General features: G+C 44.1%; 2 protein-coding genes across 2 annotated transcripts in view; both read right to left on the bottom strand.

Annotated features, from left to right (window-relative positions):
- Positions 1 to 34,020: 34,020 nt before the first annotated feature.
- LOC130474850 (tumor necrosis factor receptor superfamily member 13C-like) lies at positions 34,021 to 38,717 on the bottom strand. The gene is made up of 3 exons (XM_056846544.1): positions 38,594 to 38,717; positions 35,818 to 36,015; positions 34,021 to 34,316 (listed from the first exon to the last, which is right to left on the bottom strand). The coding sequence occupies exons 1-3, from the start codon at positions 38,715 to 38,717 to the stop codon at positions 34,021 to 34,023; spliced, it is 618 nt and encodes a 205-aa protein (XP_056702522.1).
- Positions 38,718 to 71,459: 32,742 nt separating this feature from the next.
- CENPM (centromere protein M) overlaps positions 71,460 to 72,089 on the bottom strand; it is a 5,347-nt gene continuing 4,717 nt past the window's right edge. The window contains exon 6 of the mRNA XM_056847393.1: positions 71,460 to 71,629. Within this exon, the coding sequence (XP_056703371.1) occupies positions 71,489 to 71,629 (141 nt within the window). The 3' untranslated portion in view covers positions 71,460 to 71,488. The remainder of the gene's footprint in view (positions 71,630 to 72,089) is intronic.

Raw genomic sequence — 72,089 nt, 5'->3', positions numbered from 1 at the left:
TGTTGGGTGACCTTGGATGACGTGGATGACCACATGTTCTGCCTATCCTACCTCTTGGGGGTGGTTGTGTGGATGAAATGGAGGAGAAGAAATGAATCTAAGCTGCTTTGGGACCCCACTGGGGAGAAAGCTGGGGATAAATGAAGTAAAATATATTTTTAAAAATCGTGAAGCTATTGGTAAATGGATTCTAATAACTGCCTCTGTAAATGAACAAGATGAACACTGGAAATAAATTGTTTTGCTATGTGGGCTTTGTGTACATTTGACTTTTTTGAAGGGGGCAGGGAGATGTTTATGGAGCTCATTAGTGGGTTATTGGCTGTTGTCTTTTTCGTGCAGAACCGCAGAATGCCGTTCCATTGCTGATGAATACCAATGCTGAGCTCACTTACCCACAGAGGACACTGTAACTGCCAGGGCAACTCAAGAATCAGGGTTGTCTGGGTAAACCACAGCTTGGCTGCATGGACAGCCAATTGCTCATTTGCACAAATTTAACAAAACCAATCTTAATATCATTTGACAATAGCTTTTTCTTAAAGCTCATTTTACATTGTAGACTTGAAAAATGTAATCAGCATCACTCGGTACACATTCAGCACCTCCCCCTATAAGTAATAAGTTTAAGTTGCACCCCTGTCCATCAGACTGCCATGCAAAGCATTATTCCATACCCCCTAATCCTATAAGCACCATGAAATTCTAGGGGTCATGTTGCCTGGGATGGTTCCCTTTAGATGCAAGAGCACTGAAGATGTATGGATTTTTGTTACGTTTGCGTTAGTTATAAGTATACAAGCAGAACAAAGCAAAGGGGGAGCAGATCTGTTCCCCCACCTCTGATCACTTGTTCATTCCCGTGCCACATCCAGGCTTTTAGTACATGCAGCAGGAGAGAGAGAGATTTAGAAGGGTCAGAATCCTGGCTTGACTAGAACATTGGACACATCTTTTATTTTTCTTGTCCTGTGAGCCTTTTTCATGCCTTGCTCTGGGAGCTGTGATGTACCATAGCACTGGCTTGATGTATGCAGATGTGAACCCTAAACATACTATTTGGGCTCTCATATATAATGTTAGTATTAACCAAGAGACGGGAAGCCACAGCAGAGCGAGTTGTAAAAGAAGCCTTTGTGGGCGAATGGAGGACTGGTCCATAAAATGCAGGAACCAATGTTTTTTCTTTAGTGTGCTCAAGCAATGGGGTTAGTTCCTCTGGGAAAGAGTCTTCCACAGTCTAATAAACCTCACACTTCGGAAATGTTTCCTGATATTCAGCCTGAGTTTCACCCCATTACTCCTAATTGCCCTTCTGAGCAACAACTCTCCCTTTTCTGACTATGCACCCTGCAGATGTGGCCATAAAGTCGGATGCCTTCTGCTGTGGCTAAGGAAGTGGGAAGTTGCCTATCAAAAATAGCTTTGGGACATTTAAGGGACAAAATTCCCCTACAAATTCAGATTGTGGGGAACAAATGAGGGGGCAGAAAATGAAAGGGGTGGACTATTCTTAATATAATTGCCTGATGCAGCACACAGCAGTTCATATAATCAGGTGCCCCCAAGATTCCACTCTGTTCCCTCTGAACTGATCCCCATGGGCTCCTCTCCCCTCCCAGAGAAGACTGAGAGAGAGGAAGAGATGGCAGCTGGATTCATAGGGCTGCTGAGAACCATTGTGCCCCTCCCAGACAAAGATACCTTCTGGGCCCATCTTACTCCACCTATAAATATCCTATAAAAGCAAATCACACAACTTGCCCAAATAAGCCCCCAGGGCAACCACAGCCCCTGGATCACCCAGCCCCAATGTCCTCTTCTAGCAGCCCTGACTTGTCCCACAATATATCCATGGAGACTGAGGCCATTAACTCATGGCTCGGTTCTTATTTGTTGTCCCTGTTCTGTCAGACGCTTTTAAATTCCGCATTCAAAAAAATTGAACGCATGGTGCGACAAAGAAGGGTGGAGAGCCTGCCGAAGGGACACCTGATGGAGCTGCTGTGTCTCTGATGGCGCTCCTCCAGCCCGCTGTCCCCTGGCTTGGATAGTGTTGCCAACCTCCAGGTACTAGCTGGAGATCTCCTGCTATTACAACTGATCTCCAGCCGATAGAGATCAGTTCACCTGGAGAAAATGGCTGCTTTGGCAATTGGACTCTATGGCATTGAAGTCCCTCCCCTCCCCAAACCCCACCCTCCTCAGGCTCCACCCCAAAAACCTCCCGGCGGTGGCAAAGAGGGACCTGCCAACCCTAGGCTTGGAAGGGTCCCGGAGGTGGGTGGAGAGCCTGCTGAAGGGGCGCCTGATGGAGCTGCCGCCACTCTGCCTCTGACAGGTGGAAGCGGGTAGAGGCAGCAGCTGGAAGTGTGTGGCAGGTGGAGGCGGCGGTGAGCGCTCATGTTGCCGGGCTGCAGGCTCCTGGAAGGGGGCTGAACACCCGGCTGATGCTTGGAGGACCAGAAAGGGGAGAGGTGGAGGAGAGCGTAAGGGGGGAGAGGGGGCAGGGGGTCTGGGGGCAGAAAGCTACTGCCACTGGGGCTGGGGCTGGGTGGCAGGGAGTCAACCCAAGCGCTGAAATGCACAGGCAATGACTCGTGACTGATGCTCTCCTTTTAAGTCAGGATAAAGCAGGGACCGGAAAACCTAGGGAAGTCTCGGAATGAGGTGGGTTGATCCCACTTGCATGTTGCGACCATGCGTGTTGACTGAAGAGATCTGCTACATTCACAGGAGAAACGGGGCTCCGACTTACCTGCAGAGCCCAAGGTTGCTGGGCTGGGCTGTGGCGGGCGCAAGCGAACCGGACCGCCCCCCCCCCCGCTCCAAGGGCGGCCGGCCGCTGAACAGGGGGAGCCCGGGGCTTCTGGCCGGTGCGGGCTCCTCCACTCCTCAGGCAGCTGGATGGGGGAAAGCGGCGTCGTACCATGCGCTGCTTTTGCAGCTGCATGCCTGCCCGCCCGTCATCGGAGGGAGCCAGTTTGAACGAGCCAATCAGGCTCGGGCTCCCAACGGGGGGGGGGAGCTGGCCTCTGAGCAGCTGGACCTGAGTTTTTCACTCGGGTCTGGCTTCCCGGCATTTAAAGAGGCCGCGCTCAGGGCAGTCTTCAGTCGGCTTCCAATTGTCCCTCCCACCCACTGCTGTATCATACTATTTGAGGTTTGTTTAATTTGTTCTTGCTCTTTCGTCACAACTTTGTGTGGTTTGGCATGGGGCCGGATCCAGTTTGGGGGGGAAACTGGCCTGCGTGCCTTTTCCCCCAACAGGGAGGATCCCAATAAGGGATTTTGGGGGAGGCCGGAAGGGGACAGGCCAAGATGGAAGGCTGCCATGAACAACCCGGCGGGGCTGTCAGGGGGCATGCCTTGCCATGTGCTGTCAAATGGCCTCCTTCCAAGTGGTGGGGGACCACACAGCTGGCTGCCGCCCTCGTGTGTCCCAGGAACTGCCATCTCAAAAGTGGCCCAGCATGGCTGGGGATTTTCATCGGCCTGCAATGGTGGCAGGCCGATGGTAGGATAACGCTCCCTTGCTGCTGCAAACAATAACGTTGTGCCATTCCTCCAAGCTGGTTGTATGTCATCTTTGGGTCACTCTGCTGGGGTATGGCTGGGTTCTCACTCTTAATGGGCCAGGTCCCGCTAGAACGCCCCACACAATTAGGCACTAGCCCGGCAATCGCAGAACAAAACGGCCATGAATGTGTCTCCATGTGCATGCATTCCACTTAAAGTGTGCATGAAAAGTGGGACAGAGCCCAATGTGAATATGGTGCACATGTAGGATCTCCACACATCTTGAAGTGTGGAGACATCACAGCAGACCTTGCTGTCATAATGTGCTTCTTGCCTGATGAGGATTTTATTTATTTATTTCGTCATTCTTATACACTGCCCTCCCCAGCAAAAGCTGGGTTCAGGGAGGCTTACATATCAATAGTTACACCATAAAACATCACAATCACATAAAAACAAATAATTAAAACAGCCCTAACAAATCATAAAATCACAATCTAATCTAAGTGGCGCATTTAATTGTGACAAAGTCCACAGCAAGGCTGTAGGCTGTTAGAACAGGATGCAGAGCCTGCCAATCAGATGGAACTAGGGTTGCCAGGTCCCTCTTAGCCCCCAGAGGGAGATTTTTGGGGTGGAGCCTGAGGAAGCCTGGGACCTCAATGCCATAGAGTCCAATTGCCAAAGCAGCCATTTTCTCCAGGTGAACTGTTCTCTATCAGCTGGAGATCGGTTGTAATAGTAGGAGATATCCAGCTAGTACCTGGAAGTTGGCAACCCTAGATGGAACACTGGCATGGTGGAGAAAGGTAGGGAGGCCGGCATTAATAAGATTCTGTCTCCACAGATAGGTTGTGTGAATAGGCCATCCGTGCAGTCTGCAAAATCTTGGGATTAACTTTCCCTGTGTTCCTCCTTTCCTTCTCATGCTCCCACACCCACGAGAAGTCCTTTTAACAGCTACATGGTAGGTCAAAGCCTGGCAGTTCTCCAAAATAACACCTGACCTGCATCTCTGCCCTTTTGCACATTGTAACAAAAGACATTTTCTCATTGCATTTCTCTCCCAATTCTTTTATCTCAGGGAAATGAGGCAGCCTAACCTGCTACAGTGAATTTATTCTAATACAACTCCTGCTCTGTTCTTCCCCCAACTCCTTTCTCCTTGTGATAGATATTGTTTTGCTATTAAACTTTACAGACTGGCATTAGAAGAAGAATAGTTGGTTTTTATATGCCGACTTTCTCTACCACTTAAGGAAGAATCAAACCGGCTTACAATCTCCTTCCCTTCCCCTCCCCACAACAGACACCTTGTGAGGTAGATGGGGCTGAGAGAGCTCTAAGAGAGCTGTGACGAGCCCAAGGTCACCCAGCTGGCTTCATGTGGAGGAGTGGGGAAACCAACCTGGTTGTCCAGATTAGAGTCCACCGCTCCAAACCACTGCTCTTAACCATTACACCACACTGGCTTTCTCTTAACCACTACACCACGCTGGCTCTCACACCACCACTGGAAAGTTCTGAGACCCTTTCTCAAGTTCTGTATCCGGCACCCAAACTCTACATACAGAGTTATGTAAATTACATATATTTGTATGCATGTCCTTCTTTAGTATGATTTAGGGGGCAATTCAGGCATCTTTCAGCACACCCGGCTGTAAAGCATGGCATGGATTTACGTTTTGCATTTAGGCGCTTTGTTTTGCAGCTCAGTGTATGTCGGACAACATCAGAAAGCACACTGATATCATCTAGTGCTTAGAGGACTGGGCCCTAGGATATCCTGTTCAGTCATAAAACTTACTTGGACCAGTCTTTCCTCCCCCATCTCAGTCTAACCTACAGCACAGGATTGTTGTGAGGATAAAATAGAGTAGGGGGAAATCTCGTGTATGCTGTTCTCTTAGCTACCTGGAGAAAGGGTTGGATTAAAAAAATGCTAAATAGATCAATAGTGCTTAGAGTGTCTAGTGAAAATTTATTTATTTAGATATTTAAGCCCTGCTTTTCTTCCCTGGTTCAAGCCCTGGAGCCCCTGAGGATGATGAAAACAAATGGGATAAGAATCACCCTGGGATCCCTTTCCCATATAGGTGGGGAAGGGGGCTTTTATTTCATGGTTGTAGCATCTGTTCACACAGCTGAATTATCTTCCCAGAGAAATAATGTAAGAAGTTAAGAACATAAAGTTAAAAATGGTGCAATTCACAGTTCCTGCAATCTAATCCCTGCTCCCCACGATGTAGGGTTTATACATCAAACATAAGAGGAGGATCTGGAAGAAGCCGGTGGTAACTTAGTATGCATGGTGGAAGGACTCAGAAAAAACCTTCCTGTCTCACCTGACCCAGCCGGTTGGAACTACAGCAGAGGCTTTAAATTCCCATAATCACTATTTAAATAATAATCTTTCCACAGTGGTTAGAAACAGCTTGAGCCGTATAATTAACCTGCAAATTAACTCACAAAGCCGATTGCTCTAAATTATTCTGGATATGTGTTGCTACACTGCATACAGTCTGACATTTCATCAAGCACTTTTAGCACCAAAGTTATTTCCCCACCCCCCAAACACAGACAGAATACAGACAGACAAAAAAGGAGGAAGTGAGAAAGCCCAGTGGAAAAAACAAGTGATTTCTCGCTCTCAAACATACGCATGCTCTGGTATCGTACCAATGAGATTCTGACCTTAGCCCCTTACTGGTTCTCTTGTGGGTTGGCTGAAGGACACTGACAGGAATATTGCTGGAATTTCATATTTAACCACCCACTGTTGAATGAGAATTTCAACACTGAAATTCAATATTAATTTCATTCCAAGTTCAAGTGCTGAATTGGATGTTCTGGCATCCTTTCAGTGTTTTCATGTTGACATGCATCTGGCTAAATTGCCAAGGGTCTGATGAATATTGGTGCATGTCAGTGATCAAATACTGTCAAAAATTTAAAAAAAAACACACCAAAATCAAATGCCATTGGATAGCGAATATAAAGCAAATGCTCAAACAGTCAGAGAATAGCTGCTGACATCAGATGTCACGAGGAGGATATTTGGAGCAAATTCCTTTAGGCTCTCATGCACCAGCTTTGTAGAAGTGAGATATGGTGGGATCTTGACTGTGCTGTAGCTGTAGCTTGGGGACAAGGCTGAGATAGAGGATCCTACCGCAGAGAAGACGGGAACGTGCATGTTCAATCGTGTGAGACTAAAGGTATTCTGAAATGTTTTTACAGTAAGGAGGAAGGGTTTTGGGCTGTAGCCTGAAACTGCAGGAGGTGTGACCCTGTGGTTAACTTAATCATGGGGGAAATACATGCTGTAAGAAACATTGAGCTGAAACTGGTCATTGTGTGGATTTTTTCATGGGGGAGTTGTGTGAGCAGAATACATTGAAAAGAGCCTCAGAAGGTGGAAAGAAAGGAATGTGACGGAGAAGTGTATACATTTGGCTCCTATAAAGCTCATCTTTGATTTTGCAAGTCAGAAATATGAGCCAAGAGAGATTTTCAGAGGAATCATGGGAAGATTAGCTGTTTTCTCAGGGCTTGTTACTTGCAACCAAGGAAATGGGTATGTTGTGACACCATATGCCCCCCCCCAAAAAATGAAATTCATGGGGAATATTAGTTACCATAACAGATGTGAGGCCGTCAGGCTTTCCTTTGCTGCCTTGTCTGTTAATTTGATTCTTATTTATTTATTTAAAACATTTTTATGCCACCTTTCCACCCAATCAGAGTCCCCAAGGTAGCACCTTCAAACAGATGTCACTTGCAAAGTATGTGAGATCAAGAGGCACATCCTGAGAAGCAGGACGATATTCCCACACTCCTTCAGAATTACTAGATAGTTCTAACCATCCAGTTTGGATGCCAGAGGAAGGCTTACAAGTTGTTACTTCACTGCCAAAAGGTTAATTTTGGGAGACTGTGCAGCATAGGGGCAAAAATGTTGTCCACATGGGTACGGGCTAGGGTTGCCCTCTTCTCCACCAGTGGGAGGTTTTTGGGGCGGAGCCTAAGGAGGGCAGGGTTTGGGGAGTGGAGGGACTTCAATGACATGGAGTCCAATTGCCAAAGCAGCCATTTTCTTCAGGAGATCTGATCTCTATCGGCTGGAGATCAGTTGTAATAGCAGGAGATCTCCAGCTAGTACCTGGAGGCAACCCTAGGACAGGCTCTTGCAGTTTCCTGTTGCGGCTGTGGCTGCCAATACAGCACAGCATAATGGGGATTCCACACAGCAGGTTTCCCTGATACCATCCCCCCAGGTGCCATCCCCCCACATGCACCCCAGCTGTTTCAGGTTTTTAATCAGCAACTAAATATTGTTATATCATTCAAAGCAGCTATAGAGGGGTTTTGAACACACGAACACATGAAGCTGCCTTATACTGAATCAGACCCTTGGTCCATCAAAGTCAGTATTATCTGCTCTGACCGGCAGTGGCTCTCCAGGGTCTCAGGCTGAGGTCTTTCACATCACCTACTTGCCTAGTCCCTTTAACTGGAGATGCCGGGGATTGGGACCGTCTGCATGCCAAGCAGATGCTCAACCACTGAGCCACAGCCCCAATGAATGTATCATTGGTGTGTGTGTGTGTGTAAAGTGCCATCAAGTCGCAGCCAATTTACGGTGACCCCAGCAAGGGGCTTTCAAGACAAGTGAGAAGCGGAGGTGGTTTGCCATTCCCTTCCTCCGCTTCCTTGGCGGTCTCCCTTCCAAGTACTGAACCTGCTTAGCTTTCAACATGTGATGAGATCAAACTGTACCATGCTGCCTTCCTTCCTACAGCATTAGAGGAGTGGCTATTTACCCCTTTCTCCCAAACCATTTTTGTAAATCACTCCCTGAAACTGCTTTTTGACCCTTGGGGAACACATAGAGGTATCATACATCTTTCCCTCTGTAAGGCAAATCCCAGATTTAGATCAGGAAAATGTCATGGGGGAAAGAGATAAACACTACGCTGTTTCCCCAGTCTCATCTAGTCTTCCCCATGGTTGCTCTGAATTTCAAACAAACCATCAAACGAGAGATCCTGACCATTGTTCTCCTGTTTCACATCTGGGTTGGCCCTGGGATGTACAAAAACATTTATATCTTCATCAGGCTAAGATGTGTCACTGAGCGTTCAGCCTTGAGCAAAACACACTGGAAAGTACAGAAATCCCCGGGAAAAAGAATGGATTGTTTACAGTGCCACCAATTTGCATAGTATTTTACAGAGCAGCATACGTAAACAGAAGATAGTTCCCTGCCTCAAGGAGCTTTTGACAATGGCAGAAAATCAAGAGAGAGACAGATAGTAAGAGGAAAATGAAATCTTGGATTAAATTCAATCCAACAAAATTAAATAAGAGTCCAGTCTAAAGATTAATACAATTATTCCAGCATAAGTATTCTAAACACGTTACTGATGTCAATGAGACCAGATTTTTAGGACTGGACTGCATGCTTGCATTTACTCTATGATAGGCAATGGAGAAAGGTCAAGGCTTCCAACTCATCTGGTGGCCCTGGACAAATATTTAATTTGTATGCAGAGCCGTTTCCAAGAAGAGTGAAGACTTGCAGAGCTAGATTGTGGGTCTGTATCCCAAGCGGCAGTAGGCGTGCAGGCATGTGCGTGCCCAGCAGTCTAGCGTTATATTTTCATGCTGCTTCTGTGTCACTTCTCAACGCAGATCTCCTCTTGTGGACATCTCCCAACCAGCCAATCCAAGCCCAACTTCTCATCATCCCTGAGGCAATTGTACTGCTGGCTGACATGAAAATGCAGCATTAGGGCAGATTTATGGAGACAAGATGAAAATGAACTCTCTTTAATGTGAAGGGGATGGACACTGGGTTATACACCCCCCACTTCCACCCCCACCCCCTCAGTTTGTCCCTCTGCTCTTTTGCTGTTTAGCTGTCCTCCCAGGGTATAAAATGTCATGTTTGTTACAGAGCAACTCTCCCTTTGGTCTCAACAGCCCCCCCCTCACTCTAATCTGTCAAGGTCACTGTTCAGTTTGGCTTTGTCCCCTCCAAAATTGGGTGTCATCTGCAAGATGGATTGTGGCTGAGGAACACTAGACAAAAGACTGATCCTCATGGGGGCAGAAAGGGGGCTGCTATTTTTAGCCGTCATAACCTCAACATGTCCTAGCCTGGGTAACAAATAATGTCATTGCCCATGCTTGAATGATGACTGATTCTCCGGGCCTTGAAGAGAAACAGGTCAGCACAAAAGGGGGAGGGGGGATTCAGAAGCCACAGGCTGACCTAGACCCACACGGATCTACTTGAGGCACCTGTCAGAACGCACAAAATTTCATCAGGCCATGAATCATGGGAGGCATTCATCCCTCCACCCGCCTGGGACTTACATTCTGTGCAGGCCCTTCCCCCCATTACTTTTTCATAATTCATAATACTCCCATGCATCTATGCTCCTCAGCCAGACTTCTCCTAGTGGTGCCCTCACCTAGAATGGTCCATTTGGCAATGGTTAGATCCTGGGCATTCTCTGTGGTGGTTCCATTCCCCTACTAGGGTGGGTGCAACGAACACCTTCACTTGCTAGTTGAGTAAAATGTGTTTTCTGTTCCAGAGGGCGTTTGGTGGAGGGTAAACTGTTTTGGCTGTGTTTCGAACTGTGTGCACTGGCTTTCAACTGTGTGGCATAATTGGGTATTGGCTTTAACTTGATGGAAATTTTTGATGTGCTTTGCAGGTTTGCTGTTTTTCTGTTAGCCTGGAGATTGTGGAGATAAGGTGGGGTATAAAGATTTTAAATAAATAAATCCATGAATTGAATTGGGAATGAGAGAAATATGCCTGGAGAGAGGGTGTGGAAAAAGCGAAGTCAAGTCTAGGAAACTTTGGCATTCCTCAACTGCATACCTGTCAAAGTTCAGGCAGATAGGAGGGCAGCTTCCCATTTTATGGGCAATTAAAAGCTTTACTTGTAGAGCAGGCACAGGGTGGTGTTTGGCAATGCAAGAAAGCAGGTGGGTACAATTAATATATAATGTTAGGAGCATGCTCAAGTGTGAATCTATCTTCTCACATGTATAGCATGGGTGGTGTAGTGGTTAGAGTATCAGTCTAAAATCAGAAAGATCTTTGTTGAAATCCTTACACAACCATGATCTTGGATGAGTCAGCCCAATCCTCCTTGGTTTCAAGGTCAGGGTTATGGGTGGCAGAACCAGGGACAGGAAATCAGGAGGTGAGGTTGAAGTAAGGCTCATGGAACACTACCAGGACCACATTGAATTATCAAAGAAGAGTCAGGTTACAAAGAAACCCATAGGCTAGTCCTGGAGAAGCACAAACCGAGGCTATACCAAGTTATTAGATTGGATCCAAGATCATAGAGAAAGCCAAAGGTCAGAAATCAGGAGTGCAGGAAAACAGATAAGCATGTCAGGACCAACAATAAGACTGCTGATGACAAGCCTCATTCCCTCTGGTCCTGGGTGGCCACTCCAAGTCTCCGCTTGGTGACACCGTCCCATTCCCTTAGTCCCAGTGGGGGTATGTGTACCAAAATCAAACTGGGTAGTAGCTGCTATCACCAGTAACTCCTTTCTAGCCAGATTTGCATATCTAGAATCTGTATCTGTGTTGCCATTTAGAGACTCCACCTGGTTTCCACCAACAGGGGGCAGGGGAGACTAAACAGGTGGTCAGGAGCCATTTCCAGCGCCATGCTGAGTCACTTCCTGTGCACACTGGATGTGACATTAGTACATCACCAACAATGCCAGGGATGTGCTAGCATTTGGAAAAAAAACTCTATGGTTAAACCTATTACACACACACACCGGTCGCCATTTTCCTGAGTCAAAATGATGCCAGGGGGAATTTGCACCATTTTGGCACTGCACAAGCATGGAATACTGCACATGTAGCTTCAAAATGGGACAGTCAACTCTCTTCCTGGGGCTGTTTTGGATCAGGAAAATGATATTTTAAAAAGGGAGAATGTCTGTGCCAAGACATGACTTCCCATGTCCTGTTCTTAAATAAACCACAAGTGCTGCTACTGAAGCCCATCAGTTCTAAAGAGAAAAACAGGCTATATTCAAGTGGTCATTTCCCCCATCAAGGGTGTGCCTCTTTCCTAGGGACCAACAGCTTTATATCTTACCTTTCTTTATCCTTAACACCGTTTGGGTGAACTTAGTATTACTTCTCAGATGCAATATGTATTTCTCCCTCTTTTCTATCAAAGCAACAACCCACTCAACGTATCACTCACTACCTCAGCAGAAATGGATCATGCACATTTCATGAACGAATTGCTTCTGTGGACCAATTTAGGTTTTATTAGTTACCATGGTGTGTTAGGCTGTTATAAATACCAAAGTCAGACAGAGATTCCCTGTAGGGTGTAATAGCATACTTTCTATTTCAGGAGCAATTCCTTGCCCCCTACGGCACTGCGCTGATAAAGTAGGGAAGCAAGCATATTAATGTCTTTTATCTCTTTAAAAGATGGGAAACTCAAAATTGGAGCAGAATGAACTTACCCTGGACCAGAGACTGATTGCCTGAAGAACCATGACTAAAGCAACACGAGAGCCATCTAGCCCTGTGATCAACGCAACAGACACACACTTCCAGGGCCAATCCACCCATAGGGAAATTTGAACATTTGTCCTCAGCATATGGTCTTGATTTAAGTCACGTAAGGGGACTGCTGGGGCATGCTGGTGCTGCCTCCACACGGTCCTCCCAGAAGGGTCATGGAAAGATGTCAGGAGTGGTAAATGCCTGAGGGGAAGTGTTATGGGGAAGTCCATAATAGTGCTATGTGCACAAACATGGGTGCATCCCTGGGAGTGCCGTGCTCAACTGAGACATCTCCACAAATAAAGCAAAAATAAAAATTATTTAATTATTTATTTTATTTACATTATTTATAGTCCACCTTTCTCACAGGGACTTGAGGCGGATTATGCATAGCGAGTCAGTACAATCAACCAAATGGGACATTTAATAAACAGTGCATTAGGAGTGGGACCAACCAGAAAGAACTGAAGCACAGAATAATATTAACATGATACATTAAACGGTGCAAAAATTACATTATAGGATCCTACTTACAGTGTATAGCTATACACACCAGTATAGACCACAGTCCTTAATTTATCCAAGTAAATGTAACCATTTTATCCCAGATCCCAGTCCAACACTTTAACCGCTACCCCATACACCATAGTATGTGTGCTCTGTCTAGCTCCTGATAATAGCCGAACAGTGGCTTTCTGCACCAGCTGGAGCTTCTGAATTGATTTTGAGGGGAGACCAATGTACAGTAGTCTAGTCTCAAAGTTACTGAGGCAAGGATCCAAGTGGCCAGATCAGTCAGATCAAGGCAAGGGGCCATCTTATGGGCTAGGCTGAGTTGATTGAAAGCGTTGTTTTGTGTTAACTTGCTTCTCCAATAATAAGGTTGGATCCAGAAAAAAAGCCCCAAGGCTTTTAGCTGTGCCAGCAAGGGTCAGTTGTGCAGGCAGGAAAAGGAAACACTTTTCAGTTGGAAGGATGGCCTAAACTGAGCCACATATCTGAAAAGATTGGTCTCTGGACCTCTTTTAAGTGAAAAAAGTTGACCATAACATCAATTGTATTTTGTTCATTATGACATAAACACATCCAGACACCTCACATTTACCATAGGGTTGCCAACTGGCCTGGAGAAAAAGGCCTTTTTAATAGAGGTTTTATGGGATGTCATATACTAAGTATGGGAGGGAAGGCAGCATGGTATACCCCAATCTCATCAGATCTCTGAAGCTAAGCAGGGTCAGCCCCGGTTAATATTTAGATGGGAGACCACCAAGGAATACCAGGGTTGCTACCAGGGTAGAGGAAGGCACTGGCAAACCACTTCTGTTAATCTCTTGCCTTGAAAACACCATAAGGGGTCGCCATAAATTGGTTGTGACTTGATGTCACTTTACTCACACTCACATACACATTCTAAGCATGCATCTCCATGCTACAAGAAGCTTCGATTGTCCAATTTCACACATTAACATTGCATTCCTGAGGTTTCGATGTGAAACCTCTTAGGAGGCGGCGTGACCTCGCTGCCAGCGTAAGTGCATGTAATCGCGCAATTACACGCACTTACACTGGCGGTGAGGCCAGTCCTGCTGGCGGCCGAACGCCGCGGGACCACGCCTCGCCCCTCCACCGGTGTGGCCTCTCCGTGGCGCAGGCCACGGAGTAGAGAGACCGCGCTGGCGTAGGGGGGCGTTCCGGGGGTGGGTAGGGGGAAGGAGCCACCGGTTAGGCAGATCCCTATCCTGGTTTGGCCGGTTACGCCAGCGCCAGTTATGGCAGTGCTGCTTCTGGTTTTGAGCAGGTGCAGCCTCGCTGTTTCCTATGGGGCAAAAGGCCCGGTAAAACAAAAACCCGCGAAATGCCTTTTTTTTTGTTTTACGGTGTACAGGAATCGGCTTAGGAAGAGGTGCCGCTGCGCCTCTTCCCCGCCGTCCCCGTACGCCGCCAGCTCAGGAATGGGCTTTAAGCCTCTATTAAAGGACAGGACATTTTTTCTCCAGGTTTCTAGAGGAAGAGGGCATCTGAATTCCTGGCAGGCTTGAGTCTTGATATCTTCCCCACTTAGGAATTGAGCACAGATTGAATAGAACTGTTGTACTTCTGTTGTATACTTGATTTGCTTTATACTATGCTTCTATCATAACTAACAAATGAGGGTATACAATTTGTGGGCACTTTGGGAGTGTTTATGCTTGGAAGAAAGGAGCCGGGGGGCACGTTGGGATGTCATAAAGGGGTTCCATTATAATGAGCTGTCTGTATGTGCATGTTTGTGAAAGGTTGCTATGATCTGCTTCATATATATTCATATATCTGCTTTATATATTGCATCATTCTACATTCAAGGTGGCATAAAATCACAGTTAAAATCACAACATAGCCTAGTTAAACACAACAAAAACACAAATTACAAACATCCCATAGTGGATGCAATGTGTTTATGCACAAGTTACCTCAGCTGCCCATCACCTTCATAAGCACTTTCTGAAAACCATCAAGGACTGCCTTGGGCATAGATCACAATGAGTAGCCGTGTAAGTATCACTAGCAGTAGATCCTAGCAACACCATCACTGGGCCCAGCAACGTCAGCCATACTATCTCAGATTCACACTCCTGTTCATCTTCTAACGTGATTTATGCCATCACATGCCAGCAATGCCCTTCCACGCTCTACATTGGACAAACAGGCCAGTCCCTGTGACAAAGATTAAATGGATATAAATGACATCAGAAACCACAACATTCAGAAACCAGTGGGGGGACATTTTAACCTTCCAGGACATTCAGCTGCTGACTTAAGAGGAGCAGTTCTCTTACAAAGGGATTTCAAAGGGAGATTAGAAAGAGAGACTGATGAATTTCAACTAATAATGAAGCTCAGGACTGCATTCTCCTGGATTTAATAGAGATCTGAGATTCCTGTATCATTACAATACTAATTTCTCCATGATTACTACCCCTCTGCATATCACACCTAATCAAATCATGCCTGCTAATGGCATTTACTTGTTTTTGACATTTACATTGCCATTGAGTGTCTAATTCACTTGCCACTACTTAAGGATGGATGAAAGCACATTCTAGCTGTATCTGAAGAAGTGAGCTGTGGCTCACGAAAGCTCATGTCCTGCCAGAAATTTTGTTAGTCTTTAAGGTGCTACTGGACTCTTGCTCTTTTCTACTGCCTTGGACAGACTTCCTCCAGGAAGCAATTCCACCACCCATGGGCCACCACTGAAAAAGTCCTTCTTGCTGAGATTGATGTCCTCACTCATTGCTGGAACACAGAGGAAGACTTTAATTGGCTGGCACAGACATACAGGGAGAATCAAGCCTGACAAGCACCTTGCATTGGTCCTGAAAGCTACTGCTGAAGAATTTATTGCATGTGCTCCTGCCTTCCTTCCTCTAATTTTAGCAGCACTCACCATGTCGTAAGCATTGTGCAGAATGTGTAGAAAAGTAGACAATCCTCCATATAGGACATGGGTAGATTACTTAGCTGGGTGGGTGTATAAGCCAAGTGCTAAGTACAATATTGATTATCATCCGATGTTATGCTAATTTGTTTTTCTGGTTTGAGTCCTGCTTTGCAGCCGTAGCTCCTGAAGCGGCTAAGAATGATGTAACCTGGCATGCAGAGCAGATTGCAGGGTGGGCTTTGTCCTATCCCTTAAAAAGCCAACATTGTCTGGATGGAACATTCAAGAGAGAGGGATGCTGTGACTCCTGTTTTCTCATTGGCTGCTGTGACCCTGCTGCGGTTACTAAGCAACTGGATGTCTCTTCTCAGTGAGCTGTCGTAGCCAGTTAGGTGCACCCAGAGACCCAGGGTTTCTGTGGGAAAGGGGGGGGGGCTTCCTTTTTTAACTTGCCATTTTGGATCTTGAGTCTGCTCCTTGTTTGGACAAGAACCTGGGCAGGCAGGCCAGGGTGAATTGGGCAGACAGGCTGAAGTGGGCAGAGCCGCTGCTGGCTTCTGAAGAAATCCTCCCAGAGGACGTGTGACTCCTTTCCAAGTCACTGGAGACAATTTACAATGTCGCCTCTGGCAGGAGAGAGACGCACGCACACAGGCTGCATGTGCATGCATGCATGTTTTAAACTGACCCATGAGCATGTGGAGGGTTGTGCTGTGGGAATCAGTCAGCCAGAAAGAGCAACTAAGCAATGTGCTTGCTACTTGCTGATCTAGTGACACCTGCCAGGAAGGAAGGATAGCTCCAGTCCCTTAATGTGTGTGAGAGAATCACAGTGGAAGCCTGGCTCGGAGCTATGCTTTGATGGGGGCTACATGATTGATTGATTTTTATAAACAGATTCCTTTGTAAATGAAGTTTAGAAACTGTATTCCTGTCTTTCTCTCCATGTGGGAGGTTTCTTGCAACAATCTAAACAGAAAAGCAATGAACTAATAACAGTCTAAAAAGGGACAATGTGCCAAAGTCAAACAGCAAGAATGCTCAACAGCGCATAACAATATGCAGCTCCCAGGCCAGGATGCATATTGAGGGACAAGTATATTGTGTTTTGCTCCTTATTTAGTTGTGGTAAGTTCAGAACAGCTTTTACATGATGCCTGCTCTTTGAAAGTGACTGTATTTACAAGTGACTTTATTTACAAATATACTGGGGGTACACAGTAGCAAGCCACTGAGCAGGCAGTCCTTACTGGCCTTTTGTGCATGGTCTGTTTCCCCTGGATCTGCTGCTCTCTAACTGCACAATATTTGCAGTCGAATTCTCAAAACACTATGTGCAGGGGCTTTTACCCCAGAAGAAATTCCAGAAGTACCTTGCGATCAATTATGCATCTTTAGTGAAAATGTGGAGCTTCCGAACCACACGTGAGTCCCTCCACCCTGAAAACACTGCTTTGTAATTGGCTGTAGTGTATTTTTTGGAAATACATCACCAGCCCCCACCAGCTCCGCAGCGACCTTCTGCATGCCAAGCAGATGCTCTACTACTGAGCCACAGCCCCTCCCAATGTTACAGATGACTTTGAACATGAACATGCATGAAGCTGCACCAAGGTCAGTACTGTCTACTCAGCAGTGCTCCAGGGTTACAGGTAGAGGTCTTTCCCATCACCTACTGCCTGGTCCTTTTTTAAAACTGGAGATGCCAGGGACTGAACTTTCTGCATGCAAAGCAGATGCTCTACCACCGAGCCAGAGCCCCTTCCCTTCAAAATCTAAATTAGGGAATTCCTGAATCAAACTCGGTTCCCTAGATTAAAGTCCGCTGGTTTTAACCACTTCACCACACTGGTTTCAAACATTGCATGTGATATCTCACAGTTCTCCTGGAGTGTTTGTAAGCACCTTTGAGTAGCCCAAATGATTCTAACCCAGCTCTTTACCTTCCATCTTCTGGCTCTACTTTTCCTTTTATTCTTTCATACTTTTTATAAGAAAGCCGCCAAATCAATTGTGATGGCCTCATTCCCCTTTGCAAGTACACACACCCGGTCCTGGAAGCCTCCCTCTTCTATGCCTCATTACTGAAAACGAAGTCCTGCCCGGTGGATTGATTGATACTTAAAATAGCTTCAGGGATTCAAGTACATCCCTTGAATGGCTGCTAGTAAACACCAAAGCTGGCAGGCCAGGCCAGTTGCTGCCAATGTGAAGGACACGGCCTGCCCCTCTTCCCTGAGAGCCTTTCCACACAATTCAGTTTTCAGGCAATAGCTGGACACCATTCTTATTCATTTGTTGCATGGGATTCTGACACATTCCTTCAACTACAGTTTCTGTTGCAGCAATGTCACATTTTCCTTGCACTCAGACCACAGTATTTTGTCGCTGAGAAAATGCACCTCTTCCCTCTACTAGCAAACCCATTACTATTCCAAGCGCTCTGCAGAATGTGGATGCGTTGAAGTCCCTGTTGGACAGTGCCTGATATAGCACATGTTGAATGCCACAGCTCCTTCCACTATGCCCCCATCATTTTGACATATAGACATTAAAAAACACTGACATCAAGAAAGGTTACCCCATCTTCATTTTCTGGAAAGAAAATTCCAGTGTTACGGATCGTACATCTGTCTACTGCTCTCCAGAATACAAAAGTTTGTCTCTATGTGATTCTAGCAGTAGAAAAGTGTAGGAGTCCAGTAGCAACTTAATATTTCTGACAGGGTATGAGCTTTTGTGAGCCACAGCTCACTTCTTCAGATCCAGCTAGAATGTGATTGCATCTACCCTTAAGTAGAGACTAGTGAATTAGTAGGGTTGCCAGGTCCCTCTTTGCCACCGGCAGGAGATTTTTGGGGCGGAGCCTGAGGAGGGCGGGGTTTGGGGAGGGGAGAGACTTCAATGCCATAGAGTTCAATTGCCAAAGCGGCCATTTTTCTCCAGGTGATCTGATCTCTATCGGCTGGAGATCAGTTGAATTAGCAGGAGATCTCCTGCTACTACCTGGCAGTTGGCAACCCTATGAATTAGACACACAATGGCAATGTAAATGTAAAAAGCAAGTAAATGACATTATCAGGCGTGATTGGATTAGGTGTGATATGCAGAGGGGTAGTAGGCTTAAGAATAGATGGAATCACATTCTAGCTTTTATCTGAAGAAGTGAGCAGATTAAAAAAAAAGTTGGTGGCTCACTGCCTTGTTAAACGCAGTTTAGCCCCCTGCAGAGGTTTAAGTACATGTTGGAGGGACTGTGACTTTCTCACCATGTAGTGGGAGCGCCCAGTAGTTTGAAGGTATTCGTACTTAAACCTGGGTGTGACCGAACAGATAAAAGAATATATACATTCTTTAAGGACCCTGGATCTATTTTGGTGAAAAGTGGGGATTCGGGGAATAAACATATATTTAAAATAGTAAGGAAATCTATCTTATTAATTGCTACAAAAATCATATAACCATGGAATCAGCAGTTTACACATTTTTCTAAACAATGGTTCTTTCAGGGATATTCATGATAGCAAAGAAAAAAACATTAATAGTTGATTTCAATAGAGTAACTCTACATAGGATTGTGTTGTAAATTAGATACTTTCTAAAACGGATACTTTTCGCCTTCTGTACCCTTTTTTGGAAATTACAGGCCAGTTAGCTTAACGTCTGTACCTGGTAAATTGGTGGAAAGCATTATTAAAGATAGAATTGTCAAGCATATAGAAGGGCAAGGTCTGCTGGGCAAAACCCAACACGGCTTCTGTAAGGGTAGGTCCTGTCTCACTAACCTATTAGATTTTTTTGAAAGCGTCAATAAGCATGTGGACAGGAATGAGCCTGTGGATACTGTGTATTTGGATTTCCAAAAAGCTTTTGACAAAGTCCCCCACCAAAGACTGCCAAGCAAACTTCATAGTCATGGGATAAGAGGACAAGTCCTCTTATGGATTGAGAGCTGGCTGAAAAATAGGAAGCAGAGAGTAGGAATCAATGGTCAGTTCTCACAATGGCGGGATGTGAGCAGTGGGGTGCCTCAGGGATCTGTGTTGGGACCGGTGCTTTTCAACCTGTTCATCAATGACCTGGAGTTGGGGTTAAACAGTGAAGTAGCCAAGTTTGCAGATGACACCAAATTATTTAGGGTGGTTAAACCAAAATCGGACTGTGAAGAGCTCCAGAAGGATCTCTACATACTGGAAGAATGGGCATTAAAATGGCAAATGAGATTCAATGTGATTCAAGTGATGCATATTGGGGCAAAAAATCCCAACTTCACATATAAACTGATGCGATCTGTGCTGGCAGCGACAGACCAAGAAAGGGATCTTGGGGTGGTAGTGGATAGCTCAATGAAGATGTCAACCCAGTGTGCGGCTGCTGTAAAAAAGAAAAATTCCATGCTGGCCATAATTAGACGAGGAATAGAGAATAAAACTGCTGATATTATACTGCCCTTGTACAAATCTATGGTGAGACCACACTTGGAATACTGTGTACAGTTCTGGTCACCACACCTAAAAAAGGGTATTACAGAGCTTGAGAAGGTGCAGAAAAGAGCAACCAAAATGATTAGGGGACTAGAGCAACTGTCCTATGGGGAGCGGTTAAGACGCTTAGGGCTGTTTAGCTTGGAAAGAAGGCGGCTGAGGGGAGACATGACAGAGGTCTATAAAATTATGCATGGTTTGGAGAGATTGCACAGGGAGAAGTTTTTCTCCCTCTCCCATAATACTAGAACACGGGGTCATCTGCTGAAGCTGGAGGGTGAGAGATTCAAAACAGATAAAAGGAAGATAAAAGGTTATTTGTGTACACTGAAGCTGTTCCTCATTATTTTGCTACCTTTGTCAGGGCAGGAGAGAAAATGAGAAAGGAGTGCACACTCTGCCTTTTCTTCCATATCCCCAGGCCTGGTTTTCCTTAAGCATCAACACAGTAACTGACATGCGGAAAGAGACCGATGGCCTGTGCTGCCCGGTGACAAATCTTTCAGTCCACTTAGTTCAGTATTCTGTCCCCTACAGCAGGGACCTGCAGCCCTCAGACACTGAATGTGTCATCCACTAATACACAGATCAATCCTGCCTGTTCAAAATGAAAGGAGAAAGGAGGAGCCTCTTAGCACCAAACAGAAAAAGCTGATTTCATGGCCCCTGGGCAGTAGCCTAAGATGCCCCCGGTGGAAAGGGGTAGGTTCCTTGTCAATGGAACTCACTGACACCAACCAACCACACTCCTGCTGCACTGTTCCTGTCGCCTTTGCTCTACTCAAGAGTCAGGAGCCATTTGTGTCACTCTCAGATATAGTCCCCCCTTCCCCATATTTCTACCTTATCTTACAAGGTAACAGGATTTTTTGTTCTTAAAAAGGTAAAGGTCCCCTGTGCAAGCACCAGGTCATTACTGACCCATGGGGTGACGTCAAATCCTGATGTTTACCAGGCAGACTTTGTTTACGGGGTGGTTTGCCAGTGCCTTCCCCAGTCATCTTCCCTTTTCCCCCAGTAAGCTGGGTCCTCACTTTACCAACCTCGGAAGGATGGGAGGCTGAGTCAACCTTGAGCTGGCTACCTGAAACCAACTTCCGTTGGGATTGAACTCAGGTCGCGAGCAGCGCTTGGACTGCAGTACTGCAGTTTACCACTCTGCGCCATGGGGCTCTTTTTGTTCTTAGGATTCTAAAAAAGGTCAGAAAGAAACAAATGCATCCATTTAAAAATCCTTTAAAAATCAAACAACATCATTGTTTTTCATGTATCTGCTTTGGAACCCTTATAAGTACGGTCCATCTTAAACAAACGTGATTTCACTCAACTAAGAAAAAGATATTATTTCAGTCTTATTGGAGCAAAGGCAAACCATAGCCATGGATCCCAAACCACATGGCTGGGGGCCTCCTGTTGAAACAAAAAAGGTTGATCCATTTTGTCGAGGAAGTAGCTTTAGGATTGCAGCTGGAGCGATTGCAGAAGAATTCACAGTAGTACCCAGCTGGGTTGACAACTCTGCCTGTGGAAATTCCTGGAGATTTGGGAGGGAGGTGCCTGTGGAGGAGAGCATCTGGGAAGGGATTTCACCTAGAACCACCTAGTTTGCCCTCAGAAGCAACCATTTTCTCCAGGGAAACCGATCTCTGAAGTTTGGAGATCAGTTGTAATTCCGGAAGAACTCCTGACCCCACCTGAATGTTGGCAACTGATAGGGTTGCCAAGCTCCCGCTGGGGCCTGGAAATTTTCCAAAATTAGAAATGATCTTCAGATTACAGAGATCAGTTCCCTGGAGAAAATGGCTGCCTTGGAGGTGGACTCTATGGTATTATACACCATTGAGATCCTTCTTGCCAAACTCTGCCAAACTCTGCCCTCCCCAGGCTCCACCCACCAAATCTCCAGGAATTCCCCAACCTGGACCTGGCAATCCTACAACTTTATAAATATCACTAAGAATCTAACATGTGCTGTAGAAACCTTCTCCCACTGACTGAAGACTGCTCTGGGCTTTTAAACTGCTGGGCACAGGTCTACAGGTCTACACAAACTGATGTGGTGGTTTCAGCCAAGCTGCTGCATATTCTTCATTTCAAGGGTTTGTAATAGTGTGGCTGAAATAGTAGCCACAACTGCTGGCAGAATGGATTCCTAGAAACTGCTTGCCATATTATAAGGCTAAACATTTTCTTGTTCTCTCTGAAGGCTGCGGGAGGGGACAGAGGTAGAGGCTGACCCCCCATAAGCATAGGGTTGCCCTCTTCAACACCAGTGGGAGGTTTTTGGGGCAGAGCCTGAGGAGGGCAGGGTTGGGGGAGGGGAGGGACTTCAATGCCATAGAGTCCAATTGCCAAAGCAGCCATTTTCTCTGGGTAGGGTTGTCAGGTCCCTCTTCACCACCGGTGGGAGATTTTTGGGGTGGAACCTGAGGACGGCAGAGTTTGGGGAGGGGAGGGTCTTCAATGCCATAGAGTCCAACTGCCAAATCAGCCATTTTTTCCAAGTGAACTGATCTCTATCAGCTGGAGATCAGTTGTAATAGTGGGAGATCTCCAGCTACTACCTGGAGGTTGGCAACCCTAGCTGGTAACCCTATCTCACCTGAAGACTAGCCGCCCTAGCAGTACACATAAGTTTTCCCAAACAGGCAAATAGTGGATCCATGGGGTCCCTTGAGATAGGGAAAGTGGTATGAGGGTGAAGCTTAACTCCCTACCCTTGCACCATGATTTGACTTGCAGGCACCTGATATTGGGAGCTCCTGACTTGGAACTCCCAGTGCTATACCCAGTGCTATATGCCGAGCTGTCCTGGGAGAAGAACGATGAGGTTAACTAAGTACACTGAGGTCAAGTTGAGGAAGCAGGAGTTGGAAGTGTTTAGCTCCCTTTGACGGTGTGCTCCAATTTTGTTTTAAAATAGTAGCTCTTTGCTAATAAAAGCTTCTGTTCCCCTTGAACAGTAGCCTCAGACGCTGGCTCTTTGTTTAAGTGCTAACGAAAAATGTTGTTACGTGATATTTCATACAAACCATCAATCATCTCCTTCAAAGAAACGATCTGTCTGTCATTTGTTAACGGCCATGTTTTCTGCTTTCTGTAGATTCCTGTAGCCCAACAGGAGACTGGTGTTTGTAAGGCTATATGAACAACAAAATCTAAATAAAGAGTTGAAGCATGACAAAACAGCCCTCTCCTCTCCCTCACTTGAGGATTCCAGGGAAGGAATAAAATTCGTTCATATGTCAGTGTGGTCATTGACTTCCGGTGCCCACACTACATGTTAGTGTTAATTGCCTTTCGTGTGGGGATACTTTCACCTATATGCCTGAAGGGAGGCTTTGCGAGGTGAGGGGTACAATCCATGAGAATTTCATCCCAAATGGTTGGGGGGGGGGGAAGTTACAGGTGGAAATGTGTTACCTATTGAAGCCAATAAAACTCCCTATTCTAATGCAATAACTAAATTAATATCTTTAATACCAACCATAAAGAATCTGAACCAAGTTTTTAAAAATTAAAACTAAAATAAACTGAAAACAAAAGCCAGTTCATGTCCCTGGCTCTTTATACCAGTACAGTGTTACAGGTTATTTTGGCTACATGTTATTTCTATATTTTGGGACACTTCCTTGATCGTGGTATATTTTCAGTGACTGATAAATTCCAGTCACTTCTGCATACCACAAGTAAGGACCCTGGCACTATCTAATGTATTTGGCTTCTACTTTTCAGGTCTATTGTTCTGCAACCTACTGCACCCCCCCCCCATGTATTACATCAATAGGCTTTTCTCTAACAGTTCATTAATTGATAGCTTAAGGGATGGGGAGGGGGGAAGTGTAATATCACCTAGAAGATGACAGCACTACATGTTGATAGGTTGTTCTCTCCCTCCCTCCCATCCCAAATTATTTCTGATTTTCACATCATACCACATTACAGTGATGGATTGTTTCTTCTCAAAGGACAAAAGGAGACACAGAAATGAACTGACAAATGAGCTGATGGTGCAGTCTCTTAAAAAACCTTTTAACACTCAAAGGACAACCTAAACTTCTGTTAGAAATGTCTGTTCCATCTTTCAACCTCATCTGTTTTCCTCAGTGTAGATAAACCTAACAAAGTCAGCTTAACTTACAAAAACCTCACCCTATTATATGTTTGTTAGTCATACTTCCTGATGTTATGCATATTTATCCATCAGAAATTTATTGGGGCTTCCTCTCACAAGCATGCGTGGGTCTGGAGCCTTCAGATGTCTCAGGACTTTGTCCACTTTGCTGCAATAACAGGGATACTTCTCTGGAATTTACCCCACCTCCTTTCTATACTCAGAAGGATTTTCAAGATACAATAAAATCAGCATCCTAAAGTTCTGCTTTAAACCAGTAACTAATAAAAGAGATAAAGCTCTCAACAATGAAAACAGCATCAGCAAAAGTCCATGTATCTTGAAATGCTGCTTGTTCAGAAGAGTTTTGGGTTAATTTAAAGTTAATTGGGAAGAGCACACATGGACTTCACATGGAAGCATCTTCCATAGCCTTAGGGCCCTGCTTCGGCTCTTGCATCTTTCTCCCCCCCCCCCCGCCCCCGCCAAAAAAGCCCTGAAGCTGGACCTTGTTCGGTGATCTCAATACAATGCAGGCTTTTCCATCTGTAAAAGTAACCCCAAGACCACAGTATTGGGTATCTTCCGTAATGCTAAAGATATCACAGCACTTATATGAAAAGATACTGATATTTGTGAAGGTTACTTCTTCATGACAAGACCCCTGTGTTTTGTGTTTGCAGTGTAGGGGAAAGTTTTCCCAACAGAATTTTGGCTTGCCCTTCAGTAGTTAAATGTACAGAAACATTGCTGATAAAAACCTACTGTACAACCCACAGCTGTAAAAACCTACTGTACAACCCACAGCTGTAATCACATCACACATCTATAGAACTATGACTTCTTAGGGTTGCCAACTCCTGCTTGAGAAATACCTGGAGATTTTTGGGGTGGAACCTAACAAGGGCAGAGTTTGGGGCATAATGCCATAGAGTCCAGCTTTCAAATCAGCCATTTTCTCCAGGGGAACTGATCTCTGTTGTCTGAAAATCAGCTGTAATCCCAGGAGATTTCCTGACCCCACCTGAAGGTTGGCAACCCTAGTATATAACCAAGGAAATGGAACAGTACTTTTGTGACTTGCAGAATTCTGCTACACATTCTTCCAGGTTATTTCAATCTCATAGCTACCAAATTTGTATTATCAAATATTTTCAGGCATTCTGCTTGATATTTCCCTTTGAACTTTTTCAAGTGCTCCATCTTACCTATCTGGAGACCCTGGAGAATTTCCTTCCCTGTTAAAAGCATACTGTATATTCCTTTCAAGACCTTCACATTTCATGATCCTTTCTTCCATTCTCCTTTCCTTTCTGCTTTCTCCTCATTTACTCAGGTAAAAGCAGTATTCAACCCTTAGCTCTTTTCATCTCTCCTTACCAGTCACCCCTAGACAACCAATTATGGGGTTCTTTCTTCCAGCCTCAATGAGCCTATAAATAGTTTTCACTCCTTTGTTCACTGTCTGCTTAAATTCAAACCTTTGTTACCTTTACTTTGACAGCCAGTACCCTCTCATGCCAGGACCTGTGCTGTCACTTAGAACAATACCCATTTTCACTTGCCACTGCCAAAGGAATCAATGGGATGTACCCTGAAAAATAGGCAGCTTTTGGCATTGATAACTTGGTTGTAGAGATGCCAAACCCACATTTAAGAATGGCATAGAAAGGAAAAATCTACCAGGTGCGGCAACACTGTTGTGGGAAAGCCATACCTTGTGAAACTTGGGTAACACTCCTTCAGGATTTAGATCTGGCAACTCAACCAGGCTGTTTCTGAGCAGTCAGTAAATGAGGGCAGTCTCCAACTGAGAAGGGGTGTGTGCACACTGATGTGCATATATGGTTTGTAGGTAAGGTTGGAGAGGAAAAGAGCTATGTTGAAAGATGAGGGCCTGTACATTAGAGCACCAAAGCATCCTGGCATTGATTCCCAGATTCAATGTCAAGATCTTCCACTAGGTCATGAATGTACTCAGCTGGAGTCTTCCTGTAGGTGATGAACTTTTGAAAGAGTTTTCTCAGTCGCTGTTAATATTCCTACTTCAATTACAGAGCTAATGACTTGGAACTGAGCATTGCTGATAGTTAGCATTTGCTGAGTGTCTTTCAACCCTTCCCCCCAGAAAAACTCTTCCTGCACTAATTTCTCTGTCAATAAAGGATGTGCAGATAACATCTCGTAAGTGCTAGTTTCTTCTTGAATGGCCTAATTTGCCAAAAGATATTAATTTGCATTATCCAACAGATTTGCCTCCTTGTGTGCCTGCACAGTCTGTAATTCTAAGAGAGTATCAAATTAGGCTGGATCAATAGACCAATTACCCTCTGGATTGAACTGAACAATCACTGCATCTGCCACATCTCTTGGAAAGAATTTCTGAGGGAAATTTAACAAATCAGAGATGAGTGTTTGTTTAGTAGTAGAAAAGAATCCTTTCCCTCTGTTCTTACATTTCTTTCATTCTTTGTAATAACTGTTTTCTTGCTTGTACCACAAACAGGAATACATATTAAATAAAAACAAGGAGTTAATTCGCTAGCAGATGAGTCTCCCTCTTTGACGCAAGCATTTCAGGAGAAACATCCTGTTTGGGTATATGTTCTTTCTGACATGCACCCCATTGAGTTCAACAGGGCTGATTCCCATATAAATGTGTATGAGGATCTCAGCCTTATTGGGTGACTTTCATCACTTTGTGCTTTGTCCAGGAGGGAAAAAGAGGAGAACAGTTGCTGTGTCCCCCCTCCCAGTCCTCAGACATCAAGGCTCTCTTTGATCATGTGTTCCAGTTGCAACCCACCTGAGAGAAGAGTTACTGCCAAACCCAACGACAGCAGTTGGATGGATTGATGCAATGGCAGCTTCTGCTTCTTCTTTCACCTAAAGACAAAGTGCTGGTCAAGGGCCTCCTAGGTAGAATTACCGAGAAGGAAGACCCATAGAACTCAATGGGACATACTTTGTGTAAAGGTGCTAGGGTCAGGCTGTGATCAAGTCACTGGCTCACTTTTATGCACTGTCTATCCCTGGCTCTCTCTTCTCAGGCTGATCCATGTTCTGTCTATGGCAATGCTTTCGCTGCCACAAACACAATACAATAAAACTGTGGCTAGGTGCCAAGTGAGATTTGAAAGTGACAGGAAGGCAGGTCCGTCCTCCTGATATTTGCCTGTCTCTGCCTAACAGAACAAATCTGGCCAATGTAGTGTTCTGAGCCACACAGAAATGCTGGAAGCAACCGATGGGAAACTGCAGGGTTTCCAAAACCAGACCCAAGGTGTTTCTTTGTAGTTGGGACCCTGGAAATCCCAATTGCAGCCAGTTGGCACCTCAGTGCCGGTGGCACATTCTCTCTGCCAACTGCAGGCTTCTTTTCACAGGGTCTGTAGAACATGATGAGTCAGCCAACAACTGTTTCTTTTCTTCCTCTTTTCTGCTGCCTAAGAGCAGCGGTGTGGTGGTGGGTTCAGTTGCCTGACACACCAGAGTTTCCAAAAACCATTTTCCAAGTAATAACTAAGTAAGATACAGCCTTTTCTTACTCTGGAGTCAAATGACACAGCCTGTTAATTATGGGTCTGGGGTGACAGTCTAGCTCCACCCCCATCAGTGAGCCAGCCAGCCAGCCTTTCCTGTGCCTCTCTCTCTCTCTCTCTGCTATTGTTCTTGGGGTCTCTTTTAATATCTCACAAGTTTCAGACACGGGAAGTAGGCAAGATATTTATAGCGGTTTAGACGGATGTACTGTCAATCCCATACTCCCCTGGGAGTCCAGGCTGAACTATACAGAGGGGAAGAAAAAGCTTGTTCCTTACAGAATGATTGTTGCTCACTCCATAGTGGCTTTGTTCCTTGTGAGAGGAAGAACGTGGCACGGTGTGCCACTGCAAAGCTTTTCAAGTCCACCGTAACTCACTACTCAGGGTTTTTTTCTGATCTTGTTTTGGGGATGCCACCTGTCCCAGGTGGAAAAGTTGCTGTAGTATCAAGAACTCTTGTTATCTGTTTGTACAGGGCAAGAAATCAAGCCTCCCCCTTTTCTCTTTTGCCTGTGTTAATACATTTGAATCCATCTTGGACCAGTCACTTTATCTCATCCTCAAGCTCCTCATGGAGCTGTTGTGAGGGCAAAGTGGAAGAAAGGAGAACAGTTTCAGTTACCTTGAGCCCCTTGGAAGAATGCAAAAGATCCTTCTATTCAAATGTAAAATGTGTTTATTTATATTTTTAACTTGCCATTTAAAGCAATTTTAGATCAAAAATAAGTGTTCACACAGTACAATGTAAGGGGCCATTAGTGGCTTTCCTGAGTGCTGTGCAGAGGCAGGAAGAGCAGGACTGGTGTGTCTACACTGAGGTGGGACCTCCACATCACAGGCAGTCAACTTCTGAATCCCAGTATTAGGAGACAGCATCCCGCAGGGCTCTGGTCTAATCCCGCAGGGCTCCTCTGATGTCCTTCTTGCTTCTGCTGCCCAAGATATCCAGGGCAGGTTAGTTCCAAGTCCCATGCCCAAGTGAAAGAATGAGTGATAGCTCCCATCTTGGCTTTGTAGCCTTTATGCCCTACCCATAGCCTACGAGCTGCTATTGCAGCACACTGGCCTATTGGACCAGGCTGTGGAATACTGAATATTCAGCCACAGGATGGGGTGTATGTGAGACTTCTGCATTGAGTAGACATTCTGTGCATTGACCTGCAGAACCTGCCAAGTCCTTTTGTGTGCTCTGTTTGACCAAACTGATCCTGACACTCAATAAAGGAAATGAAAGCAGATTTAACTGCAGGATTTCCCCCCTCCTTCCCCAATCCTCCCTTAAGTGCAAAAACCATCTGGCTCCCCGAACTCTGTCAGCTCTTCTAGTCCTGAGGCATTTTTGCTCTTCCTAATTACTGTCATTACACGGTGGGTAGTGATTACGGACGGATGCTGAGGAGAGATACCAGGAAGGCCCTGTCTCCCTATAGATGCCACACAGCGAACCAGTCAACGTCTTCCCTACAGCCATGTAAGGAGGGGGGCAGGAATCTAGAGACAGCCATTTAAGAATTATGAATTCTTGGTGATGAGAGGAGTGAGAATTTTTAAAATTAGTAATGATGGTGGTGCTTGGTAAGTGAAGCTGGCGGTCCAGACAGTTCAATGGTGAAGGAGCAACTTAATATTCAAACGGAGAGGGCGGGAAAGACTTCTATAGTTATGGTTACATTGCTGAATACAACAGTGAACAACAAGGATTGCTAAATGTTCTAAGTAAAAAGAAACTTAGAATTAATTAAGTGGAATGTGTACCGTATTTCCACGAACAGGGAGGTGAGAGAATTATTTCTAGGAATGAAGTCATCTCCTTCCCCCAACCTGACACTGAATAAACTACAGCAGTCTTTGCAAGAAAACACACACAATCACACCAGAAGTTGCTAAAACACACAGCCCTGTTCTGTTCACTGTGCTTTGTTTTAGCTTGCTATCTAAGGAGCCCAGTTCCAGCGTACAATGTTAAAGCTACAAACCTATGCCTTGCACACTTATGGCAAAACCATGTGCTCCAAGAGAGATCATGCAAGAAAGCACCAACAGCCTGATTTTCTAATGAAAAGCAGCTCTAGAAGAGGATGATTCAGAGCAGAGGAGCGGTGAAGGCGGGGAGGCTTAACCTTCTCCCTGCCCATTGCTTGCCCTGCCCACAACTTCCCCAAGGGTAAATATGCACCTGAATCCCCAGCCCTTTTAAAGACAGTGCCATGAGTTAATCTGATGTTACATGAAAATGTATTTCCAATTGTGTGCTCTGAATCTACTGGTCATTATCTTCAGTGTGTGACTCCAAATATTAGGGGGAAAGAAAAAAAAGTTTTTCTCTATACACTTTCTCCACACTGTGTAGAATTTTATAAAACTTTATTACAACCCTTCTTTGTCATCCTTTCCCCAAACGACAGGTTCCAGGTTATTTAGCCTTTTGTCACAGAGTAGGTTCCCTTGCTCATTGGTTGCACTTTTCTGTACATTGTCTAGCTGTGAGATTTCCTTTTTTGGGAGATGGAACAGCCAGAATTCTACACAGGATTGCAGATCTGGCTGCACCATAGATTTATGCAAGGAATTTATGGTATTGGCCATTTTAATTTTAATGCATTTCTTAATAATCCCTAGCATGGAGTTTAAACCTTTATCACTTCTGCTGCACACTGCACTAATATTTTTCATCAAATTCTGCTGTGTCCCCAAGATCTCTTTCCTGGTTAATTGCTATCCTTTTGGACCTCTGTAATTTGGTGTTATCTGCAGTCTTGGCCATTTGTTGCTCGCCTCTGATTCCAGATCATTTAGCAAATGAAATACCGGTAGCACTCATCCTAAATAACACTGAATGCTGTGCCCAGGTTGCATTTAAATAGCACTGGATCTCTGGTCTGGGATACCCTTCTGTTCAGTTTGCCTTTTGGATTTCACGGCTTCCTTGTGTCAATATGGACAGCTTTGCACAGGAAAACACTGGGTAGAGACTACATTTTCAGGGACAGAAGATAAAGGCTTTGAGTATGTTGTGGCCTACGTGCATATGCTTTAAATTATTCTGTGTGGCACAGATTACGAAGTGGTGGACACCTTGCATTGTGGGAAATGGGCAAGAGGATTTTATCTGTTCAGACCCCTTTGAGAGGACAGCATTGGTGGTGTAGTGAGAAAGCTCGATCTACTCTGCATCTTCACATCCATTTTTTAAAATTCAGCACAAGATAATAATCTTTCATTCCAATTTGTTTGAACAACACAGAACTCTTGTCTTGACCCAAACTCACAATTGCCAATTGGGAATAAATCCCAGCTCTGCACAGAGGTATTGACAAATATTCCTGTTCTGTCTAACCACCTAGATTGTGCTACTGAACATGATGTCCATAGCAAAAGCTAAAAACAAAAGCTGTGTAATACCTTTTATTAACCCAAATAACACAACACAGTGTGCAATGGATAACAAATCTTTATTGAATGATCTGGAGCATGTATCCTTACAGTCTGGGTCTGGAAGGCACAGTGAGAGTTGGAAAAGTCTGAAGATAATTTTGGTTATCCACAGTAATGTTACCTCAAAATATGCATGAAAATGTACAGCAGTGACAACAAAATGGTAATAGACATACATGTTTATTATATTTATGATATGCAGTATTCCATTCCAGAGCTTCCATCCAGCTTCATAGCGATGGACAAAGCTGGACCAAGGATTATCCGTCAATTGTGACAACTTCAAAGAGGGCACATAAAGGAGGTTTCCAGAGGAGAAATGTCCCTCTTCATTCACCATTCTTGCTCTAAAGTATCCATATTATACACATCCTGGATTTTCTTGCCCTTTTAGTACTACAGAAGAACTCTGTCCAGCAGCTTCCCCTTTTTTCACTAGATAGACCTGACCAGTTTCTTATTGGGAATATTATTCACAGAATTAACCATTTGGAGTATTGAGGGACAACATCCACATGCAGGCTAAGAAGTCAGTGGAGTCACAAACTCGGGTCACCCAGGCTTGTGTATTGCCTGGGATCCTGTACAGCTTGAAAAATCAGGAAGGGCTATCAAAAACCAATCAGGTAGTGACCTCAGCTATATATCTTCCAGCTGCTCCTTGTAGTTATCCATGTGGTAGAGGGGCACCACCTGGTGGCCAGATGATACCCCCGACTCTTTCAGTGCCATGGCTTCACAACCTTATTTGTTTTCCACTCTTTCGTGGTGATGTGGATTTGTGAGTTTTCCTCTAATAAGCCACAATCAAGAGAGAAAAAGATGCATGTCTTTAGCTGGGCATTTTGCTGGCAAGACAGTGATAAGGCACCTTGAGAGATTTGGTGGGACTGTTGATTAAGAGACTGCTCTCTTAATTTGTGTGTTGCTTTTTAGAGGAAAATTATGCTTCCTCCTCCCTCTCAAGGAATCCATACCCTTTTCCCCCAAGAAAGAAATCCAGTTGGAACCCGATTTTCAAAGTTCTGGAGAAGGCTGGTTGCTCAGCCTTACAAGAAGTACTCATGATCTGGGGGTTTGGTTTTCTGTTCAGTGATATTGAATTTTATTTTTCCCTTCGAATGGTGTTTTTGTCATAATCCATCACTGTAATTTCCCCAGACATTCACTGTAGTGTAAATTAGCTGACTAAAACTACCAGGTGAACACCTCCCACATTTGCTCCAAAGCTTAGTTTTGAAAAATTTCATTTCCACAATAATAAGAAAATAAAAGAGTCTTGTGCCACCTTAAAGATTAACAGCTTTATTTAAGCATATGCTTTTGTGGGGTGAAGACCTTTTTGTCAGATGCTGAATCTGATAAAATGGGCTGTAGCCCAGGAAAGCTTACAATATATCTGTTAGTCTTTAAGTTGGCAGAAGACGCCCTTTTGTGTTTGCTGCAACAGCCTCACAGCTAGTCCACTTGAACAAATAGTGATGACTCTCTCCTGAAAGGGGAGGGTGAAGAGGTCTCCATCTCAGCCATGAAGGGGAACTGAAAAAAAGTGTGTGGAAACTCATGTAAAGAAGTGAGAACAGCTGTCACCACATTGACCTCCCTTACCCTAAGCAATACGCACATACATACATTTCAAGGGCAGATTAAGAAACTCTTGTTAGCTGGATAGTGAGAAAACAGCATCAGAGATCTTTTATGGGTGTCAGTTAACATGTCTGGGATGGAGCTCACAGGTCCTCAAAGCATGAAGGTCAACCCAGCATGTGGCAACATCCAAACATACCAAAGGGAAACTACGATACTTACAGTGCCATCCTAAGCTGTTACACCCTCTTTGATGGACTTAGAAGGCTGCAACTTTGCTTAGGATGGCAGTGCAAGTACATACCAACCACCCACGTGTAGCCCCTGGTCTAGATGTCATGCCCTTTTCTGTCAATCTTTCACTGCTCCTGTCACAATAGTTTTCCAATGGCCCTTCAAAGCTGCTGGAGAGAGCTGCCTCGGGAAGTCAGACTCGGGGAACGTAATGGCAGTCCTCAAAAGAGACACGCGGAGCAAGTCTTGGCTGATGGCAGGCTGCTGTTGGAAAAAGAATGTGGGACTATATGGCCTCAGCCTGATCTTGCAAAGCAATACTCATGTTCATAGATATTTTGCATATCTACTCACAAACTTCCCCTTTGAGGGCAGTGATGACTGCCACAGGATGCACATTTCTATTTTTAAGCTTCACACACCTCCCTCCTGTACCTGGTCACGTCATCTGCACCCTGCTACGTTTTGCTATGAAATGGACACCTTAAAGTACATAATAGATCAGCTCTGGGCTGATGCATCCATGTACATGTATAGTAGGGCAGTAGCCTTAGCAAGAAGCCCCAATCTCTGTCCATGGTACTGTATGGCTCAAATTCCAACAGGTCTCCCCTCACCATTTTCGCCCCACAATCTGCAGTTCTGTTTCCTCCTGTTTCTGAGCCCTGGCTATGGCATAAGTTACAGAACAGTAAGTCTCATACAAGTTTTAGGCCACAAGTGAACAAGTATTAGGCCCCATATGTAACAGGAAACTTTCCTCTACAGCCAATGTGAACTTTAAAATCAACCACAAATGCCAGCGTGGTCTATCCCTATGGTTGAAAACATAATTGTAATGGTCAGAAAGATGGTAAGGAAGAAGCTCATCTTCTCCAAGGCAAGTAATCACAGTTTCAACGGCTGATTCAGAATATTTGCAGCTCACAAGTTTCCAGCAAGAATGTCACAAGAAAAGGACTGCTTGTTTCTTCAATTTACACATTTAGATTATGTTAAATTACACCTAATTAAAATGTGCAGTCTTCCTATTTCAGGATAAACATCTCCTTTATTATCAGACTAGCTCTCTTTGACCCTTTAAGCAGCAACTCAGTATTTTGCTATAGCAGTTCCTCCTTAATGAAGTTCTCCTGAATGGTTTTGGTGGTCACCAGCTCAGTTGCCCCAAGTTCAGTAGCTGGCAGTGGAAAGGTGTGATTGCCTTTTTCTTCACAAGAAGAAAGAGAAGAAGCCACAGTGACATCACTTACTGCCATCTTTGAGATGTCATCTTTTAGTATTGTTCCATGTGAAGTATCATTTGACGGAGGGCATCTTAGTAATGCAAGATTGTCTTCTCCTGGCAGGTCTGGTCCTTTGTGAACATGGTTTTCATAGTGGTTTTCAATTTCAATTTCTAAATGAAAAACAACTTAATGAGTAATGCCAAATAGGAGGCTAAGGATATAACAGTTATCCCTCTGTTCATTTTCCTTTCTAAAATGTATATGAGACGAGGCAATGAAAGAGCTGAAGAAACCCTTGAATATATGCTCACTAGGGATTTATCCTTGCTGCACTTGGACACAACCCACTTCCTAGCAAATGCAGCAGTAATCTCCCCACTTCCCAAATAAGAACATAAGAAAGGCCCTGCTGGATCAGGACAAGGCTCATCAGGTCCAGCAGTCTGTTCACACAGTGGTCAACCAGGTGCCTCTAGGAAGCCCCCAAACAAGACGACTGCAGCAGCATTGTCCTGCCTGTGTTCCACAGCACCTAATATTATAGGCATGCTCATCTTATGTTATGTGAAAAGAGCAAATTCTTGACTCATAATCAGTCAAGTTAAGCAGAATATTGGATGAAAAGGAAAAAAGCAGGCCAAGGTTTACAGGACTACTGCTGAGCCCTAAATGCTCCAGGCAGATCTCTAGAACCTGACTTCTAGATGAGAAGAAACTTTTCCTATCCCCTTTCTCATATTTCTTCTCCAGCCATTCAACATGTTCTGAGGTCTGTTCAGGAGAATATGCACTTATTGAATAGGCATGGTATTAAGATAATGTAAAAACGTAATTATTCATTAACAATCCATAGAAGTCAACACAATTTATTCTTTCATTTAAAAGAATTGTTGATTATATATATAAAATAAACATTGATTATATATGTATGTAAAGAAAAATATGTGCATAATATAAGGGGGGCATCATTTTGTCCTCTTACCCCCCAACCCCAACCCCAATGTAGATCCGGCCCTGAGTGGGTGGAGAAGGAAGAGAATCATTCCAAAGCACAACCCCAGAGTAAGTTGCCTTGGGATATGCCTTGAGATCCTCTGATAAATACCTGGAGGAAGATGAAAGAAACATAGAAGAAAGATAATTTCAGATCTTAGAATCAAACTATTGAGGTGCTTGTGAGATGGGCTAGAAAAAGGAACTTCTACACGATAAACATATCAGTTATACCACTTTAAACCTTCAAGGCTTCCTGTCCCCCAGATTCTCAGAACTGTATTTTGATGAACTATTGAGAAAGATCTCTAGCTACAACTACAATTTCTAAGGTAGCTGAGAGAAGAATGGCAGTTAACTAGTTTTAACTATGTAATGTGAACATACCTAAAATATACACAGCCAGAAAACTGAGGGGCTTTCCCGTGCAACAGTTCCATCTGGATCCATTCCATGTGGATGCAAAGCAAATGTGCGGGACAGTAAAAGATGCTGCTGAGTTCAGAAAGTGGTGAAGCCACTGGCACTTGTACACCACCTACGAGCTTTAGCAGACAAGGCCAAACCAATAGTTCTAGCGCTTGGACTTTCACATGCAACAGCAAGCAAATGTGTGGCCCGTAGGATTTGCAGCCTTGGACTAGATGAGAGATACACAGAAAGGTTGATAATACATACTTTTAGGATCCTCCTCATCAGCTTTGCTCTTCCTCGTCCTTCTCTTTTGTTTCTGGATGACAAACCAGAGCACTGCAGCCATAGCCAGAACTAGCCCTGCACATGCACAGATACCTGAGATCAATGCTGGGCACTTCTGGGCTGTGGTAGGAGGTGTCATTTCCTGGGCTGTAGTAGAGATCACTCTGAGGATAGCAGCTGCGGAGGAAAACAGAGGCTGACAGTTGAATCACGCCAAGAGAGTTTGGAATTAACTTTTTGAACACCTGCTCTATTTGCAACAAACCAAGGTGCCATCTTTGCTCTCATATAGATCGTAGCAACACCATCACTGGGCCCAGCAACGTCAGCCATACTATCTCAGATTCATGTTCATCTTTTAACATGATTTATGCCATCACATGCCAGCAATGCCCTTCCACCCTCTACATTGGGCAAACAGGCCAGTCCCTGCAACAAAGATTAAATGGACATAAGTCTGACATCAGAAACCACAACATTCAGAAACCAGTGGGAAGACATTTTAACCTTCCAAGACATTCAGTTGCTGATTTAAGAGTAGCAGTTCACTTACAAAGAGATTTCAAAGTGAGATTAGAAAGAGACACTGCTGAATTACAACTAATAATGAAGCTCAAGACTACGCATTCTCCTGGACTTAATAGAGATCTGGAATTCCTGTCTCATTACCAATGCTAATTTCTCCATGCCTACTACCCCTCTGCATATCACACCTAATCCAATCACACCTGCTAATGTCATTCATGTGCTTTTGACATTTACATTGCCATTGTGTGTCTAATTCACTCATCTCTACTTAAGGATAGATGGAGTCACATTCTAGCTGTATCTGAAGAAGTGAGCTGTGGCCCATTCCTTGCTAGACATTTTGTTAGTCTTTAAGATGCTACTGGAGTCTTTCTCTTTTCTATTGCTAGTGACAGTCTAACACGGCTCCCCATTGTGATCTATCTCCACACTGGATAGTATCTCCTTTTAGTTAGGTTTTCCTTCTACACTTCCAGTTTTGTGAATAGCACCACAACCTATGGGAACTTTCTGTTATGATGCATCCTCTCTGATTCAAGTCCATTAGCACCTTCGAGACCAACAAGATTTTAGGGGTGTAAACATTCGAGGGTCAAATCTCCCATTGTCAGATACAGAGCTTTGACTTTCAAAAGCTTAAACTCTGAAAATCTTGTTGGTCTCTAAGCTGCTACTGGATGTGAATCTAGCTATTCTACTGCAGATGAACGCAGCTACCCTCTGAAATGCACAACGACCTTGAAATGTGCATTACTATAACCCCCATTTTCCAGATGAGAAAATGAAAGACAGTGGCCATTTTTGCATGGTCAATTTTGATGCTCGCTCAAAGCTCTTTGTTAAAATGTGACTTTAAAAATGCCTTTTCAGTGTCCGATTCTTCGTGGCAAACACCAAAGGTCGCGTTAAATGGGCTCTTTTGTAATACGAAGCAGGCATGCGCCAGCTCGCAGTCCCTTCTGGAATGACGGTCCAGCATGCAAAATTCAAAATGCCCTGCTAATTACCATGCAAAAATGACCAGTGTTAAATTCTGCTGAACTGCTAAATTCCAGGGAGCTGTTCTGGCCTTGGAGCCACATGATTGACAGCTGTGGAATTCTGGGAGTGACTATCGGAAAGGTTAAGCACCGACAGGGCTTGAAGCAGCCAGGTAGAACTGTGAGCTGTCAGGAGAGGACTCTCTCCTCAGGTGTTTAAATCAAAGGAACACTGGTTGAGTTGCCTGACCAAAATAGGGTCAGCAACTGGTTATTAAAGAGGACAATATCTCTAAGTGTGGCGAGTGAGTCCTAATAACTCAAGTGGGGAAACAGCTCTGAAGGAAAGGGTGATCTCTAAACTAGAGGGGGAAATCACTCTGGTGAAGTGAGTGATCCCTAAAGGGTTTAGGATAAATATATCTGGAGTCAAGAGCGATCCCAGTCCAGTTTGAGGAATAAACCTTTGAAGTGTTTTTACAGTTCCTAACTCCCCCCCCAAAAACCCTGAAGAAACATTGTGTTTAAGGAAATTTGAGTGAAAACCAAACAGAAACTGCCAACCAAAAGAAAGCCCTCTCAGTGTGAAACCAAGTGTCAAGCAGTTACAAATGAAACTCAGTAGTACCATCTGAAACAACAAAATATCTGCTGTTTTCAATTTTTTATCTGCTGTTTTCAATATGCTGTTTTCAATTTTTTTTATCTCACAAAAGCCTTTCATGTGCCATCAATTTCTGATAGTCTTATTATCTTTGAACAATCAATCCCTCAATCTGTGGCAGGCATCAAGTCACCAGCATAGTGATTTGAGCCTTCCAGGACCAGCACTGGAACCCAGCACAGTTTTTCCCTGGGTAAAAAAGTTGCCCTGACCTGGATGGCGCAGGCTAGCCTGATCTCGTCAAATCTCAGAAGCTAAGCAGGGTCAGCCCTGGTTAGTATTTGGATGGGAGACCACCAAGGAAGTCCAGGGTTGCCCTGCAGAGGAAGGCACTGGCAAAACCACCTCTGTTAGTCTGTTGCCATGAAAACCCCAAAAGGGGTCGCCATAAGTTGGCTGCGACTTGAAGGCACTTTACACACACACACAAAAGTTCTCTTACTTTATTGTCCAGTTTTCATTCCCTTCAGCTTCTGGAATCTCTTCTTCCTAGTCCAGGATGAGACTCAAATCTAACCCTGACCATTCCCTTCCTCCCATTCCCTTCCTCCACCAATCCAATGTAGATGTTTATTTCTCTTACTTGTTTCCTCCTGGTTTCTGTTCAGTTTGCTGCAGCTCACACACTTTTTGATGAGAGCGTCATAACAGTCGTTGGGAGAGGAGCAGGTGGTGTCGATGCCCGAGTAGCTGGTGTTGTTCTTCATAATGGTTTGGTCTTGTCTGCGTCAATCAGATTATTGAGACTTAACTACCTAGCAAGTTATACAAATGCTGCCCAAATGGGAAATCACTGAACCTTAAAGGATTCAGCACCCAAAGGCTCACTTCCTCTAGGAGGCCCTTTATCAAGGGGAGGAGGGAGAGATGTGACCAAGCAACTCCTCTCATTCTGTGACTTCCTTCCTATTATGCATCTGCCACTTTTTGCAATAAAAACCGTGTAAACATGGCTTATTGAAGGGGAGGATCAATGGAAGAGCATGGACACTGCATGTAAAAGGCTGCAGATTCAGTTTGTATCATCTTCATTCATTTAAAGGATCTCTGGAAGCTCAAGATGAAGATGTCAACCCAGTGTGAGGCTGCTGTGAAAAAGGCAAATTCCAGGCTGGCCATAATTAAACAAGGAATAGAGAATAAAACTGCTGCTATCATACTGCCCTTGTACAAATCTATGGTGAGACCACACTTGGAATACTGTGTACAGTTATGGTCACCACACCTAAAAAAGGATATTGCAGAGCTTGAGAAGGTGCAGAAAAAAGCAAACAAAATGATCAGGGGACTAGAGCAACTGCCTTATGAGGAATGGTTAAAACGCTTAGGACTGTTTAGCTTGGAAAGAAGGCGGTTAAGGGGAGACATGATAGAGGTCTATAAAAGTCTGCATGGTATGGAGAGAGTGGACAGGGAGAAGCTTTTCTCCCTCTGTCATAATACTAGGATACGGGGTCATCTGCTGAAGCTGAAGGGTGAGAGATTCAAAACAGATAAAAGGAAGTATTTCTTCACGCAACGCATAGATAAATTGTGGAACTCCCTGCCCTAGGATGTGATGATGGCTCCCAACTTGGGAGGCTTTAAGAGGGAAGTGTTCTTGTTCGTGGAGGATAGGGTTATCCATGGCTACTAGTAAAAATGGATAGTAGTCATGATGCATACCTATTCTCTCCAGTATCGGAGGAGCATGCCTATTATATTAGGTGCTTTGGAACACAGGCAGGATTCTGCTGCAGTCGTCTTGTTTGTGGGCTTCCTAGAAGCACCTGGTTGGCCACTGTGTGAACAAACTGCTGGACCTTGTTCGGATCCAGCATGGCCTTTCTTATGTTTTATGTTGGAGAAGATCAACTGAGCTAGATGGGTAGTGATCTGATTCAGCATAAGGCAGCTTGATCTGTTCCTGCCAAGTTTCACTTTCTCTGAGAGTAGATCCTGTTGTGATGAGTCCTTATCAGTGTGATTGATCAATTAGTTCTTGATAGGGTTGCCAGGTCCCTCTTCGCAACCTGTGGGAGATTTTTTTGGGGGGAGCCTGAAGAGGGTGGGGTTTGGGGAGGGGAGGGACTTCAATGCCATAGAGTTCAATTGCCAAAGCGGCCATTTTTCTCCAGGTGATCTGATCTCTATTGGCTGGAGATCAGTTGAATTAGCAGGAGATCTCCTGCTACTACCTGGCAGTTGGCAACCCTAGTTCTTGATCACCGGTTAATATTTGCCTCCAGATTAACTGATGGGGCCTATGAGCAAAACCTCTGGCACTTGGACTTCAGAAGGACTTCCTCCATTGGGGGCCACAGAGCTGGTCAGTCCTGCCCAGACACCAAAAAAATGTTCATAAACTACCATACTTGAAATATTGCAGGCAGGATGCCAGTTCCATGACAAATGCAAAAAAGAGGTCAATTTAGGAGTAAGTAGCAACTAGACATATATTTCATTGTATTTTGACTGCAATAGTAAAGGATATGTTCTTTCTCTTCATGTTGCTGAATTCATGCTAATTTATGTAAATATGGTCAATATTCAAGTAATCATAATCAGGATGATTCATTGGCTACCAATATTTAATTACCACTTCTGTTATTGATTATGTTTTAGAAGCAGTGTAATCACTCAAAGAAATAAGACAGTTCGATTTGTTTTTATGGCCTATAAACAGCTATATATTGGATTTATTTGTTAGATCAAATAGAATTAGATAAATCTGATATGCGTAATTTATTTTGCTTACTGTGAGTTTATAGAAGTTGGCTTTATTGCTCATAGAATTCTGGATTTTGATTTGCAGTAAATCATTGTTTGTTATTATGTCAGAAGCTGTGATTTTTCTTCAGTACTAGAACTCAGTCAAGTAGAATCAGTTAGCCTGGATGTGCTATTGCATTGGACAAGAAATGTAGGGACCATCAACCCAGATCAAATTATTTGTCCTTTTAATTCAGATTTTCTTCCCCCTTGTACTCTGTGAAGTCACTCTAGATCGAAAGTCTGAATTGCTGTCTCTTAAAACAGTTTGGGTCGGAATCATACCTTGATGATAATGTTCTGGCCTCCTTTCGTAGAGCTGTCCCATAGCCTGCTATTTTTCTTTCTGCCGTACTGTAAGTCTGTTAAGGTTAATATAGCTGAAAGGAAACACAGGCTGGCATTCTGACCACAGGAAGCAGACATTTGGACTTTGCAGCGCTGATGCTTATTTTCTGAGTGTATTTGAGAAGATCATATACTTTACTCACTATCCCTTCTGTAAAATATAGGTAATAACTTTTTTCTGTTCTATGGGCCAGTCTGAATCACTGAATGGAGTATCGGGAATAAATCTGAGAGCTGGGTTCAAATTTTAACAGAGCTGCAAACTAATTGAAGACATTTTCAGGCAACTCTCTCTGTATAATTCCTCTGTAAACATTGGTTATAGTGTTATCCCTGAAAAGGCTATAGTTATGCAGACAGGCTTCCTTAGGCTTACAAACCACTTTTGTGAATTTTCAGCTTTAAAAAGAAAAGCTAAATTCTATTCCAAACTTCTGACAACTGAGGCACATTTTTGCTGAAGTAAAAGAACAGATTAAAATCTTCTCTCAATCTCTTTCCACCAAAATGAACTCTCAGACTATTTTTATTCCTTTTGACACTTAGTTTATTTAATCTCTTTCCCTTTGCTATTCCAGTGGGGTTTTGTGGGAGATTTTTATTTTTCCCCACCTCTCTTTCTTCCAGTCCTAGACCTTATCTAGACTGGTTTTGCTTTCCACACCAGCCATATACCTTTGGCTACTGGTGCTCTCACGTTTTGACTAAGTAATACTTTATAAATTATGGCAGTACACCCAGTGTTTTCAGAATAGGAGGTAAATGATTGCCTCCCACAAATGCTGTTCTCTCTCTCCTGCCTCAAAGTCTAGTTTCTAAGTTTGGATAGGGCCAGGATGGAAGGGAAAAAAGTATGCTGGCCTGCTGTCTCATGTCCCAGTAAATCCAGATCACACAACTATGCTGACAGAATTGCTCTCAACTTGTGCTGGAAAAAGTTAGTTTCTGTTATTGCTTGTGCTCTTCATGATAGCTGGGGACTTAAACTCAGGTCTTTCCCAGCTCTAATCCCACACTAACTACTACAGCAGTTAGAGTTGCCAGCCTCCAGGAGTAGGGCTGTGCAAAAATTGTTTTTGTATTTTTCGGGTTCGGGTTTATTGGTCCCGAATCCCAATTTTTTTTCCAGGAAAACTGAAATAAGCCGAATACCCATACTAGTAAATGGGTATTTCAGCTTTTTTTCCAGGGTTGCCGAAAAAATGTGGGTCTATTATAGTCTAGGGGATTTTTTTCACAGTGTTTCTGGGGGGGGGGGTGTTTTTTGAGTTAGAGTCACCAAATTTGCAGCGTGGCTGCAAGGGACTCGCCCTAGAAAATCGCCTGGTAAAGTTTGGGTCAAGGGACCCAATTTTATGGGCCCCTGAAGGGGTCGCCCCATTCTTCATTGGAAACAATGGTATAGTTTAGAATCGTTTCCAATGGAGGATGGGGCCCCCTTAAAATTGGACCCCCCCGACCAGAACTTTACCAACCTTTGGGGATGTCTAAAGAGAGTCTCTTGCAGCTATGCTGCAGATTTGGTGACTCTATGTTGAAAAACGCACACACACCCCTGAGCACCATGAAAAAAATCTCCATAGACTGTAATGGCCGTATTCACATCTGAGATTCCATGGGAAAACTACAGTTCTTGTGATTATTTGCAATGGGCTTGACCTCCCATTGCTTTGCACGAGCCTATTCTAAGCAGTTATGGGAATGGTAGTTTCCCACGAATCTTGGGTGTGTATATGGCTCCCCCCCCCCAAGCCACAGAAGCTGATAGACCTGGCCTCCGGAATTGGACACTGGTCTTATCTTTCTTTCTTTTTTTAAAGCCACACAAGCTGGTAGACCTGACCTCTGGAGTCCAGGTCTACCAGCTTCTGTGGCTTGGGGAAAAAAATAGGTAGACTTGGTTGGCAACCCTAACAGCAGCGCACTAGAGTTCTACCTGAGATGCTGGAGAGCCGCTGCCTGTCTGGTTAGACAACAATCACCTTGATGGACCAATGGTCTGATTCAGTTTGAGGCAGCTTCATCTGCAAAACTGGTTGAAAACATTGTCATATTTTTGCCTATATATTGTATTTTGTCTTTATCCATTTTTGCAGTTATGTGAGTGTTAATATTTATGAACCATTGTGTCAGGGAGTTGGGAATGTTTAGTCTGGAGAAGAGGAGGTTGAGGGGGGACATGATTGCACTCTTTAAGGATTTGAAGGGCTGTCACTTAGAAGAGGGCAGGGAGCCCTTACTGTTGGCAGTAGAGGATAGGACTTGCAATAATGGGTTTAAATTGCAGGTGGAAAGGTACCAGCTGGATATTTTTACAATACGAGTTATTTGACAGTGGAATCAGCTACCTAGGGAGGTGGTGAGTTCCCCTCACTTTAAGCAGTCTTTAAGCAGAGGCTGGACAAGCACTTGTCAGAAATGCACTAGGCTGTTCCTGCATTAAGCAAGGGGTTGGACTAGATGGCCCGTATGGCCCCTTCCAATTCTATGATTCTGTGATTCTAAATTCTTAATTTTTTTTACACCTTACCTGTTCTTTTTTGTGTTATACCTCTGGCATATGAGTACTTTTCTTTCTGTTGTGGAGGTCAGTCCATTTTGTTTTCTTCTTTTCCTCCCACTTTAAGTGATGTGGAAGTTCTTGGCACACTCACATGAAAATAGGCCAGCACTGTTAGGCGCTTCTCTGTGTGTGGGCCTTACTTCTGAATTGCTTATAGATACAAGACCAAGCTGTAACTTTACTCCACAGGAAGAACCATGCTTATTAAAGCAATGTGAAGATGTCCCAGAATTCTCTGCTGTGTGCAGTAGGGGGGAAATACCCTATCATTCTCCCAGGAAGGGGTGAAAATGGCCCTAATCTGGAACATTTTGTGGGAACAGAGGTATACTTCATATACTCCCACTTCCTTGCTTTAATTCCTATTTGGGGAGGGGTTAATGACAGAATTTTCTGAGAGATGAAGTACCTGCACAGGCATGAACAGTCGCTAGCACAAAGCACAGCTGATAGCAAACGGAAGAAAGAGGAACAACAGGCACATTTTCCATTTATTCAATAGCTTCCAGTAAAAAAAAAAAAAAAAAGCTTCTGCTAGAGCCGTTTTTGAAAATGAATACAGCTAATAACAGTCCAGCCTCAGTAACTCACTGTTCCAGAGTATAGAGCCAAGCAGGTCGGCTGCCTTCCATTTTCTCTCCAGCTGTCTCTTGTAATCTGTTCTTTCCAGTCCTGCTAACTGAACTGTCCCCCACACCCTCCTTGGAGGCAGGAGCCAAGACAGTACTTTGGCCTGATCCACAACAATCGCTGCCATTTTAGAGGTGATGCCACTTAGTACATACTGTTCCTTAGTCATTGTGCTCCTGAGGCACTTGTTGTTTGGAATGCTACCATGAGTCAGATCAGCAGGCAGCACCCCTCATATAATGATCAGCTACAATGCTTTTCACAGGAATGCTTTTCTGAAAATGTATGTGCCATAGGGTGGCGGAGAGCCAGTTTTCATTACTTCACACAGATTTCACATGTCGTCTCTTTCCTCAAGGGATACTGCAATGTTCTTGTTTTCTAAGCCTTTCTTTAGCCTTTCTTGGATGTAGCTTCTTTTCCAGTTCTGTTTTTGACTCTAATCTATTTCTTTAATATTCCTGGTAGCCAAGGTCTCAAGAGGATGACCAACATTCCTGGGGACCTGCAATATACTCACACATATCACCACTCAACAGAAGTCCTGCAGATATCTGCAAGTATCCTTAGTTGTGTCAACATCCTAGGGTTGCCAACCTCCAGGTAATAATTAGACCTGTGCTGAGTAAGTATAGACTGTGGAAAGAGGCAGCACGAAGACGTAACCAAATAATAAAAGACAAAGCTATAATAAATGATAACCATTTACTAGTTCAAAAGGGAACAACATAAAAGCAACAAGAATTACAACATTCATTCAGGTGCCTCACAGGGCTTAATGCGAACTTTTTTTTTTTTGCAGTCTTCACGCCCTAAAATTGGTTGGCAAGCCCTGTGTCGGCAAGCTGATGAAGGACAGTTGAAACACGTCCTTGCCTTGGACCCTTGCCACAGACTCTGTGTTTCTTCGTGATTAATTTACACATGATAGCACAATTTCTTCAGTTTGAACTTTAGTGCTATTTGCCACAATTGTAACTGTTTAAGCCCTATGTTGGCTATCTTAGTTGTTGATATTTTTTGCTCAAAGCCCTGTGAGGCATTTGTGTACATGTAAGCCATAGTAGGCTACTATAGGTTTTCTTTGATAAGTTTCTGTTCAAGCCCTGCGAGGCATTTTGACGTGGTATTCAAACGCAAAAAAAAAAAAAAAATTTCGCATTAAGCCCTGCGAGGCACCTGAATGAATGTTGTAATTCTTGTTGCTTTTATGTTGCTCCCTTTTGAACTAGTAAATGGTTATCATTTATTGTCTTTTATTATTTGGTTAAGTCTTTGAGCCTCGTGCTGCCTCTTTCCACAACCTCCAGGTAATAGCAGAAGATCTCCTGCTATTACAGCTGATCTCCAGCCAATAGAGATCAGTTCACCTGGAGAAAATGGCCCCTTTGGCAATTGGACTCTATGGCATTGAAGTCCCTCCCTTCCCCAAACCCCACCCTCCTTAGGCTCCACCCAAAAAAACTCCAGCCGATGGCAAAGCGGGACCTGGCAACCCTACAACATCCCCATATCAAAAGGTTTCCTGAAGGTGGGAAATTCTGTTCTAAAGACTTCAGAAATGAAACAACTGTCTGGATTGGGGAGGTAAGGTAATGTGAAAATTCATCCTTTCCCACAGGGAAATGAATAATCACGGATGTGGCACTCTGCCACTCCAAAGGGTGCAGCTTCTCAATGATGTAATTCACTGTGAGGATAAGAATGTGTCCAACTCACACATTCTCACACAACTCACAATGGGTAGCTTGCACATGCATCCAAGCATCACTGCACATTGTTTGGAGATGTCAACAGAAACTAATCTGAAAGGAAGGAGAACAGGACAGGAGACTGAGCATCTTTTCACACGTGAAGCTTGAAGGGTTGTTGCTTCGATCAGGGCTGTAATGTGAATGTAAAGCCTACATTAGCTAGGATGTTCATTTGCATTACAAATACCCTTCCTCTGCATTGTCTTCTACACCAGCAGTGATGAAACTTCAATATAAATAATGAGTGAAAGGCTCAAAGGCAATTTCAGCCTCACTTGTGAAAGGGCTCTGAATCTCTGACTCTTCAAGAACATTTTCACATGTGGCTTTGGCTTAGATTGGTCTATAATGCAAACGGATGCACTTTTGTTAGCTACATCTCCTGTGCGTCTCCGACTCCGACTGTTGAGGGCCTTCTTGGAATATTGTAATGCAGAAGGGCTGATAATTAACCAAGGGAAATCTAAAGTGATGGTGTTTTCTAAATCTAACCACTCAACATAGATATAACTGGCCAATCAATGGGAAAACTGTAGAACAAGTAACCCAGTTTAGTGAGTTAATTAGGAATTCTCTTCCAAGCTAATTTAGCCTGGAAGACCCATTTTAAGAATGCTAATAACAGGGCCTTAATCACTACAAAGGCCATAATACAGGTTTTTTTTTACCTGCCGCTATTTCAGTTTTCAATGGAAAAGTAGGTGGTCAGCTTCTCTACGGAGCTCCAGTATGGATCGAGGCCTGCAGAGAGACACTAGATTCTCTTTTGTTGTTATTTTTGCAGGAAATCACAGGGAGGCCAAGTTGCATGGCTAATGTTTCTTTAAGTGCAGAACTAGGTTTACAATCTCTGGAAGCATGGGCATAGGTAAAGGCCTTCGGGCTTTGGCTGAAAATTCTATTAGCCACAGAAGCTAATGTGTACCTCTGTCTATTAAAATGTGACTCCTATGTTACTCCATGGAGGAAATTAATTGAGACTAGACTCCAACTGCTGGGTTTTAGCAGTAGTGATCTGGAGATACTGCGAAGATCACCAGCACACTCTGCAGTGAATAAACATCGATATAACTTGAACTTTATCAGCTCCACAAAGAGAGCCCATAGGGTATGCTCCCCTTTATACTTAGGATTGTCTTACCCAAAGGCACCCTTCCTTGATATAGGATATCATTTATGCTTACAAGATTAAACTCTATCCCCTCTCAAGTAACGCAAGTTCGAATGCAAAGGCATATGTTGATAGACTTTGTGACTGTGCTTCTGGACAAATTGAAACTTTGGAGCATTGCTTGCTGGAATACGGTACCTTTTGCAATATTAGGGATTTGTGGATTACTCCTCTTTTGTGTGACAATGAGGGGCTGTCAAAACCAGATAAGGTTAAGAAACTCTTGGCAGGCATGGAATTAGAAGTTACATTGGCTGTAGACAAATTTTTTGCTCACATGATCAAATTCAAAGGATCTCAAGTGTGGCAACTGATTGGCTGTTTAAATTATCTATTTTTATTCTTATTTTTATTGTATCGAGTGTGACATTGCTCAAGACCTGTAGGCTAAATAAATAGTATCAATAAAGTAGTAGTAGAAGAAGAGTTGGTTTTTATATGCTGACTTTCTCTACCACTTAAGGAAGAATCACCTTCCCTTCCCCTCTCCACAACAGACACCCTGTGAAGTAGGTGGGGCTGAGAGAGTTCGGAGAGAACTGTGACTAGCCCAAGGTCATCCAGCTGGCTTCATATGTAGGAGTGGAGAAACCAACCTGATTCACCAGATTAGCGTCCGCCACTCATCTGGAGGAGTGGGGAATCAAACCCAGTTCTCCACATTAGAGTCCACCACTCCAAACCACCGCTCTTAACCACTACATCACGCTGGCTCTATAAAGATCTATAATGCAAATGTAAAGTCTATAGTGGCTAGAATGTATGTGCATATTATTGCATATTAGAAACATTCACACATGGCATAATTAGAACAAGAGAAGCTGGAAAGTGCTTTTTATTGCGCCATGAAAACCATCTCAAGGCAGTACCTCATATAATATACTGGGGTTACATCTGTGTTTCCCATGGCAAACATGTATGTGAGTATCATAAAACATGCACACAGCTCCTTGTATGGTTTTCAGATGCATGGATGTAGCTGTTTACATTTATTTACATGATTTATTTACATTATTTATAGTCTGCCTTTCTCACAGGGGCTCAAGACAGATTACACATAGTTATAGATGCATGCATACATGTGTATCACATGCACACATCAGATGTTTGCTGCAGAAACCGCCAGCATTACACTGATGACAGCCACAGTCACCTGTTTATTTATTTACTTCATTTATACTCTTTTCTTGCTGTGACTCAAGGCAATAAAAACTGTCCTAGGTCAAGCCCAACAAAACTATTTGGCCTGTAAAATAGGTGGCAAAGCAATCACAGTGGTCTAAAGGTGATTCAGCCTCTGAGTGCAAAGAGATAGGGCTCAGACAACTGTTCAAAATCTGGAAGATTTCTGCAGCTTGGCACCTCCATCTTTACCAGAACATCTTTGCTGTAGACAAAGTCTCTCCTCTCAGAAGGATCTCTGGCCCAAAGACACCTGAAAGAGAGCCTTATAAAGCTCACCTGGACTGCAAAACATGTGACTGGGTGTCCATGGGTGGCATAAATTATGCACTGCTTGTGAGCTTTCCAGCTGTAACTAATGGCTGCGGGTGGAGACAGAATGCAGATCAAGTTGGCTTTATGGGCCAAGTCATCAAAGAAATCCCTGCATATTTATATAGTTTCTAGGAGCAGATCAATCTAACTGTCCCAAAATTCCAACAGAGACAAAGGAGGATACAGCTCTACATCTACAAAAAAGGAACCATCATCCCCTTTTAAACAAGCAATGTCAGTCTAGGGAATACTTGAAAATGAAAGACTGTTACATAAAATACAACTGTGAGCATAACAAAAACAAATTAATAGAATGAGAATTCTGGGACGTAACATTTCTCATCATGTTTATGAGGATACAGAAACCCTGGGAGCTCTGAAGAGGGGGTCTCCTTAACCAAGTGGGCTTTATTAAGCAAATAAAACAGCAAGAATATGAAAGCAGCAATTATAAATATGGTTTATTGCTGGGGCTGGAGAAATGCTTCAAAATAATTTCCTCAAGTGTTGGCTTGAATAAATGAAACCCAGAATTTGCTGCAGCTGTGCTGAAGCTGCCATCCCTTTGGAACCGGCTCGCAGAAGGGATGGTGGCCCACAGAAAAGTAGTTGGCAGAGTGAAATGAAGGCTTGGCCTTCCACATGCACAATGCAAGGCACATATAGATGTTTGTGAAGTCAGCTCGAGAGCTTCTGTGGCCAGTATTGCTTGGATCCAGAAAGCGCTAGAACGTCACCTTCTGCATCAAGCTGTCTCTTCTGGGTTATACCAGAAGTTGCATCATTGCGCAGGGATGACAATCACACACACACACACACACGGTAAGTTCCTGCCTCCCCCCTGAACTTACAGTTGCCAGGCCATGCCAAGCCTGTCTGAGCTTGGGACCTAAGCAGACCCAAGGCTGCCCAGAACCTTTGGTTAGTCTCTTGCCCCTGAGCCCTTTGGCTCCTTAGATTTCTGTGGATTCTTGATTCAGCAGTGAATGGATGGAGAATCCCAGGCAAGGATCCTTTAAATGAAATAAAGTTTTGCTGAAAATATTTATGCGTCTTAAACTAATTTCATTCATACTTCTCATTCACCCAAAGCTGGCCATGCCTGTTGGTTGCATACAAGGACTGACTGAGCAGGAGAGCTCCATTGATGGTGAAAAGTAGAACTCTGTGGGGCCCAACTTTGGCCCCTGCCTCTGTAGGGCTAATGACATCACAGTGTCTCTGCTCTTCTCTGCTCTTTCGTCACCTCTTTTGCCCTTTCCCCTCTCTCTCCAAAATGTGGAAGCGCCCAGTTTTTGCTTGGTTCTCATTGACATCTTTCTTGACCTTTGACCAGGCTCAAAGGCTTCAACCATCTCTGCAGCTCCTTTTATCTCACTGCTGTTTCAGGATAGCTTCCCCTCATCTCACAATACCAGCTGGGAGGGGGATTAGGTATGGTTGCCAACTCTGGGCTGGAAAATACCTGGAGATTTTGGGGGTGGGGCATGGAGAGGGCTTGGGGAGAGGAGTTACCTCATCAGGATACCACACAGGGTTGCCAACCTCCAGGTAGTAGCTGGAGATCTCCCGCTGTTACAACTGATCTCTAGCTGATAGAGATCAATTCACCTGGAGAAAATTGCTGCTTTGGCAACTTGACTCTATGGCATTGAAGTCCCTCCCCTCCCCTCCCCAAACCATGCCCTCCTCAGGCTCCGCCCCAAAACCTCCCTCCAGCAGCGAAGAGGGACCTGGCAACTCTACACACAGTCCACCCTCCAAAGCAGCCATTTTCTCCAGGGGACCTGACCTTGGTCATCTGGAGATCAACAGTAATAGTGGGAGATCTCCAGGAAGATGGCAGCCCAAGAATTAGGGGAAAATGTGGCTTGCACAAACAGGTTCCAGACCTTCACATATGCCATGTCTGAATGCAATTGTCTGTTTCAGGGCCAAAGGGTGGGGTCCTTGGGCTTTGTTCTAAATGTTACTTCTGCTACACACACATGCATTTCCCACATGTACCTGAAAGCATTCTTTATCTCTAAATATGACTTAGGAAATTTCAGGTTAAAGTTGATGAATACACAGAAAATATCACAGACAGTTGCTACTGCAAGTTTTTGGCCTTGCAGACTTAAAATCAGGCATACAAGCATTTAATGGAGTGTAATATATTAGTGCCCTGACTTGGATGGCTCAGGCTAGCCTGATCTAGTCAGATCTCAACAGCTAAGGAGGGTCGGCCCTGGTTAGTACTTGATTAAGAGACCACCAAGGAAGTCCAGGTTGCTTTGCAGAGCCAGGCACTGGCAAACCACCTGTTTGCCTCTTGCCTTGAAAACCTTATGGGGTTGTCTTAAGTCGGCTACAATTTGAAAACATTTCCCATCAGTCTATTAGCAACTAATGTTAGATGTGGAATCTACATTCCATACTTGACAAGACCATTTGGCAATTTCAAGTGCTACTCTCCCAAAAGCTTCAAACAACTCCCCAATGTGCTTACTACACTTTCTCCCCCCCTTAACTAGGATGCCTGTTCAATTGGTCATACTCATAATTAATGCAACAGAAAGGCTAATTCTGCTGTTATGCATATTTTCAGTTAATACTTATGGGTGAATTCAGGATTTATTAGTAATTGGGAGTTTGGACAGGATTTTTTTTCCTGATCCTGTGTAGGTAGGCCAAGAATATTTGCAAGAAGTACTCACAGATGAGAATCAGCCCAAGGGATTTGTCTGAGTTATTTTGAATAATGAGTAAATCTGAGAACATAGCAACGTTCCTGTAGACCACCAGCCCCCCAAGAGACAAGTCTGACATCTCTTTCATTCCTGCTCACTTCCTCTCATCTTTATTTTTCCCACCATTGCATTTCTTCAGACAATGGATTTAATCAACCACTTATTTAGTCATTTGTTTAACAGCATGGTGGAGTACAGAACTGTTTGTATGTTCGACATTATGGACACAATCCAGCTGAATTAAGTCAGTCTCATTGAACAGTATTAGCAAACATATTCATCATGCCTCATCATCACCAACTGAATAACTCAGTCTATTGAATTTTGACCAGCTGTTCTGGAATCCATTTATTATCCAATAATCCAAATTATTGTTGTGGGTTTGCTGACTGGTCACTATGAATAGATCTCACCACTATGGTTTGTCTAAAGTGACACCTGATGGAACTCAGGGTCGTCAGTACAACTATGTGATTGTTCTTTAATGGCTGTGGATGTTTCTGGAATGGGAGCTAACTCTTGGTCTCTCAATAGGTACCGTATCTCATTCAAGAACTGTTAGGGCTTGGAGAAGCAAGCAGGGCTGATGTGTAGGAAGAAATAATGGTTAGCTATTTGAAACAGACACAGAGAGAAGCACACAGAGAGATCTGAGAATTAGTTGAAAATGAGTCCCTGTGGTGAAAGGTCTTTCTCCTTCTCTGGGGATCTGATGTGAAGTAGCAGATCTCCTGCCTTGCAATGTGCCTGTTTCCCCAACACCCATTTGTATATTTGTAAATGAAGCATAGATTACTGCTCTGGAACTTCTCACTTCCACCTAAGGAAGCAGCAAAACCAGACCACCCACAGACACTGTTGAGGGATTCCCCAGGTATGCAAATATAAAAGATTCTGTAAATAGACTAAAGGGGGGAAGGTATATTAGGACTCAAAATAATCCAGGAAGCATGGAAAGTTGAGAGCAATTGGAAAACAATAAAGGGAAATAGAGCAATGGGGAAAAACATTTGAGAGTTTATAGAATCCTAGAGGAGAGATGAACGAGATGCGTGAATTTCCAGTTTACTCACTTTATGACTCCTTGTGGTTTCCCCAACTTGTACCTTTTATTTTATGATGATAGCAAAACTCCAGTTTGTTATGGTGGAATTTTTTAAAAGCGTTTACAGTGCCCCTGGACTTCTGTTTAATTTTACTGTAACAGATTAACGTGGAGGCTAACAAGGCTACCCCCTCTGGAATTACTACTTCAAAGAAATCTTTGATTGTCTGGTTGAATGCTTCATCTGCTTGAAATCCAGGCATAATTTCCCACCTGAATTTGGTTTCTCTTTTCAGCTGTGTATCTGCAGTGACATAATAAAGGTCTCCACCCAGTGAGTTAGAAGCCATTTTTTCTGGCCTCCACTCCAAGTCACCCTTGGAGATTCAGCAATAAGGACTAATAATTGGTTTGCTTAGTTTTCTTAAGAGTTCTCCCTAGTTTTCTCTGCACATTCACTGGGCCCACCTATTATGTTCACGGTTGCTTCCTTCCCCCAGCTTCTTGATGGGGGAAAGGGGGCATTTCAGCTGCACAAGTTACTGTTGCTGTAACTTTTCACATAACAGTGGAAAGGTGCCAATTTATATATGCTGCCATATCACTTGAATTTCTTTTCATCCATCCAAGTTACTGGAAGCTTTCTTTTGGGAAAACAGGAATCAGTTATTAGCATGGCAAACACTTGCCTTGTTGAGGCTGTGGTGGGAATTTGTAATGTGAAACTCCTTGAAGCTATTGACAAGATTGCCCCTTGATGACCTCTCAGGGAGAAAGTCAGCCCCATCGGTGACCTAAAGAGGGCTGGAAGACATCTGGAAGGATGCTGGCAGAGAACTCGCAGTGCATCTGGCAGAATGTGCTATAGAGCCCCTTGGAAGATTTATGAAGCAATGGCGATAGCAGCCACTACTTTAAAATACCATCCCTAGAAAAAAAACCAGTGTGGCTAATTATTGCCAGACCAGGCAAAGCGATTGAGACAATGGTACTAGACCAGCTTCAGGTCTTTCTGGGTAACTTACGGGCTCTGGATCCTTTTCAGGCTGGGCTGTGGGACAGAGACAGCTCTGTTGGCTTTAGCTGATAACCTCTGCCTGAATGTAGACAAAGGCCACACTTCTCTGTTATTCCTCCTGGATCTATCTGCAGCCTTTGATACTGTCGATTGTGTCATCCTATTGAGGGGTTTGGAGGTAGAAGTAGGTATCAGGGGAGGTACCTTGGACTGGTTTAAATAATTTCTCATGGATCAGACTCAATTGGAGATCAGCTGTCTTCAGTTTGGGAGCTGTCTTGTGGGGTTCCACAGGCTGCAACCTTATTTCCCATGTTATTCAACCTACATGTATAGCTTTTAGGAGAAATAATTCGTCACTTTGGAATTGGGTGTCATCAATATGTGGATGACACCCAACTTTACATCTCTCTATCCAAATCCCCGGTGATGCAGTAGATATCTGTAGCTGCTGCCCCTCTACTGCGGTCAAATAGCTGGCAGCAGGCAGATTGAAAGCGAACCCAGATTAGAGGGAGCGATGCTGAATATGTAATCTGCCTTGAGTCTCAGTGAGAAAGGTGAACTATAAATAATGTTAATAAATAAGGCTACATTTCCTTGTTATACTCATAGTTTTGCTAGTTTTAAGGAACACAACTTTTACTTACACACTGACCTCACCATGGAAAAAATGTACTGTTGTGAAACAGGCCATTCTTTTATGTGAAACAGAGGAATTACTCTGTCCTTGTAAATTTCACATGGCCTAGGCACTGACAGGGAACAATTGGGCAGCTCTTTGTCTAAAGTGCTATTGACAGCTGGACTGATAACCACCTACAGTTTGGGAGGAATTGAAAACAATTTTGTCTAGCAGAATGTGTACAAGAAGACCAGAAAAGCAGCTGGAATGCTTGGTTAGGATTTGATGACGCTGAACTGATGTGGAAACCTGTGTGTTTGTTTCTGTAGTCTTAGGCTAGTCATTTGTAGGTACACTGATTATTACAAAAACACTGTGAACACTGACAAAGGAAACTTTGACTTTCAAAAGCTTGTACCCTAACAATTTTGTTGGTCTCTAAGGCCGGTCTCTACTGGACTCGAATCCAGCTCTTCTACTGCAGACCAACATGGCTACCATCCTGAAACCGTAAACCTCCAGTGCTCTCTCCCTCAAAGGAAAAGTATCCTGTAACGCTTGTCTTGAACTTTCTTGAACCTTGAGAAGCAGGAGCACAAAACTTTTCAAAATGATAAAAATGTCAAGAGGAAACACTACAGGCCATAGTTCCCCTTTGATGAGGGAATACTGGAGACTCACAGTCCCTGCCATTTTTTAAAAAAATTATAAAATTAACAAGCAGAACATAGAAACAGCAGGTAGGCACTCCTACAGCAAGCAGCAAAACCACGATGCTTCACCTGCAGCCAATACACAGATCCCTGAGTGCACGCTCTCTTTCTCTCCCCTAAACTGAAGCAGAAAAATAAGTCTAACCTTTTCTCTGTCTTTTCCCTTTGGCTGGAACACTGTCATCTTCTCCAAGCACTGACTGGTAGCACACTCTAAAAGCTAGAGAGAGATTTCTAGCTATCTTCTGTCATTGGGTTGGATCTCATGGAGAACTTACGTGAACAGAAGGAATTTCTCTTCATGGAGTGTGATTACTTCTTCACTGTTTCTATCCTGAAGCAGCTTGAAATACCCCCTAAAACAAAGAGGAGTCCTAGGAACAGCACGGGGGGGGGGGAGTTGAAGTTCTGCAGAGGGAGATTGGTGAAGATTTCCTACCCCTTCCACCCATGGAAATCCCCTGTGGGAATATCAACAGATCACCCTTGAATCTAGGGCTTGCATTATTAGCCAGCCATTACTTTTTCAATGGACAGTAAGCTGTGCAGCCACAATCTATGACAGCAGGTATAGACCTTAATCTCTCCCAATCTTGCTTTCAATGACATTCATTGACAGGCAAAATTTTCTCCCCCCCACCCCCAACTCTTTCCCAACATCTCTAATGCCTCTCCACCTACTGGTTTGTATGAGGCTATAAACCTACCACTAAACCAGGAATTGAGAATGATAAGGAGCCATCGAGGAGATAATTCTCTTTTATGATGCCTGAAGTGCTGCCTGGGCAGATGTAGAAATGTACTGCATCTACCTGGCCTAACGCACTCAGTATATACTACGTTTAAAAAAACGTGTTATCCAGGTTAGATCGCACCTCAGACCTCCCATTTCAGCTTGGAAATGCTTTGGAAGCGCCAGACATCAGTTTTTCCCCAAAACACCTATACCACGATGTATTTCGTTATGTCGTTTCAAAACCAGCAATCCAAGGGGTCCGTTCAGTTACATACGCTATTCAGTTCTCCTCCCCTCTTTTTGCAACACCCAATGAAAAGCCTTTCTCCTCCCATCCCACCTTCCCCCTCCCGTTTGCATCCACCAATCATTATTGTTACTTACCCCCCCCCCATAAGTGCTTGTGGTCTTACAAAGGAACATTAGAACGTTGAAACATTAGACCAACCATTTTTATTTGTGCAGGGTCCCAATCAAACATTTCCCTCATATGGAATGTCCTTGAAGTGGATTTTGTAAACGGTTCATGGGCTTGAGGGGGAAGGAATGCAGAGGAGGGCAAAGGCTGGAAAAGTAGCGAAATTGCTGTGAGCGGCAGATGGGGGAGGAGGAAGCAGGAGGAGGAGGAAGGGAGAGAGACTGAGGGATAGAGAGAGCGCCCGCACACGCACACGCACACACACACAAGTAAGGGCTCTCCTGCCGACACAAAGTTTCTCCCCGCCTGTTCCTCTCTTTCTCCCACTGCCGGGGTTGAGCGTGCTTCCCTGCTCTCAAATTTTTTTTTTAATGTGCTCGTCCCAACGAAAAAATGCAAGATTGTTGGACCAACGCCCGAAAAGATGGCAGCTCTGTGATTAGCACTGTGCAAGGAACGGCTCATTTTTTTTGGGGGGGGGAATGCTTGCATAGGTTGTGATTAGGGTTTCCCTGCTGTGCAAATGAGGCAATTCTTAATGGCGTACAGCGCTCCTTCGGATCAATGATATTGTGCATGCATGAAACAAAGCAAGGGGAGGGGAGGCGGGGAAGCATCAGCGACGTAGACATGACGCAGTGCTCCCCCACACTCCTCCTCTCAACTTTTCGGACTATTACTTTGGAGGTGCGATATGACGATAAACCTTCTTGGGAGCAGTCTTAACAGGCACGGTGCGATCGGAAATGAAGAATACGCATCCAAAACACACACACCAAGCACGATGATAATATGCTGTAAATTGTTGGTGCGTTAGGCCCCTCCCTCTGCCAGAACTGTCTTGGGCTCTACCCCTTCATTTTAAAGGTTTAGCAATGCTGGTGTGGCTTGGCAGGGCAACAAAGTATTTTGGATATGAATTATAGGTGTCCTTCTGTCCAATCATATACAAATCTATCCCTGTGGCTTCAGTCAGGCCTATGTTGTAAAGGCTGTTAAGTGCCTATTTGCTCCCTCAGACCATTTAAGCAATAGTTTTTGATTATAAAAGGGAGAAATGTAAAACATCCTTAAATGTACATGTTCTTGTATTCGGTATTTACAGATGTGATTATCTTGTACCTAGGAACAGATTGCCCTAGAAGAAAATTACATAGGGCATTGGAGAAGAGATCATTTGAGAATCTAATGCATAATTGTGTGTGTGTGTGTGTGTGTGTGTGTGTGTGTGTGTGTAGAAAGACATCTTAGAATCAACCAGCTTAAATTTGCTATGCTTACAAAGTACACATAGGCCGTTTATGCATGGGAAGTTCTGCCTTGGATTTGCCGCCCTCTAGATGCACCTTTCCCCCATCCGAATTCTCAAAACTCTGCATGGGGGCTTATTGTTGAGTTTTGAGAATTTGGATGGGGAAAATGTGCATCTAAAGTGTGGCAAATCCAAGGCAACCCTTCTGTGCATAAATGGCCATTGCTGATGCTAAGAATGACTTTTGTCTCAATTTAAATGAAAGACAAAGAAGGCCAATGAAGCACATAATTCTTTAAGCAGTCATTTTATAATTCTGGTTATGAGTATTGTTCATTGTCCTCCTCTGAAGGGCAAATAATATTATTTAAAACTGACACGGGAGAGGGTCATAATCCAAGGTTTCCTCTTGAGGATGTGGCTTCTCCCACAGAAAATGGGAGAAGTGGGTGATATTTCTCAGAATATCAGCATTTGAAGATGCATACTGGAGATCATTGTGACTTCATTTTGTCAGAAACATTTCCTCTGAAGGCAGCCTTTCATTTACAACCCAGTCCATTTTGGCATCACAGGGGGCATCGCCACACAAATCTTTAGCAGCAGGAAAGGCTGATCCAAGGAGGCAGTTCCTTGCTGTGCCATCGCGCAACAGTCCTGTGATGTCAGCACAGGGGTACTCTTGTTGTAGTCTCATGACTGCTAAAGTAGCCTTCTTGAGGGGTAGGACAGAGATGAAATGAGCAGGTGAGTGTTTCAAGGGGGAGCAGAAGCTGCTGTGAGAACTATCAGCTCTTTGATGGCCTTGCTCCCATGCCTTGAGCAGCTGCCTAGTGGGCAGAAATTCAGCAGGCAAGAGCGAGTGGCTTAACACTTCCTCAGCTTAATTTCTGCCTGCCAGGGACTGGGCCAGTCCAAAAACAAAAGTGGCGTTGCCACCATGAAGCGCACTTCAGTGGCTAGTAATTTATACCCTTGTAAACATGCCTTGCCCCTCTCAAACAAACACTCTCTTGAGTCATGAATTAAACATTTCTGCTTTATTTCTGAAATGACATCAGGTGATCATATCGTGGTAGTGGGCTTGCACTAGGATTCCAGTAAAGCCTACCTGTTTCTCCCATCGCAACTGGGCCCTACTTTGCTCAGGGTATAAAAGTTCAACCTACATGTTGATTTTAAAACACAGCAGTATGAAAAATCCTGAAATCTATGTAGGTACGTGTGCTAAACGTTATCAGAAACAGACAAGGAAGTACTTTATGACAAGAGATATGAAAGGGAACAGGGAGACCATGCCTTTATTAGGACCAGCTTACTAAAATGGCACAAAATAGCAAGCAAATAGCAAGCAAAATGTCAAATTCTCTCAAACTTTTTCTTCAGGTAGGGTTGCCAACTCCAGTTGGGAAATTCCTGGAGATTTGGGGTGGATACTGGGGATTGGAGGATTTGGGGAGGTGAGGGACCTCAGCAGGATGTCATGCCATAGAGTCTACCCTCCAAAGCAGCCATTTCCTCCAGGGGAAATGATCTCTCTAGTTTGGAGATCAGTTGTAATTCCAGATCTCCAGGCCTCATCTGGATGTTGGCGACCCTAGGCTGGATGTAAATAAAACAAACTACCAAAAGGTGGGGAGAAAGAAAGATTTCTGGACAAGATGGTAAAAGGCCAGACTTGTTTGCTGTAGTTTGTAATGGTATTAAAATGAAATGGAAGAGGGGTTATGCAGACGCGGGGTAGGCCAAAATGTTTGCCGCAAAGGTTACTATCCCTTTAAAAAGAGTCCTATGGATTTATCTCTAGCAATAATCAGAACACAGAGATCCTTTCTGAAGTAGAGAATGAGTTTTTAAAAAATTGTAGGAGAGGGTGGCTAGCCTGAAGCTATTTTGATGCTCTTGCCACAGGGCTTGGATAAATTGGCTACTGAAACTCTGGAGAGGTTCCTTCAGCACGTTTCAAAAGCAACGGATTCTTTGCTCCTTTTGCCTGCTGGCACTTTGTGGCAGGAACTAACACTACTTACAGGGGAACTCAGTTCTGATTTCTTCTCTCCCTGCCCCTTTTAGAAAACAAGAATCTTTCAGGTGCCATCAAATTCCTAACAGATGTATTAAGGCATAAGATTTTCAGATCACTTCATCATTTGGTATGGAAATTGTCCCCTTTAAAGCCACAGGTGACCTGGCTTTGCTTATCAGTAATATGGTAACCACAAGACTGGTCTACTGCAGTGTGCTCTATGCAGGGGCTGCCCTTGAAAACACCATTGGACCAGAATGGGGAAGCCTGCTTGTTAACAGGGGTTAAGCACTTTATGAAGTCGGCTGTAGCTTGTGAAAGCGTATGCCTCAATAACCATCTTTACGCTAGATGCCAATATGCCTCTGTGTTCAGGGGCTGGTTTTTAAAATGCTTCACAACCTGGAGCTCTCACTTCTGAAGAACTGATTGTAGTTCCATCCAGGACTGATTTCATGTTTTTAGGGGCTACACCCACCCTTCAAATGTTCTGGAAATTATACAAAGTGAACAGTTTAAATGTGCTTTTGATTATTCCTGGCTAGGAGATAATTATGCTGCAGAGTAATTAGAGGGGCCAATTATATGATGTTTTATGTATTTCTGTTTTAAATGTATTTGTTGACTTTTCTAGTTTATGGTGCTTTGAGTCCCACAGTGTAAGAGAAAAATGGGGCATATTTAAAATAATTCATCAGATAAATGAAGTGAATTCTCAGTAGGTTGGTTAGACACAGCCTTCCTTGCTATATTGAGGACTATTGCCAGTCACCAGTTACAGATGTTGTGAATGGTCTCTGCGCTTATCTTGCAAACTGTTGAGTTTTGCATAGAAATACCACAAATCACAACCTTTCTTTTTCACTACCTTTGACCCTGCTGTGTACAATTTCTTCTCTGTCCATTTATACCTGTGTTGACTGAGACTTCACTTCATGTATCTAATGAAGTGGGCTCTAGCTTATGAAAGCATATGCCACAATAAAAATCTGTTAGTCTTTAAGGTGCCACAAGTCTCCGTTTTGGTTTTGCTACAACAAATTAAACACAACCACCTCACTTTCAAAAGGGCCATAAGACATCAGTGCTTTCTCATACAAAGAAACTCCCCAGTAGTTTCTCACCAATTGGGCAGCTGGGGAGCATCCGGCAGTATGACCCAAGGAAAAACACCTGTGAAAAAGATGTCTGAACCGAAGAATAAATGATGCACCTTAAGGTACAACTGGGTAAGTAATTTCATTTGTTGCAATTGGATAAGCAATGTTACAGGTATCTGTATTACTTACTGGGGGGTGGGGAATCCAAACACAACTTTACATTTAGGCCCACTGAAATCCCACTAAGTAGAAGAAAGCTTTCAAGTTCGCTAGAACTCTTGATCAGGTTTAAAGTAATGCAAAAAAAGCCCCTCTGGGCTGCAGATTGCTATCAAAAGTTATGCGTTCATATTAGTGCTGGAGTGAGATCTGCATTCTTTCTGGCTTTTATATTTTCAAAGAGGGGGTTGCCATTGCAGTTCTGTCCCAGTGGCAATGTGAGCGCTTTCATGCACCTACCATGACTTGACCTAATTAGGTCTGCCTAACACTTCATGTGCTCTGTATGCAGACCTACTTTCCCATCATGCCCAGCATCACCCTTTTCTCTGTCTGTCTACTTTGTTTTGCTTAACGCTCCAGCTGCTGAAGCATTATGGGAAATAGTGGGGCAAACAGAAGCTCACTGGTCCAACCTCTGGTTGGGAAAACGACATGGGGGAGAAGTTTCAACCCCCCTCCCCATAAATGTTTAAAGTAAAGGAAAAACCCCACTGGGAGCTCCATTCACAAAACTTCTGGCATCTCATATAATTGAGCTCCTAAAAAAAGATATTATACTGCTACATGAGCATTTGCATTCTCCCTTCTATGACTTAAAGTTGTATTGTTATGCATACCTGTACAACACGGCTAGCTATGCCACCGCTCAAATTTCTTCCGCTGGATGTTTTACTCCAGTTTGGATCCTAACTTGAGTGGGGTGGGGGTTGGAGCATCTACACAATGTTGTCCCCTAATAGTCCACTTTCCAGGTTTCCCCACTGCTTAGTTGTGATATTTCCCAAACCTGGCTTGATACCATCTTTTTGGAAAGGTCAAAGTTAAATCATGTTAGTTGTCAGAAATGTGTGCATTTTTGAAGGTCCAGCCCACACTGGCTCCATTTTTCTTGCCCCAGCCCCCTATGGCTGCTACTCCCCCCAAGAACCTTTTCAGGCATTTTTTAAAAAATGGCAATTGCTAGATTGCTATGGCATTATAATGATCTATTTATTTATTCAGTACTTTTTTTACCCCCCCCTTTCCTCCAAGAAACTCACGGCTGTATACATTGACCCCCCCCCCCACTATGTAACCCTTGCAACATCTCTGCAAAGTAGGTTAGGCTGAGAGAGAGCGACTGGCCAAGGTCACCAAATGAACAGAGTGGGGATTTGAGCCTTGCTTTCTCAGATCCTAGTCCAACGCTCTACACCAGGGGTGGGGAACCTTTTTCCTGCCAAGGGCCTTTTGCTCATTTATAACATCATTCGGGGGCCATAACCAGGTGTAGATCTCCCGGCGGGGGGGGGAGGGGCAGAGGCTAGGGTTACCAGGTCTCCAGCCACCACCTGAAGGTTGGCAACCCCAGGGGAGGCCACGCAGAGAAGGCCTGGAGGGCACCCCCGCTCCCCCCTCTCTCCCCCTCCCTGGCGGGAGGGCAGCCAGCGGTGGGCCCCTAGCAAACGAGGCGCCAGGGGGGTGCAGCCCACAGCCAATCCTCAGGGAAGGAAGGGAGGAAGGAAGGAAAACAGAAATGGAGGGGGAGAAAAGGACGGAAGGAGACAGACAAAGAAAGAAACGAGGGAGAGAGGGGGAGAAAGGAGAAAAAGTGACAGAAAAAGAGGAAGAGAGAAAAGCCTTCCCCCCCACACACACACCCGCACACACCGGCCCCACGCAACCGGGCCCTAGGCCCGCCTCCCCCAACACACACACACACGGCAGCATATGCAGCCCCGCGTGACCGGGCCCCAGCCTCCACGCCCTCCTACCCCTCCACCCCGAGTCCACAAAAGGCCCTCCAAGCCCGATCAGCTCCCGTGCGCATGTTCCGCCGCTGGGAGCCACCGCCCTCCCCTCCCCTGCCGCTTGACAGGCAGCGAGAGGGGCTTACAGTGTGCTGTGGCATTCCTGCATGCCTCGACTGTAGGGGGAAGCCTTGGGGGAAGCGTCCCTCCCCCTCCCCCCTCCTCTCGCCGACCAACAGTCAACGAGAGGAGGTCCAAAGGGTGCCGCGGCCCCAGGAACAACCTCGGGGAGGGCCGCACTGTGCTGCGCCTCCACGGCTGGTCCCTGAAGCTCCCGAGGGCCACTGAAAATGTCCTGGGGGGCCGCATAAGATCCCCGGGCCGGACGTTCCCCATCCCTGCTCTACACCAAGCTATTGCTACAATCTCTTTGTTCCTCTGAATTGCCAGCTTAAATTTTTAAGCTGGCAATTCAGGTAAGTCTCTATTGCACACAAAACCTCCCATGTGTATGCAGCAATGGTGGGGGTGTGTGGATGAATGAAGTCTTGTTCTGCACAGTGAATGAAAAAGGTACTTGAACACATGAACACGCCTTATACCGAACCAGACCCTTGGTCCATCCAAGTCAGTATTGTCTACTCAGACCGGCAGCAGCTGTTCAGGGTCTCAGGTAGAGGTCTTTCACATCACCTTCTAGCCTAGTCCCTTTAACTGGAGATGCCGGGATTGAACCTGGGACCTTCTGTATGCCAAGCAAATGCTCCACCACTGAGCCACGGCCCCTCCCCAATGACTTATACAATGACAGGTGATTTTTGTTACGTACATTCAGTGGACAGTTTTCTGTTACCAAGAGCAGAGTACCTCTGAGCAATTGCAGAATCACTACTGCAGTTCTGACTTTGTAATATGCTCTGCAGAAATCTTTGACTTCCAGCATTGAGGAAAAGTGATTAACCTTGGAAACCGGTACCAAAAGCAACAAACGCCACTCAACACCCTTGAATCAATCCTCATCCACTTAGACCACCATTCCACATCAACAGCTGCCTCAGCATCCGTTCCATAGCACACAAAGTTCCCCCCCCCCCAATATGCTACACACACGTAGCTCACAACCCCTTTTGTGCTGCATGACATAATCTTTGGCTGATAGCAACTGCTGGTGGTCCCTTAAGGAGATAAGTCTCATACTTTGCGTACATGCTACACTGACAGTTATTTAATTGCTACAGAATATCTGTTATTCAAATCTTGGTTGTGTAAATGGCTAATGTAACCCCCTAGCCCACAAGTAAATTCACAGTCTTGTCTGAAATTCTGATTATCTGAATGTTTACAGTATCTTATCCCTGGCCGAATGGATGATGATGCTAGCTGGGCTAGCTAGAGACCGAGCTCTCTCCAGTCTTCAGACTTTACTCATACTGTAACCTTACAGCAAATTAGAATCAAAAAGGCTACTCCCTTCCCTGGGAGACCCCCCTCTGGTCATTTCAGGACTCTTCAGAGCAGCAGAGTATGTTTGTAGGAGACAGCAAGTGAGCAAGCAACCACTTATTTGTATAAGTGGTAGCTGGCAGGGGCTCCTGTCATCTCCAAATGACACAGCACTTGGTGACTCATGTCACAGGAAAGAGTGCTATAAGGGGAAGGTAGAAAATGCATGACAAGAAGACCCATCTTCATTCCAAAAAACAAGATTCGTTGTGCTTGGACCATTTTTACAACTGTCTTTTAGTGGATTGTTTTATTGATTGTTTTTGGCCTTCTCAGATCTAGAGCCACACTTTGCCCAAAACATGACACGTGCTTTAATTTTTTTATCCTGTCTTTGTACCCCACCCTCCCTCCAAGGCAGGGCTCAGGGCAGTTCATAGCATAGTTAAAAACAAAATGCATCAGTAGTTCATAGCTACAAATAGTAGTGAGCAATTTAACTTATTGGAAGCTGTTTTGGAAGCACACATGAATCATGACTCAACTACCCAACACCTCCAGCAGAGAATCCTAGACAGATTTAACCCTACTTTTTAGCTCAGAGTTCCAAGATCACACATGCCATTCTATTCCTAAAACAGAGCTGTTTCTCAGGCCTACTTAGGATTGCCAACCTCCAGGTACTAGTTGGAGATCTCCTGCTATTACAACTGATCTCCAGCCGATAGAGATCAGTTCACCTGGAGAAAATGGCCGTTTTGGCAATGGGACTCTATGGCATTGAAGTCCCTCCCCTCTCCGAACCTGACCTTCCTTAGGTTCTACCTCAAAAATCTCCAGGTATTTCCCAACCCGGAGCTGGCAACCCTAGGCCTACTTCAGTGTTGCTTTTAAAAATGTAACTTTACACTGGTTCTATAGGTAGCCCTTTCTGTGCTGAGGCACACATTCAGAACACAGGCCAACCTTGAACCATTTGCATCCCTTGTGTGTACCTTTAGCACAAAGGATGACAACCCATCTAGCCATTCTAAAATCCCATTTACACCTCTCTGCCAAAATGGGCTTACATCACAAGCAGACAATATACATGACGGCCACTTCTCATGTGGATAAATATACATTATTCATGAGCACTGCATCATGCACACAGTGAACTAGTAATCTGAGTTCTTTGATCTGTGACCTTCACACAACACTGTGATCTCCCTTTAGGAATGTTCATGAAAATGTGCAAAATCTCAGCTTTCCCATGTAACCTTTGTAGCTCTGCGTGTAGCACCGTGAATCAAAAAGCACATGCATGATAGCTCCTACTTATCTGGTGACTGCCGGTGTCAAGTTTAAAATGACTCCCAGATGTTCAGAGTTCAGTTAGTTTGGGATGGGAAGAAAAGACTGTCCATGTATACACTGTTCCTGGTTCAGTCAAATCTAGCCACAGTGTCCCAAGCCTTAGTTACATCTAGACTGGACTATCACAATGCATTCTACTTGGGGCTGCCCTTGGAAGAACTAGACTGCTGGTCGGGGCCAGCTATTGGGAGCATGTGACCCTGATACTACAGCAATTACTCTGGCTACTGATCTACTCCCCCAAGCCCAGTTCAAGGTGTTGGTTTTGACCTCTATATGGCTTGGGACCAGGATATCTAAAGAACCATCTTCTGCCATACCCTCCTGCTTGGGAACCAAGATCATATGGAGAGGCCCTCCTGACTGTTCCATCAATCAAAGAAGCTCATTTGGTGAGGACACGAGAGGGCCTTTTCAGTGGCAGCCCCACAATTATGGAAAATCTCCCCAGGGAGGTGCGCCAGGCCCCCTCACTTTCAATCTTTAGGAGGCAGTTAAGGATAGTTTTATTTAGGACTGAATTTGATTAATTTATAGCAGACCTAAACTGTGATTTTAAATTTTGGGTTTTTTAAATGGATTTTATATAATGTATTTTATTTATATTCATATGGAAGGACAGCTAATAAATAAATAGTTATAGGAACGGATCTTTTATTTGTCTGGTGTTCATTATGGGAAGAGGCAAAACCTGGCCTAAATTGAGAGTTGAGTACTGCCGCTGTCCCAATTTTGCCTTTTTTTTTTTTTTTTAGTTTAAAAGCAACAATTTTTCACCCGTCTCATTGGGGGCAGGCAATGTAAATAGGCTAGCATTTTTCCCCCTTATAAAAAGCTAAAAGGGTACATGCTGTCAAAATAACATTGTTTCTGTTTCTCAAGGCTCTCATTTTCCTACCATGAAAGCCCGCCTATATTTCACGCTCACAAAGAGGAGCTGTTTGCCTTTTGCCGTTTATTAGAAAGTTGCTGCACGATCCATCCCCCACAGTCACAGCTGTGCATGTGGGAGGGGATTGGCACAAGGCTCAGTGGAGTTTCTTCCCTCCCGCCCTCCTTCGGACACACATCCCAGCCATTACTCACAACTGGAGGTCCACGTGCGCCTCCTGTATATTTAGCCAGCCATCTTTCCTCTTCCTAGGCCATCAGCCTATGAGTTGCTGGTGCTTTGGGTATGAGAAACATGAGTGTCAGAACTCCAAGGAGAAAAGGCAGAGCTGGGTAGCTATACCTTCTATTTTGAGCGGAGGCTGGGATACTGAAGTACATGCATCCCAGAGGGCAAGCTGGGAAGGGGGAGATATGCAGAGGGCTCCATTATACCCTCTACCAGCCACTTGTCATGAGAAGAACTGCACCCTCAAGACACAAGGAGACTCACAAAAATTTTAATCCAGTATTGATTGTATATGTAAGCATGTTTCTGTATCATAAATGAATGAAACTCCTTGATTTGGATTACTCCTTCTGCCCCCAAATTTGGCAAAATGGTAATCATGGGCTGGATATCATGGATCCTTTCTGCTAACTGTGGCTTCTGCCACCACTGCCGATGGAAGAGCGTCTGGCAATGGTGGCTCTTTGTGACAGAGGAAATCACCACCGGTAGTGGAATGGGACCGCAGGATCCAACCCTGTCATTCGTGTAATTTTCTGGAGCCCAGCCTAGTCCCCAATTATTTTACTCCTACTTCACTTTTAAAATTGAGCATACAAAATTTGAAGGAAAAAAAACCAGATTTCCATCCTGTAGCAAGTTCAACTCACACAGTATTGCTAGCGCCTAACATTTTTCATCTTCAAAGCACTACACAGACGCTAATTAATCTCTTCTTGCACCCTTGGGAAGGAGGTGACTAACTACCCTGCGCTATTATGTTCAGCAACATTAAAAAAAAATCAAAGGAATTAATAGAGGGGAGAATCATGAGTAGGTCACATCTTATTTTACCCATGTGCAATCACCTCCGGCTAATGTGCAAAATTATTCTCTACGTATTGTTCTCCAGGGCTCTCAAGTCCAGTTTTGAACAGCTTTAATTCTACTCTGTTCCCCGAGGATATCCCCCCCCCCCGCCCCCACCTGCCAATATCACTTGGCAGGAAGAATTCTACCTGCTGCTAACCTGAACATTCACTTGCTGATCTGGGAGCTAGCTGTAAACATGCACACTGATTTGTATTTATACCCTACTTTCTGGGTATTTGTCTCCTAAAGTCACATCAACCAAAAGATTCAGCCTTATAAGCTTAAAGACACACAAAAGAGGGGAGTGGAGTGACAGCAGTCCGACATTATCAGAACAAAGTGAGCATGTATATCCTGTTGCATTCAAGCTGATCTCCCTTATGCTGCCATTCTCTACCTGGGAGGGAGAGGTGCAGATTCGCAGTGGTCCTCAGATCTCTGGCCAGTGCATTGTTCCCCTGGTTTCTGCAGTTTTGGACATTATAAGTTGGTACATCTCAGCTAGGTGCTATTGCTCCCCACTGTCAGGGGCCCTGTTAAATAATGACATAGCAAAAAGGGAACTTGAACTTTAAGCCCTAATTTTGTCAAAAACCATGCTGTTGGAATTGCTATTTTACTGTAAATCCAGCTGGGATTCCATTTCCTGGATCAGTCATGCCACACATGTAATGATATGAACAGCATCAGAAAGCTGAAGCCTCAAATAACCACAACCAAGATTTTCTTTTTCTTTTTTTAAATTTATTTTTATAGGATACAGAACGGGAAAAGGGAGGGGTTAAAAAAAGAAGGAAGTATAATCATTGTACGCACCCTTAATAAAATTACTTCGCTGAGCTTACCCCCCAACTCTCTGTATATATACAAACTTTCATTAGTAGATACTTACTCATATGATTCCATTACTATTCTAAGCCTCATCATTAATCAACCTCTATACTTTAAAATTACTTAACAGTTAACTCATATCGAAAAGTTGTTTACACTTCATCTATTACTCAATATCTCCTATGACCAAGATTTTCTAATGGTCTTACCACCATCTTGTGGATACAGCAACAACTGCAATGCAATATATATGCAAAAGATACAAGCACTGGCACCATCTTGTGGTAACAGTGATCACTATTGTGAATATTTTCATTGCATTGTCTTATTTTGTACACCACCGCAAGTAGGTCTCTGGAAAAGCAGCCTATACATTTTCTAAACAACAAAGACACAGGCATTGACTATACTTGGGTCATGTACTAGGGTACAATGCAACCAAAACAGGACAGGTGCTTCTGCAGCATGTGCACACAGATGGGGGAGAATGGGTATGCAGCTGCATTAGTTAGTAGGCAGAGTTTTGGCAAGCAAGTATATTGGCTGGTAGTTTTAACTCCCCCTCCCATCCCTTGTTGCTCAGGCACACCCACAAGGTTGCTTACCAAGGTAGAGCAGGAATAGCTGAGACATAGCTGGCTATGAGATAGCTGGACTCACAGCTGGGGTGGAAGATCACACACATGGATGCTAATGAACAGTGCAAACATCTGCTAGGATGCTGGTGTAGCTGCCCTGATGTTGACAGAGGTTAACAGTGCATTCCTGAGAGGAATGACTGTGTCAAAGGAGGCAGCACAGGTTTCAGCCCTGCCGAAACCTCTCCGTGTTAAAAAGGTGGTGTATCTCGAGAAAATAAAAATGGGCTTTCCCAGCCCGAAAGGGCTTTGGAGGCCGCCTAAAGGCAGCTCCTCCCTCAGCCAGGCACCAGAATGCCTCAGGAATGCCTCCTGGGACGCCAGCATAGGCTTTAATGATGGTGGGATGCCAGCGGAAGGCCCCGTCGGCATCTCAGGGTGGTGCTGCCATGGCAGCACCCAGTGCCCAGGCCTTCCCACCAGCATTCGGGACACCAACATAAGTTGCCCAGACGCTGTTGTGGGGGGGCCAAACGCTGACCCAGCACCTTCCTGGACTCCTAAGGGCTTTAGCCCTTAGAGCTCAGGAATGCACTGTTATACTGCAACCACAAGCTCTTTCCCACAGTCTTCCTTGTCCAGTTTAATGCGTTTGGAAGCCACCAGAAAACATATGTGGATGCTGCCACCTCTGAATCATAACCCAAAAGTGATAGAAATGTCAAAATTGCTAGGAGCACTGTGGAAGTCTCTCATATGCAGACTGGGCATGCAGACTGCCTGTTATCAACCCCTAGGGTATATCCTAAAAACAGATACCCATTTCTATTGAAGTGTGTGAAACAGCCCTGAGGGTGATCCACACATTTCCTACATAAAAAGCACTGTCCTCTGTGTGTGTGTGTGAAGGGGGAGGGGAATCACATTTGAAACAGCATGTCTGCCTCTTTCTTTCAAATAAAGAACAATTAGTGATACAGTATAGCAGAAAACAGAAAGCAGTCTGGATCTATTTATTTTATTATACTGTATTACTTTAAACAGAAACTGTACAATTTTTGTTTGCAATTTGCAGGATCAAGTACACCCACTCTTTCAAAGGTATCAGACTGTAAGGATATGCTGCAAATTGTAACACCTTGAACTTAAGAAGAACAAAATTTCTGTCCAACCACCATCACACGTAAAACAACATGCAGCTTTATGGATAGTTTCAAGATTCAACACCCCCAAGATTTCATGAAGTGGGAAATTTAGTCCCTTTGGGTGGGAAAAGAAGAAAATCTTGTGAAAATATTTCCTTGACAATATATAATTCTTCTAAAAGAACTTCTATGCTATTTGTAGCCCCTTTCAAACCATTCCATGTCTTCCATAATTTAAAGCGAAAGCCATATATTAATTCTTATTAAGACCCACCCAAACATCTCACTACAGGGTGAAAGCTCTTGAGCTATCCAGAATTCTTCATCGGCCAGATGTTTGGGGGAGGGGGGAGGAGAGATAAAGTGCTCTCTCAAGTCATAAGATCTGAGAGAGCTTTTTCCCCCTTCCACCGTTTTGTTTTTTTAACATCCAGCCTGACAAAGAGTTCTGGAGAACTCAAAAGTTTCCATGCTAAAGTGCATTAATTTGGTTGGTCTTACTAAAAGCTATTTCATTGCTTTTGTGAACAGATTTTCTTGTGGACCTACGTTTTTATCTACGTTTTATTTAAAACACATCTCCTGAGTCTCAGTCCTGCTATACTCTGATCCTAGAGGCTATTTGTGTTACTTTGCTGACTGTGCTCAATTCGGCATACACATTTTTAACTAGCACAAATAATAAATATCCTTAACAGCTGAAAGCCTTCTTGGGGTGTTTGCATCTATCCACTGAACAGGCTATGAACAATCTCCTTTGGTCTAATTATCTGCATTATCTTTGCCTGGCTTGATATCAGGCTCTGCTTTATTCAACAAAGCCTTAATTATAGATTTGGATGGGGAGAGAAAGAGACTTCTTCCACTGTTTGTTATTACTACAAGACCCCAGATGCAGTAGCAGTTCCATTCTGAGATTAATGGGGCAAGTAATTTAATTAGTTCTCTGAACATTGCATAACTTTGCATGTGCCTACCTTTACTAAGGCTACCTACTGGCTATTTGAATACTTGCAGTATAGCAGAGGACTTCACTTCAGAACATTAGATGCCTCCCATTATGTCAAACCTATAGGGCCACCTCAAAAATCCAGAAATAACTGCTAACCATCTTAGACCAATTACAATATTTTGAAGCTACTAGTCCTAATGCCCCTTGTAAAAACATTTAAACTGCATTTACATACACAAAGTGGAAAGACAGTGAGTGTCATTATGAGTTAGAGATGTGCACTTTGAATTAATGTCAAAAGCTGGTTTTGTGTTTACTACAGTTATTACATATGTTCATTTTTATTATGCTCATTCTTATTTCCATGGGAAACACATGTCTGGATGTCACTTCCTTTTCCCCATCCAGTTTGGATGGCATTTCCAACAGAGGAGGCACAAAGGCAGATATTATGGCTGTGCTCCTAAGACAACAAGCAGCAAGGCATAGCAGGCAGTGGCTGGCATTTCAGAGCCATATGACAACAGGACACAGCTGGGAGCACGAGGAAAGGAGCCGGGAAGGCAGGGCAAGCTGGAGTAGCAGGCTGGCTCTAGAGATGGTGAAGTTCACCCCCAACCCCGTCCTACTTGAACTCCATAAATCAAACTGCCAGAGAAACCAATTACAATTGCATCCATTTTTGCTACCATAATCAATAGAGCTTTTTTGACTCATTTGTTCATTAGCTTGGAAATGAATGTACTTCTCTGCTATGAAGCATACATTTCTGAAAGGGTGATGCTGCATCTTTGTCAAAAAGCCAAGTTCTCACCTCACCACCACCCCCCAAAAAAAAACTGAACAGCAAAACTGAAAAAGGGCAGGTTTCTATGCCAGGAAGCTGGAGTCATCAATGGAGCTTTTCGTTAAGGAGCTGAAGGAGAGCGCAGAAACCCCCGACATGTGACCAGCACATATTTGCAGCATCCGGAGCAGTCGCTGAGCCGTGGCAATCCTGATCGTCTCACACTGAAAGAAAATACCCAAAGATCTATTAGATCATGAAAAAAACCAAGACAGTGATGCTATCCGTACTCCAGCGAATGCAATATAGAACATAATGTGTCACAAGCAGAGAATATGTGCACCTCTGTGTACCTGCAGAGAATGTACCCATGAAGCTGATTTGTACCAACTCAGGGAACTGGTAGCTCAGTATCATCCTCACTGACTTGTTCACCTTTGGGAGCTACATCAGCTACTTGAGACTATTTAACTGGAGATGTTAAGGACTGATGCTTTGGAAATAATGCATACAAAACAAGCACAAGCACTCCATCACTGAACCAAAGCTCCTTCACAATGTTCTTGCATTCTACTTGCTAGCATACAGGAAGCCGACTGGAGGCATGAATTCACACCTAATTATGCTGAGTACAACACATACTTGTATTTAAGGGGCAATTTACTAGTACATAAACATAATCTG

The sequence above is a fragment of the Euleptes europaea genome, chromosome 3 (genome assembly GCF_029931775.1).
Source record: "Euleptes europaea isolate rEulEur1 chromosome 3, rEulEur1.hap1, whole genome shotgun sequence".
Classification (NCBI taxonomy): domain Eukaryota; kingdom Metazoa; phylum Chordata; class Lepidosauria; order Squamata; family Sphaerodactylidae; genus Euleptes; species Euleptes europaea.
This window is presented reverse-complemented; position numbering and strand designations above follow the sequence as displayed.

Coding starts and splice junctions, on each gene's coding strand:
- LOC130474850 (XM_056846544.1), bottom strand. CDS start 38,717: ATGAAGAACAACACCAGCTACTCGGGCATCGACACCACCTGCTCCTCT. Junction 36,016..38,593: donor CAGAAACCAGGAGGAAACAA/GTAAGAGAAATA, acceptor TTTCCTCCGCAG/CTGCTATCCTCAGAGTGATC. Junction 34,317..35,817: donor TGATGAGGAGGATCCTAAAA/GTATGTATTATC, acceptor TTTTTCATTTAG/AAATTGAAATTGAAAACCAC.